Source organism: Sturnira hondurensis, unplaced genomic scaffold (genome assembly GCF_014824575.4).
Source record: "Sturnira hondurensis isolate 20B ecotype Veracruz unplaced genomic scaffold, ASM1482457v3 Scaffold0003693, whole genome shotgun sequence".
In the NCBI taxonomy this organism is placed as follows: domain Eukaryota; kingdom Metazoa; phylum Chordata; class Mammalia; order Chiroptera; family Phyllostomidae; genus Sturnira; species Sturnira hondurensis.
Window position 1 is genome coordinate 2,854,422 of NW_028076324.1, and position 72,089 is coordinate 2,926,510.

The 72,089-nt window shown below is 38.3% G+C and overlaps 1 protein-coding gene across 2 annotated transcripts; it reads right to left on the bottom strand.

The window, feature by feature from the left end:
• Nucleotides 1-5,162: 5,162 nt before the first annotated feature.
• HPGD (15-hydroxyprostaglandin dehydrogenase) lies at nucleotides 5,163-34,648 on the bottom strand. 2 transcript variants are annotated; one of them, XM_037042162.1, is made up of 7 exons: nucleotides 34,348-34,648; nucleotides 33,864-33,987; nucleotides 30,419-30,525; nucleotides 24,245-24,341; nucleotides 10,053-10,129; nucleotides 7,948-8,111; nucleotides 5,163-6,658 (listed from the first exon to the last, which is right to left on the bottom strand). In XM_037042162.1, the coding sequence occupies exons 1-7, from the start codon at nucleotides 34,438-34,440 to the stop codon at nucleotides 6,520-6,522; spliced, it is 801 nt and encodes a 266-aa protein (XP_036898057.1). In that variant the 5' UTR covers nucleotides 34,441-34,648; the 3' UTR covers nucleotides 5,163-6,519. The 2 variants fall into 2 exon arrangements, with proteins under 2 accessions (XP_036898057.1, XP_036898058.1); XM_037042163.1 differs by lacking the exon at nucleotides 34,348-34,648 and adding an exon at nucleotides 34,306-34,338.
• Between the last annotated feature and the right edge of the window lie 37,441 nt (nucleotides 34,649-72,089).

Sequence of the window (72,089 nt, forward strand, 5' to 3'; positions counted from 1 at the left end):
TGAATGTAGATCTGTTGTAAGAAATTTGTTGGTTTTATTTCTGAAAATATTTCCTTTATTGTACCTTTTATTTTTATTTTTTACTACTTGTATAGAACTGTGCCTTTATTATTTGTTTGCTTTAAAACTTTGAAATATAATTTCATTGTCTTCTGACTTACGTGGTTTCTGTTACGAAGACACATAATAGCTTTATTTTTGTTACTTGGAAGATAACTTGTCTTTTTTCCCCTGGCCATTGGTTTTGGTAGTTTTTACTACTGTTTGATGAAGTGTGCTTTTCTTCTTGATATTTGCATTGTTTCTTAAATCAGCAGATTGAATTACTTTTGGAAAATTCTTGAACATTACTTTCAAATTTTGCTTCTGTCTTGATTTTTTTCCTTCTTTTCTAGAACTCCAATTGCACCCATGTTGGACTGTTTTAGGGCCCACAGTTCTCTTACGCATTTTTCTGTATCTTCCATTCCCCCTTTTCTTTTTATGTCAGTCTAGATATTTTTAATTTAATGCTAGAAATTGTGAATAAAAAAATTAAAGAAGCTTTGGATGATTTTTCTCCAGAGGAGGTTTTGATTGGTTTATGACAGACAAATAACATAGTATTACATCAGTTAAATCTAATAAGGAATTAAGCACAATGGAGTCTGGGTTTTAGTCTTTGGGAAGCCTGGACTCTATTTCTGGTTTGCCCTTACTTGTAAAGTATAGCCTTTTGGGGCCCTCAAATGAAAGCCTGGGAGATTTTCTATTACCTCACAATCATAAAGGACACTTAATTTTTTCTTTCTTCCTCACATGTAATTTGATGAGAGCTACGCTTCGTTTCTCCAGTCTCTTGGCAGCCATTTTATAGTTACTTTGCCTCTCAAATTGTGGTGGGTAGTTAGACAGACATGCTCAGAGCAAGGGTGGTGCACGAGTTGCAGAAGGGTCACCAGGAAGAAAGCAATGAGCAAAGTGGGGAAAACAATGACCTCATCCCCAAGGTAACCTTTCCTTTACTGGCATGTTGCAAGTCATGCAGGTTGCAAGTCATGCAGGTTGCAAGTTATGCGGGTTAGAAAAACAGGGCTAGAGAATAGCCCCTCAGCAATAAGCCCCCAGGGCAATGAGGTTGTGACCCACATCAAACACAGCTAGGCCTCACTTGTGTTTCAGCTCCAGACCTAGAAAAGCAGAGAAGCCAGATAAGCACTCCATGGCTAACATCAGGACTAGCTGCACTAATAACCCCCTGACTTGGTGCCAACCACTTAGTAAAGACCATGGTCCTGAAAGAACGTGCCTGGAAAGCTGATGAGTATTCTATTGGGATCCTCCCTTGACACTTGCAGATAACTACACTCAGGATGAAGGACCCAGTGCCGCTCTCACTCCTGGGAGCGCTTCCACGCCTTTCCCCTCTCTCCCTCTTCTTCCCTGCTGGCCAGGTACTGCTACTTTCTCTCTCCTGATCTCCAAGGGCCCTTCCTCTGCCTTTGTAACTTGTTTCCTGAGCCCATTCCCTTTAAGACTCACTTCTTCTACCCCTATGACTTTGAATAAACTTTTGCTGGTATTTGAGTCTTGACACTGAATTCTTCCTTCACCAGAACTCAAGTACTGAGGTTGCTGAACTGAGATCCAATTGCCAGTAACATTCTGGTGCCATTCCTGCCGACAGAACCAAGCTTCTCATGGAGTGTTGAATGAATTGTAATGAAACTGGCTCAGATCTTTCTTTTCTGAGCTTCCTGTCTCTCTATAATCTTCTCCTTTCAAATTTCAGTATCTTGGTACTTTTAAACTCCAATTCCCACTCCCCCCACACACACACTCATATAACACTTTAATTTGTTCTATTCTGCTTCTCTGTAATTTAGTAGCCATGTTCTGCTCAGCTTCTCAGCATCTCTGTGAATTTAAAATTTGGCCTCAATGGAAAAGCAGCAAAAACACCACACTCGTTTTAGTGAACTTCTCTTTTCTCCAGCATCTTAGTCTCCCAAATTCTGATTGTCTGCATAGCTTTCCTACCCTATGCCATCAATGAAATTTTTGCATTTAATCAAACTTTTTAAGTTTTTTCTTTCTCTACCTTCCCTCCTACCTCTTTCTTCTTTCCTTTCTTCTTTCCTTTCTCCCTCTCTTTCTTTCCTTCCTTCCTTTCTTTCTTTTCTTTCTTTCTTTCTTTCTTTCTTTCTTTCTTTCTTTCTTTCTTTCTTTCTTTCTTTCTTTCTTTCTTTCTTTCTCTTTCTTTCTTTCTTTTTCTTCCTTCCTTTGTTTCTCTCTCTCTCTCCCCTTCCTTTGTTTTTCTGCCCTCACCTTCCCAACAAAACCAGAAACTACTTGGTAATTTCTGCTATTAAACATACTCTTTTTTAAATGTTTTTTTCTTTTGTTTTAGAATTTTCACTCTTTTCCTTTAGTATCTTTGTTTTCAGATCTGCCTCAGTTCACATTTGCTTTATAACAAAGAGCACATGCATTAGTGGATTAAAACAACCATTTATCTTACAATACTGTGGGTTCACAATTTGAACTTGGCTCAGTTGGCTTGTTGCTTCAAGTCAGTCTTGGCTAATCCTGTATGGGCTCACTCAAGTATCTGCTGTTGGCTGATTGAAGTGTTTCGGTTTTTCTCTATGTGGTCTCTCGTGCACTAACAGGTCATTCTTATGCTTTTTTTATGAGATGGCAGGATTCCACACACAGAAGCAGAAGCAGGCATTCAAAAACCTCTTCAGAAACCATACACTATTGACTCTCCTGCATTGTTTTGACAAAGGAGGTCACAAGGGCAGCCCATATTGAAGGGATGAAGAAATCGACTCTACCTCTTGTTAAGAGAAGCTACAAAGAATTGTGGTCATATTTTTAATCTATATAACACTTTCTAAAGTCATCATGAATTCTAATATTCAAGTCTCTTGGACTTGTGTATATTAATACTTATTTCCACTGCAAATAATGGTAGTTTTTTTTCTTTCCCAATTTTTACGCTGCCACTTCCTTTCACTGACTGACTGGACTGAATAGACCACCGAGTGCCATTTCAGATAAAAGAAGTCTGTGTCATCATGAGAACCCTATGAGAAGAACCCTGTATTTCCAACAGAACTTTGTGGTTGTACTGTCCGCCCCTTTATTTCACTTTCTCTTCTCCACACTCCTTCTCCACCTCTGTCCAAGGGCAGTGTGTGCATATTGCTCACCATGTCTGTGTGCTCTAGATTGCAATCCTTTCTTCTTCCCCAATAAATCATTCTGGGGGATAGAATACCTAGTTATTTCTGTTTTCCAGTTGACACGGTGTTGTATCATCATTTTATGTCTGGTTTAGTTCTCTTACATGCTTTTGCAACCAGTAGATTTCTTCAGATTCTGGTGCCATTTTCCAGACCAGACCTTAATCAATATACATCTGCACTAATATCTACATAGAACACAATATATTAAATTGCACATATAAAATTTGCCCCCAAAACTGTTCAATAATTAAATGTGTTGAATGAGTGAGTATATGAGTAGAAGTGTTACTTGGAAAGATAGTTTCATGTTTCAGAGTTAAGCTTCCAAATCCTTATCAAAATTCAGTGTAATTATATACTGATGATGAAATTTTAGTAAGAGTAATTAGAAGTGGTGTTAAGAAATTTGAATGGAACTACAGGATTGAAATGATAACATCATCAGAAATTGAGAAACGAAGGAGATCTAGAGGCAAGGATTGCAGTCAGTATGAAAACAAGTAGCTTTTGAACCCTTTCACTTTGCCCAACAGTAAGAAATATATTTTACATGGAGAATGAGTACAACCACACATGCACGAGATGCCTGCTGCATTTCCTATTCATTTTCTTCTCTCCTATCACATCCCATCCAGTTTGATACACATTGTTTGGAAAACATGGGATCTAGACCTAAGAACCATGATAGTCTCTGAAAATTTATCTAAGATTAAGGCATAACTAAACTTTTGTTCACGCTGTCTTCCTCTACAGAGGCTACTCTTGTTTTTCAGAGCTCAGCCTGTATTCACCTCCTTTCTGGTAATGGCAGCATAATTTTCCTCCTAGAAATTAGCCCTTTCCTTTTCTTACTCCATAGGGTTCAGGTCAACATCCTGCTCCCCTCACGTGTTCCCCAATGCTCTCCAATTCTAAGAGCTCTGGGGGAGGCATGTCATTTGGTGCTGGTCCAGTAGAGTAGCCATCTCTGACTACAAAGGATGCCTCAGTAATAGTCACATGAGCTAAGACAGGCAAATGAGCTCTGGTGCTGAAAACAAGTTCTTGTTTTGCCAGATTGGAACCTGGTGAGGATCAGGCTATAGATTGTGGAAGTGTCACACGGAGAAAGCTGCCTAGGAGGGGAGCCAATGAAGTACGGAGATGGAGGAGGATTGATAACATTTGTGACTTTGGGCCCAGTCTCCTTTTCCAGTGCACCTGCAAAAGTGTCTTTTGAAATTCTAATCTAAAAAAAAAAAGTTACCCATCAGATGATATTTAGTAGGTGAATTTAAATTTTATCAAAAATGTGCATTTTCAGACCTCTTTGGTGTCCTAAATTTATCAACAAATAGAGCAAAAACAGACAGAAATCACTACGTAATCACTTGTATCTTAATGGTACTACACGTACCTAAAATTATTTTTCTATGGAAAATAAATGAGTTGGATATTTGAATGTCATTATCAAACCTCAACTTTTTTTTTAGTATCCACACATCCTTATAGTTTTGCTGCTCTGCAAGCCCAACTTCATTTATTAGAAAAAATACATATTATTCACATTAGAACTTTCACTGAAAAAAAAACAATTAAGGAAACTAAGCTCCCCCCAAATTTAATATATATTTTCTCAACCAGTACATGGAGCTATCACATACATTTTTCAATTCTACTCAGTTTTAAATGTCTGCAGAGTTTATGGACTTGAAAAAAATTAAAGTAGAAAGTGTACTGAAGGCTGCCAATACAAAGAAATATCCATAAATGAAGTTTCAGCTACAGCTTGAACATTACATTAGAAAAATATAGACAATAAGTGATCCCGCACAAATAGTGGTCATATCATCCACTAACTGGTGACTGCCACAGTGGACAGACAAGTCTGTGCCTCATCATAAAACTTTATGAGATGTTCGCTGATGTTCATTTCTTGGTGTGTTTTTAAACAATGCATTCTGTAAAGATCGAGACAACTGTTACTCATATTCAAATTCCTTCTTAGAAGTAAACAATTTGTTCTCTATGGCAGAATTACAACAGAGCAACGTGTGGCAGCATTTCAGTGTCTCTAGGAAGTATTTACTCATCTCCCATGGACGGATTTTGTTCCAGGCTGAGAGCTCTAAAGTTAGCTGACAGGGTGAATCATTTATACAATATTTCTATTTTGTGTTTTATATAAGTGATAAGAAGAAATGGTTGAATAGAAATTTTGTGCTTTTGCCATTATTAGCATTAATTATTGCTTGCAAAGAAGGTTGCCTGATGCGGATTGTATCTTAAAATACCTGACAGAAAACAGAAAAAAAAAATCACAGTTATTTTTCCCTCTTGTGATTATGGCCCTGAACATATTCAGGCTATGACAAAATTGGTTTCTTCTCCTCCATAGCTATAGGTAGGACACGAAATAATTTCTGTAGATTAGAAAACAAAGTTTCATTAAAAGCTAGACACTTTTGAAGCTGGTATAAATAAACAGAGAAGTAATCTGAAAAAAAATAACATTTGCATTTTTTTCTTAATGAGCGTATCTTAACCATAACATTTTAGGAGCAATAACTATCCTTTTTGCTGTAACTGTTAAAAATTTCATTCTTGAGATTCTTGGAATCAATTAAAGTTCTTAAAGTAAGCAAAGAGGAAAGAAATGTTCTTCTCAGATGGGAAGCCAAACTGTGGATCAACATCTCAGCCAGTTATGTTCTGCCATTTTGCATACATCGAATTTTTCACTCAGGATATATGACACTGTAATTATTCCTTAACCACTGGCCCCCAAATGTGCCACATTTTTAAAGAGCTGAAATGTTCAGCTGAAAAATGGCTTATAAATAAAAGTTATCGTTACTAAAGATTTGCCATTGAAAGTAGCCTCACTCTTTTAAAATGCTAATATTGAAACAAAATGAAGTGCTTCTTTTTCTTTTACATCTGGTTTGATTTAAATAACATTCAAGTATCTCCCTTAAAATGATGTTCTGAAAAACATTAATATTTATGAACCACAAATTTAAATACATTTTCTGAAAAGGAGAATATTCCTTGAATATCCTTTGTCTTAATCATTACTCAAACTGTAAGAATCAAAGTCTAGCTTTGGTCCACATCATATTTTTGATGGTTTCTATTTTTTAATCTGTATACTTGACTAATTACATAGAAAAAAATTAACATTAAATGCATGAAGGCAACAGTCAAATAATAACATTCTATTTAAAAAAACTATATTCAAATGAAGATATGGTCTGAGTATCAGCCACTTGTGCTTATTTGCAGAGATGGCTGATGCAGAAGACGTTCACTGAGCTTTTACATGCACTGGAGTTGCACCGTAGTCTTGAAAATGAATCCCCTTAGAAATTGTGATTTTCATAATAGCTCCATTTAAAGCATCATCTTCGATGAGTGTTATTAGTCCATTGGCAATTTCTGGTGGGCTAAAAGCAAAGGAAACACGGGTGTTTTAGAACAAAAGATACAGGCATAATTTTTCCTTCCTTTCTGGGTTGCTTTTGAATAATCTACCACCTTTAAAATGTAATAAGGAGCCCTGGCTGGTGTAGCTCAGTGGATTGAGCGCGGGCCTGCGAACCACACGATGGCAGTTTGATTCCCAGTCAGGGCACATGCCTGGGTTGCGGGCCAGTTCCCAGCAGGGGACTCACGAGAGGCAACCATACAGTGATATTTCTCTCCTTCTCTCCTTCCCTTCCTCTCTAAAGATAAATAAATAAAATATTTTTTTTAAAATGTAATAAGGAAATGTATATCAGGAAGCTATTGTTACCCCCCATTCTTTTTATTCAATTAGGTAACTGAATTATATGATTATATTATATCATTAACTAAATTATATGATACACTCAGGGGTAGATTCTCATGCCTAAACTTCTGTCATGTGAACAGGAAGGGTTTATATATATTTATATTTATTATTTATATTTATAGGGAATTTATATTTATTATTTACATTGACAAAAATATTATTTTTTATCTTTATCCTATCAGTATATCATAGACTTGCCAAATAGAAATGTTATTAGAGTAGAAATAAGAATTATAGCTAACATTAATTGAATCTCTGTTATTGATCTGTTGCTGCTTTAAGTACTTTACATGTATCAACTTATATGTGGACTTTCAAAAGTCCCCAAAGATTCTTTTAGTATTAGCCCCCTTGTCCCTGTGAGAAAACTGAGCTCAATGGATAAGTTCATGGTCAGAAGTGGAGCCAGGATGTGAGCCCAGACGGTCTGATTCCATCTGTGTGATGGCTACAACTTTGTACTGGGAAACCCCACTGCTCTAACTCAGACATTGTTCACGAACTTGTGTGTTGATCCATTGTTCATTATGAAAATGGTCGAAGTTAGGGGCCATATGAAATTTCACAAAGGCCATATGTAAATATTGCTTGGAATTCAGGCAGATAGGGAATCATTGCTCACAAAGGTAAGAAAACATTACCTTTTTAAACAGTATCTGATTATTGCTGAAGGTATTTAATGATACATTGCCTATATCTTTAAGCAAAATTCACAATGTAGAAGCATATTCCATTCAGAAACCCGGGAAAAATATTTTCTTTTAAGAGTTTGCCAAACCCAAACTTTGAAGCTTGCATTTGTTTCTCAAATTTAAAACCTTATTTTTCCCTTTTTATTGCTTATATGTAGATAGTACTTTGCTCCATCATATAAAAAACGGTAGGTATAGTTTTACTTACTCCATAATCCCATAGCATTTCATCAGATCCTTGATGTGATCCTTATATTCTATATACGGTCCCATGTTTTCTTCCTTCTCAATGGTTTCGAGGATGGGCGTGTTAACAAAGCCTGGGCAAATGGCATTTATTCTCACACCACTTTTCATAAGATTAGCAGCCATCTGGCAATTGAAAATACAAGGTTTGGGTAGTTTTAGAAATGCAGGGCATAGGACAAATATAATTAAAGCTCTTTGAAAGACTCTGATGTGAAAAATACCGATCAGACATCCTTCTGGCCTCCTAATAATGATAATATTACAGTTGGCTGGTAGCAGAAAGTAAAAGAATTTGTATCAAAAGTGCTGAACTAACTCCTGAAAGCCTCACCTAATTAATTTTTTAAAAATCAATATTACTAGACAACTCATGAAAACAATTATCTTAGCTGCTCTTATCTATTGAACTCTGGGAGAACCTGAAAGTAAGAAGCTGAGGCTTAGAATTAATATCGCAAGTTTTCTTTCAAAAATGAGGGTTGTGTAAGAGAATGTTTACTTAAAAGATATTGCTAATGGAAAGTTTTAGGACCTTGATTGTAAAGATACTCTTAATTATCTGGAAGGCACTTTGAGTATCTTCAGACTAATAATCTTTGGCTTAATTTTCAACCCATTGATTTTATTTGAACTATTTGTAAAATAAAACATACTCAACTATTTGAGGATTCTCTTTGTTTACTTACTAGAATTTATTTGTAACCCCCCAAAATCAATAGGTGCAGAGCTTTCCGGGACATCTGTGGACAGGCAAGGAACAGTGAGAAATGTGAGTAGCCCAATGCTGACGTTCCAGCTGAGATCAAACGAAATAACACCCTGTTTTCTCGTGTCGGCTCTTCTAACTACAAACAAGTGTCCTTTTCACGGTATATTTAGTGCATGTTTTTCTCATTTTTGTGCTTTTTGTTTGTGATTTTGTTATTTAAAATGCTCCCCCTCCCTGAGCATAATGTTGAAATGCTGTCTAATGTTCCTAAGACGGCTGTGATGTGCCTTACAGGGAAAATACAAACCTGAGATGTGAGTGCTGTTGGCTATGAGTTCAATGTCAACACACGTATGGTTAAACACAGTATTGTTAAATGGAAACTCAAGGAAAACTTTAAACAGAAATTCGCATATGTATTGACTGACTGATCAAAATGCTGTGCCCAGTGGCTTGAAGGAACTTGTCTAATTCAGTGTTTGCAAGTGATTGTATCGAACGTAAGTACCAGAAATAGCGATTGATTGTACAAATTTCCAGTCTAATAACCGTAAATAGGAAATTTCTGGCCTTTGAGATTTATTTTGTTTTCTAATACCTTTATGTATTCATTAAATCTTGAATTAAAGATTAAGTCCTCGGAAATCAGTTTAAAATTTCCAATCAATTTAAATGAAGATTGTGAGAGCTGCTTATCTTCCTTTTCAGGTCAGACATTTACTGGTCACAAATGTGTTTTCTTTAACCTGAGTTTCCTTGTGTTAATATTTTTCTCTCCATCTGTCTGGTCTCTCTCTCTCTCTTGTTTAGACTCACCACAGCAGGGACCTCCCAATATCCTCGACTCTCCTACACTTGTTCTCTCAACACACTCTCTAAGTAGCAGCTCACTGAGATGGAAATGGTCTCACTGACATGGAAATCTGATCTTACCACTCTGCATGTAAAAAAACCATCGATGGTTTCATTGTTAATAAAGTCTAAGCTCATTACTGAGTGCACTGAAAATTCTACTTAAGGGAGGCTGAAGCCCATACTTTTTAGATTTGGAGTAAATTTTAAAATTAAAGACTTTCTTCCCATTATTTAGCCTGAGGCTATTTTTCAATAACACATCTGCATCTAGACCCGACCTCATTTTAAAATTATTTATTTTTATGGGTCCTTTTTCATGTGATCTGACACTATTTTTTTGCATAAGAAATGGAAGTATAATATTTTTCTATCTTTTACTCAGATGTGTTGAATTCGGAATTTATTCCTCTTGATAGAGAAATTTATTTATTCCTCTGGATACAACTCATGGTACATATGCATGCAGAAAGGAAAAGAGATACTGGGTGTTATAGTCTCACCGCTGTGGAGCGCGTGAATCCAATTATGCCATGCTTAGAAGCACAGTAAACGGGCTGTTGAGCAACTGGCATGAGTCCTAAAACAAACACAAAATGTAAACAATTTTATTAAACAATAAGCAGACGGAACCCAATAATTGCTATGCGAATGAATAATTTGTGTTTGTTTAAAAATTGATCTAGAAAATACGCTGAAATAATCATCAGACAGCTTTGTGAAATAACTCACTAGTCTTAGCTCGGTTCATTCCTTCCATGACCTCTAACTACTGCACTGTCCAGAATTCAGGGCAGGTAAGTTACAGCCCAGAGAGGCAGCCAAGAGTGATTGATATGCAAGGTTTTCTGTCTCTGTGACTTTCTGTCAAGAGAAGTCAATGCTATAAAAAAGAATCATATTTAAATCCTGAAAGTTACCATCTAATTCTCAGTTTTTCAGTCTAGATCTTTAGGAGTATATATTCTACACTTTTAAAGACCTCCAAGTGGCTGAAGAGGTTTAAATTGCTTAAGTGGAATTTAGAGATTATTATTTGTCTTCATTGCAAATTAGTATGCATTTCCCTATCAACAGTCACCGCTTTTAAGAACATTAAAAGTTAACTCCTTTTCATTTTGATCTGATGGAATGCCTAGATCTTCTTGCCCTACAACCTCAGAAAAGAAAACCAGAAATAAAAATCTTCGGTACTGCTTTATTTCCTTGCATCATCATGTACTCAACAACAGAAGTCAAGCAATGTTAGAATTTGTTTAATTTCCTACATATACACAAAAAACTAATCAGAAACATGATTCATTTCATGGCCTGGGGGAAAAAGCAGTATTGTGGCAGTTCAACATTTTTCTCCCCTACCTCCTGGCCCCATTCCCCCAGCCCCATTAAACGACAAGGAAAATGCAATTTACAGTAGTAACTATTGCTATCGAGCTTGTTTCTCATAATTGTGGATTCTCCATCTAATCAACAGTAAGACTTTTAACTAGAGCCATTTGTATATTTTGCTTTTTAATCAATTTATTAAAATAACCAGTTTTCACATTTTGTGAAATTCATGATTTCTGAGTCAAGAAAGAATGATCCCTGATTACTTTAATGTTATTACTACCAAATGTCATGCTAGTAATACTCAACTATTCTGCCGAGGCACGCTCATCTCCGCCCAGCTAACTTGTCCCAGAATACCACCAATCAGCTGAGTGTGTTGTGCCAACATTCAGCCATAAACACAGATCTTAACCACCCCCTGGGTGCCTGCCAGGTCTCAATTTATAAACTATGTTTTCTCAAGAGCAGTTTAAAGCCTGAGAATGATAGTTTGCACATTGTGCGTCCACCCAGTGATCTCAAAGTACTGTAACAGGTGGCTCTCATCTTGTTTTGTTTTGAAGTTAATTAAAATGTGTAATTTAATTAAGTTTGGCAACATCAGTTAACAAGCAGCCATGATGTCTGCACAGGGTACACAGTTGTATTAGGAGCTGAAATAAAGGCAACAAATAGTTGCACCAGGCATTGCTGCTTCTTATTCCCTAAGGTAGTTGCTGTTTTACCATCTCCTTAAACGTTTCTCAAAGGCAGTGTGCTTGCAGGGTGCTGTTCATCAGCCACAGGACATGCAGAGTGAACCTTCATCAGAGATAAGCTAGTTGACACAGCCATAAAAAGCACAAGGCCGCCGTTCCTAAATGTTGTCAAGGATGGATTTGGAATGCAGTTTTGTTATGTATGTTGAGGTCTGAACTTCTGAACCCGAGCTAGTTCAAAGTGTCACAGAGCAGCAATGAATCAAATACTGTGATGTTGTTTCTGTTAAAGAAGCAAGCACAGGACATACACGTTGCTTTAAAGGTAGAGCTGAAAATGCAACCAGAACGTGAAAGAAGTTGCACTTTTCAAGTGTCACTTGGTTTTATGAATCTTGTTGTAACATTCTAATGACATTTTCACTGCTATCCTGCCACAGGTTTCCTCTTGCACAGTTTCACTTTCTGATATTAGATCAAAGGCTTCATGAATTAATTTTAGACATGCAGAAATTGAGGTATTACCAACATACAATAAAAGTTTTGACATACGTGTACACTGTGAAACCACAACCACAATTAACATAATGAACATGTCCGTCACCCTAGGTTTCCTCATGTCCCTTTGTCATCCCTTCCTTTTGCCTTCTCCCTCCTCCTAGCCCATCACCCGTCTGCTGCTTTGAGTCACAGTAGCTCTGTGCGCCTTTTCTGGAAGTTTGTATAAATGTAATCATACAGTGAAAACTTTTGTCTGACTTCTTTCACTCAGGATAATTATTTTGAGATTCATTCGTGTGGTAGTGTGTATCAATAACTTATTTTGTTTTTTTGTGAATACTATTTCACTGTAAGGTTAAACTCATCAATTATATATACATTCACCTGTTGATAGATATGTGGGTTCTTTATAGTTAGGAGACTTACGAACAGAAATTTTATTTTGCAATTATTGAGGAAAGTTGGAGTTAGTTTAAATAAATAGATTTTACCTCAACAGTACATGTAGAATTTTAACTGTTGCTTCTTATGTTTCCAACAGGTAGGATGGTTTAGTGGTCTGCAGTGTTTTTTCCCAACTTGCCAACTGACTTTCTTTCTTCTTTCTTTTCCAAGGACCTCTGAACTTTTTATCAGCCTTCTGCTGCATTCATGCCTCAGAACTTTGGTGTCACTGGCCTCAGACACCACCTTGCTGTCCACCACTGTGTGAGTGGTGGTCTTCTGGATGGATTGTGTAGAGTTGCTGTTGTCCAGAGCATCACCAAGATCGAAGCCCTCCCCTTCTTCCAGCAGGCGATGGTAGGTGGTGATCTCAGCCTCCGGCTGGATCTTGATGTGCAGCAGGACCTCACACTCCTGGGCACCACCCCTCTACCCCGGTCTGGGCTGGCTCTGACTCTAGGTGAGGCAGGATCCCATTCGGCTCTTCCATCTGCCTGACATAGCGCATCTCCACGTCCCTCAGGCTGTTCTCCAAACCGGCCTGCAGATTCCTCATCAAGCCCAGGTTGACCTTTAAGGACTGGACTGAACATGTCGGCTTCATGAGTGTCATCTCAGCAGCTCCTATCTCAGCGGTCACTGTGGTGTTCTCCTCAGTCTGCTGGAACCAGTATTTGTCTAGATCCTCTTGGTTCTTTTGAACCAGATTGTCATCCTAGGCCCAGCTGTCTGCCATGATCTTGCCGAGGTCCTGAGATTTGGAGTCATCCAACTCCACAGTCAACCCAACTTGGCAATCTGGTTTTATTCTACCACTTACTTCCTCCTCATGGGTTTTCACAAAGAGCAGCTCCTTTCAGAGCCTCAGTCTCTGTCTCCAGCTGCAGCCAAGTGATAATGGGTACCTGTCAGAGCTCACTGATGTCACTCTGCTCAGAATGGCACACGGCCAGCTCTGTCTCATATTTAACTCTGAAATAATCAGCAGCAAGACAGGCACTGTCAATCTGCAGAATGATGGGGGCATTGTCCACAGAACTTGCAAAGATCTGAGCCCTCAGGTCCTTGGTGGTCTTGAAATAATGCCTTCAGCTTCTGACCTGGGGTTCCTTCTTTTCCAGGTGTTCCCAGGGTTTGCTCTCCAGTCTCCTATTATTAGCCTCTCACTTTCAGCAGGCAGGATGCCAGGTGGACATCCAGGTGGACATTGCATAGTTTCCTTTTTGCTGTGGATGTCCCCTATGCCCACCAGACCCCAGCCATCCCCGAAGCCAAGCCCTCAGACCCCAGCTGTCCTGCATGCTGGTGGAGTGGGACATAGAGACCTGGCGGCCTGAACTCCCAGTGCCTGCATAGATGCCAGCCAGGCCCAGTGGCTGGGTGACTTCATGTAGCCCAGGGTCAAGTAGTTTGTAGAAAAGCTGGGGCAGGTGTTGAAACTCATCTCGTTCAGGGAAGAAAGTGCGAGGCCAAGCAAGACTCAGGTTCAAGCAGCTCAACTGACTTTAATAGTAAAGTCTGACTTTGATAGTAAATGTAGAGAATTACTATCTCTACCTCAGTTGGCTGCTTTGAAAAAGCAGGTTAAATGGGGGTGGGGGGCCAAGAGCTCTTTTTCAAGTTTTGTGATAATGATTGTAGTTGGAATGAAAAATGTTCAGAAATCAAATATTTTCTACGGGATCTCACGACACACTTTCCCTTCACAGGTAAGGAGTATTGCTAATCGGGTTCAGCTTCAGTATTGATTAACCATACTTGTTACCTTAAGCCCACACACCAACGAATAATGTTTCTATGTGCTTCAGATAAAAATGTGTTCTAACGCTGGTAATAATAAGGGTCAACACAGAGAACTGTGCCAATATACCGAGTGTGCATGGTGTGAGTCTGGGGATACTGCTCATGCGGTAGCTTGTATAGACAGCACCCCTAAAGTTTGTGCAGTGTATAGCTTACAGAACTGCATAGGGCAGCCCTCTCTGGTAGAGAAGAGTAGCCAAGCAAAAGAGAGAAAAGGTGAAGGGATCAAGACAGAGAAAGGTACACAGAAAAGGGGAAGGGATTGAGACAGACAACACAGTGTGGTGATCACCAGAGGGAAAAGGGGGTAGGGCCGGTAGAAGAGGGTAAAGGGGAGATAAATGGTGATGGAAGGAAATTTGGCTTTGAGTGGTGAACACATAATATAATATAGAGATTACGTATTATAAAATTGTACATTTGAAACCTATATCATTTTATTAACCAATGTCACCCCACTGTGTTCAATAAAGAGAGAGCAAGGAAGAGAAAGAGGAGCAGGTGAGAGTAAAAAAAAAGAAACAAGCTAAATGGTGGGTCATGGAAATTAAGGATAAAAGCATTTCAACAGACTTAGAGTGGTCACTGTTATCAAGTGGAGAATCGAATGTGAATTGCTCTCTTTGAGATATGAACGTGTGTCCGTATCACTCATCTGAAAATATTCTTTCTTGGTCTCACATCTTTCTCCAGCTACCACACCATTTCTCTTGGCAACAAAAAGTACTCAGAAGAATTAGCATAGTCATGGTCTCTACTCCTCACTTTTCCATTTGCTCCACAGCTCACTCTAAGGAGGCTTTCGTCTGCCGACTCCAGGCAAACAGATCTTAACCAGCAGCCCCTTCTGTCCTTTGGTGGCTCTTTCCCCTTGACCGTACCCGTGAGTACGCTGGAGAGCTCCAGAAGGGTCCCCGGCCCTCTGCTTTTCTGTGCACACTTTGCCTGGGTGACCTTATTCCTTCTTTGGGATTAAATTCATTCTCTCAGTGTCTCTGCCTCCCTCCCTCCTTATCTATCTCTACACACACAGGGACTTCTCAGATTTAAATTCCAGGTCTCTGGCTAAGGCCTCTTACTTAAGAAGGAAGTTTGGGTTTTTTAATGCCCATTCGTTTTCTTTCCTAAAATATAGTGTGTGCTAATTCAAAAGGTTTTATATGGGTGAATTCACCTTAGTTTGGTACTAATTAAGTGCCAAATAAAATATTGTTTTAAATGCAGTCAATTGAAACATATAGAACCAATGGGAGGACCACCATTTTACCAGAATGTTCCTCATAATGTTTAGCTGTTTAAAAAATGTCCTCTTAATCCAGTTTACCAAGAGGGATCACAGCACAGCGGTGTTGGACTCTGGGTGCCATACTCACTGAGCTCACACCCTCAACCCACCCACCACAAGGAGCTAGTTAGCTTCGGAGGGGTAGCTGCTGTGTAGCAGAAAAACAATGTTTTTCTTCTGTGAACTAGAGTATACATAGTCACTACTGTGAGTTTTGAACGATCTAATTTACATAAAGTATAGAAAATAGGGCCTGTCCTATAATAAGCACTACTATTTGCTATTCATTTTATAAAAATATAAAGTTCAACATTTTTACTTTAAAAGCAATATCTCAAAGTCTTGTTTTAGTGACTCATTTATCTATTTATCCACCTGCTCCTTCTTGTGAAAACATGGGTTTTGCAATAGAATTTCACAATCTGATACAGACTCCCACCTTGGTCTGCCTACCTTGGCACACTGTGGGCTGTTGCTAATTCTAGTTCAAAAGGATTTACAAAGGTGGAGTTATTTAAGATCTACAGTTAACAACACTCTCTAGAAATGTGCAACACCCACGGGAGGAACCCTGGCTCAGGGGTAGGGGTCGGCCCAACCCTCTCCAACTTCGGAGAGTTTTGCTGGTATAATGACACAGGACCAATTTGTTGCTGGAATTCATTTGGTTATTTGAAGCCTTGCAATTTAATTTCCACATTCACAGGAACTTACACTAAATCCTTTTAGTGTAAAAGGATTTAAGAGGAGCAACAAAACAAAGGATTGTGACAATGAGAAAGGAGTCTCTGAAGAAATGTCACTTTATTAAATGCCGTGAGAAATCTTTTATTTGTGCTTAAAAATAAGTAACTTACATTTTAAAAAGACAGGTTTTTTTCAGACTTTTTCTAGTCCCACCAATTTGCAAGTTTACTTGAGGAATTGTAAAATGGCTCTCCTCAAAATAGAACACGTCTAGTTAGTAACAGGCTTATTATGTCTGCCATAACTGTGGATTTAGAACACAATATCAATAGAGGGAGAAATTCTACCCTCAAAACAGAGACATGTTTTTTATAAGCACTCAGGATAATAAGACCAAATGGCCATAGACTGATGAGGTCATTATAAAAAAATAAATGACTGAAAATTACATATGTAATTATAGAAGAAATAAGGAAGTGATTTAGAAAAATAAAACATAATTGCCATTGCCACGCTTTTTCTTTCACCTTTAATATTCTTTCTACCCATATTTCAAAAAGGTAACTTTAATCTCTACATCTCATAGAAGATAAACAGCTCAAAAAAATTGTGCAAAAAACCTGAAATCTGCTCAAATGGGGCAACTGTACTCAATCATAAAACATATTTTCTAATAAATAGGAACCCTGTAAAACAGACTATACAGAAATGCTAAAGAAATTCATCTTAGGAAAATAAAATGAAAATCTAAGGATACTGACCTTTGCCTGATCTTTGAGGTTAGCATAAGTGCGAAAAAGCAGAAATCTGAATTCCTCAAATTTTCTTTACCATAAAAAAATTCTCTACACACCCCTTGGCTGGTGTAGCTCAGTGGATTGAGTGCGGGCCTGCGAACCACACGATTGCGGTGAGATTCCCAGTCACGGCACATGCCTGGGTTGCAGGCCAGTTCCCAGGAGGGGGCTCACGAGAGGCAACCATACATTGATATTTCTCTCCTTCTCTCCTTCCTTTCCCCTCTAAAGATAAATAAATAAAAATCTTTTTAAAAAATTCTCTACACATCTTTCTGCTTTTGACCATCACTTCTCTACCACGAGGTAAAAAGGAGAACTACTGGGAATCTATGTTGTGCAGACGGTTGACGGAACTGACAGGGGAACTTCCACATTATGTGATGTTCCCACAAAACAGAACATGGTACCAGAGGCGGCTTTCCCCCTCAGTCGCACATTTGCCATTGCACACAAAGTTTGAAGTCTGACCTGACATAAAGTGTGGCCTAGGCTTCCATAAAACTATTACATCTTCTATAAATAAAATCTTCCCAGGAAGGTAACTTTAAGAATTAACAGTTAATTCTCAGAAAACTGCTCCTAATAATATTCCATCAAAATCCACCTCCCGAGAAGTTCAGGCATGGCTTAGGCGGAGACGAGCTTCCTAGCCACTCAAAGATCATCACCACGCAACCTGGGAGCTGGCTCTTCCAACTGAGGGCCGAGGACCGGAATCAGAATTCCTAGAGTAGAACGTTAGAACACACCCCAGACCCTCTGGCATAACCTGCACAGGAACAAAGTCCCTAGGCAATATCCATGCATGATAAATTCCCAGAACTATTCATTTCCTAGTATTGTTTCTATCCCCCAGGCTAGGAAACCCTAAATCTTTTGTCCATTCCTTGAAAGGTCAATTTGAAACTAGTTCATCTTTTCTACTTACTGCTTTTAGTCAGTCTTCCTAATGATTTCAAGCTATAGACAACAAAATGAACCCCATACAGAACTTTGCCAGCACTCAGCAAGAAAGGCTGCTCACACATTCATAACAGTTGTTATCTGACCAACTGACGTCCTGGTATGTTGCTTCGTCCATTGCATGACATACACTAAAGTATAGCAAAATAAAGTCGCTTTTTATTACTAGTGCTAATTCACACCACATTTTTCAAGTGAGAAAGCCTGTTTGATATTAGTTGTTCAACTCTAAGTTGAAGATTTTTAAGTTGACGTCTATCACAGGGACTTGTGAAAGTTAAATGTGATACCATAGAGCCAATAGTTCATCACAATGCCTGGAACATAGCAGTTGCAAGGTATGGAAGGCCCTGTGCCTCACTCAGATAGGCCATAGTTACACAGGTAGTACCATGTGATTTTATTTTTTGCCTGGAGATGAAGGAAGGTGATCAATGATTTTTGCCCAAAATTTCTGGTCTGTCATGATATTCTAGTCCAATTACATTCCACCATATTGATCTATAGCTCTGTGGTAGAAACTTTGCTTAGTTGCTTTTATTTCCCCATTTCCTTTCTGTAAATGCTCAACATATGTTTCATTAACTTGAATTTGTTCCTTAAAGTGGTAACTTTAGCAGTTCCACCTTAGTCTGCAAGCTAATTAGATTGTTTTAGATAAAAGTTATAGCTCACGTGAGTATGTCCCTGGGCTGATTACTTAAGACATGCTAAAAAAAATTTTTTTTATAATCTTCAAGGATTTTTTTCAGACTCTAATATATTCAACTCAGAGTAAATAAGGCTTTCACAGGATCTTCCACAAAATGCCACCAAGTGACCAGAGGCACAAATGCCCCCAAAGCACCAAGACTTCAGTAGCTGAGTATGTGGGCAGGTAGAAGGCAGGATTATAGGCAAATTCTTTTTCCTCTGACGACTACTTGGTCCTTCCCACAGTTTTTAGCAATTAGGTATATAAAAAGCATGCTTGATTTTTATGGGATGTTTTATGGGAATTCTGACATTTAATAATCTGCATTAAACCAGGCTTCACTCTTCTCTGTTATTCTTTCCAAATTCTCTTTTAATGGTTAAGGATGGTTGTGACCAAATGAGCACAGATTTCCATATTATGTTTACAAATAAATAATTGTATAGAAATGTCTATGCAGTTAACAATGATCAGAACAACTTCCTGGCCTCCAGACTGGAGCACGCCCTTCCCGCAATACACTGAGGAATCACCCTCCACTTTAACTACTCCTATGTTTGTTAAACTTATTAATTGCATTTGATATTTGGTCTGCGTCAGTGGTCATTACTCATTAACTTCTCTGCCCAAACCAGTGTGCCAAGGTTTTTACTATGACAGTGAAGGACTCCACTGAATCTATGCACGAGATCATGACGACAGACTGGCTGGGTTAGATGCAACCCACAGCTATGCCTTTAATAGAGTGAGCAGTGAGGGGAAAACAAGAAAAATCTGTGAGGAAGGAAAGTTTGGACACCAAAAGGGAACAAACAGTGGAAATACTTGTCCTACAATTTTGTGACTTATACCTCAACAAAGATGGTTGAAACCTAATTCGGCTCTAGAATTCTTCAAAGACTGTTTTGGTCATGGGACCTCTACCCACATGCCATGGCTTCAAGGGTATGAAATTGTTGATAACACTCCAGAGGAGAGTGCAAAGCCAGAGAAGGCCACGTTTATCTTCCACTTTTACAAACTTCTGAATTTTTGCCAAACTAACCTCATCATGGTAAGAACAGAAGCTCTTGGTGAGTGGATAAAGTGAAATACATTTTAATACTCTTACTGAAATGAGGGCTCCTTAGTGACCAAGTCCGGGCGCTCGGAGAGGAAGCAGGGGCTGTCCAGGTTGGTCACTGGCAACAGGAAACAGCATAACTGCACCAGGTGTGGAGGCCTGGCATTAAGAAGGGAGGGTGCCTCCCTTCCTGCTGAGGAAGCGACTGAATCGAGCAGAAGGGACAAAGATAAACTATTTAATCATTAGAAACAGAGTCACCCTGCTCGTCAGGTAGAGCCTCAGAGGGAGGAGTGGTTTGGAATGCTGAGAGACTCATGAACTGTCCCAGTGGTAAGACAGGTCATTTAAAACCAGAACAATCTTATCTCTGAATTTACAGCCATTCACTGTTCTAGCTGCAGGATCAGAGAGAGACCCACAGGTGGTCCCAAAATTGGCTCTGAGATAGGTAAGAAGAGAATGAAGACCTAGGGCCGGGGCGTGGGATGAACAGTAAACTCTTTCCCAACAGAGCAAACAAGACCTCTAGTATGACCCTCAACTTGCTCCTCTCCATGGCGTGTTTTCACTGGAGACTTTGGTCAGCTCCCCAGTGTTTTCAGGGCTTTACTCTGTGTGTCAAATGGGGGCAGAAGCTTATGGTGTCAGTGAAGGTTTAGTAATGTGGTTTTCATACTGAAGCAGTGGCTTGCGTACACGTACACAGCAGTATTTGACGATCCCTTTTCCCCACATTCTGGCCAGTCATGAGTATTTACACTAAACCTACCTTGATCTGATAGCTAAAATGTTACATTTTATTTTGGCTTTCATTTGCATCATTATAATTACTAATGAGGTTGACCATTTATTCCTGTTTATCAGCCATTTGCTCTTTTCTTTCATTTTTAATATTCTTTCTACCCATATTTCAAAAAGGTAACTTTAATCTCTACATCTCATAGAAGATAAACAGCTCAAAAAATTGTGCAAAAAACCTGAAATCTGCTCAAATAGGGCAACTGTACTCAATCATAAAACATATGTTCTAATAAATAGGAACCCTGTAAAACAGACTATACAGAAATGCTTATGAGTTCTATTTGTTCTATGAAGTATAAGTTTATGTTTATACCCATTTTATTGATAATACGGGTTTACTATCAGTTATATTCACTATATATTAATATTTTCTTATTCTTATTTTAGTTCTGGAATATTTGCTCCACAAAAAAAGCCACAGACCTCAAGAAAGCTAAGGTATTTTTCTTGTTCATAAATATATTCCCCCCAAATGTCAATAGTGCATTAAAAAAATTGAAGCAGTGCCCAGGAGGCCTGAAGACACTAGCAAACTACACTGGCTTAATCATGCTGGAGTTCTTTTTTTTTTTTACTTAACAGGAAAAGATGGACATGGTTGAAGAGATTAACAGACAAACCCACAGATAGAAGATACTCTAGTGATTAGACGTACGAGGTCTTTTATCAAGCTGCTTGCACAAGGATTCCAGTTCTACTGCTTCCTTGATATAAAAACTATCGCAAGAAACTTAATTAAACTCTCCTGCCACAGTTTGCTTATCTACAAAGTGGAGATTATAAAATCTATTTTCACAGGGTTGCTACATTAAATGAGATAATCTCATATGCAAGATTTAAAACAATATCATGTAAACAGTGAGTGCTCATTGAATATTAATTATTATATATTTAAATATTTTAATTGGCTAAAAGGCAGTACTATATTGCATCTCTTTATGATGGTCTATATGGCAAGTAAACCTTCTCTATGGTACAGAACGTCTTCCAGAGTCCTAAACTGATCCAATCCTGAGGACCTCCAGGCTTCCTAAGAAGTCAGTGTCTCCTGTGACACAGGGCAAGGAGCGCCCTGTACAGGGTTCCTGGTTCAAGCTCTCCTAGCTCTAGGGAGGGAATCCATGGAACTGTCTCTTCACCACTACCCCAGGCTGTTTTACAGTTATATTTTAAATAAAACATTATTTTTTGTTATTTTTCTAATTATGCATGTACTTTTTCTTATGGTTTTATTTCAAAACCATGTAGATTTGGCCTTGACAACTTGTCTTTAGGGTTTCAGCCTCCTGGAATCTAAAATGTGGTTGCTTCTTAAGTGTTAAATATCTTAAGTGTTGCCCATGCTCTTACCTTTCAATGTATTCTTGGAATTAAAATGTTTTATAAGTGGATGTCATATTCAGAATAACTAGATTATCCTGAAAAAAATTACAGAATTAGTTATAATAACTTCAGGGATGCTGTTTTGACCTTAAGCAATCCAGAAAAGGAGCCTTTTTTTCTTTCTTTTTTTGAGAACTCCTACAGAAGGAAATTTCTAAGTCTCCATTGGAAGCAGGTTTCAGTGGTTCAAGGACCATCTGAGAGTGATTCCTGGAGGAATGAGGAAAATGCTGAGAATCAAATACCACTGTGGTCACAGGTCCCAGCAGTTGGGACTCCCCAGATACTACTGGAGCTGTGGGTGGTGGGCACTGGGCGGGGGCACCTATTGTGCTAAAATGACCACACTAACAGAAACCAGCCAGATATTTTAAGACAGTCTCACTATTTTGGGATATAAAGAGTTTAGACTTGCTGTCACTATTGATCAGAATTCTAAAACTTCTTAAGAGCCCTTGAACTATTCAAGAACCATTGATTTTTTCCCCCAGAATTTTAAAAGTAAGGGATCTGGCTACTTGTGTTACTTGAAAAGTTCCTACCGAAGTAACACAATATCGGCAGATAGTAAATCATTCTGCCCTGAGTGAAGCAGTTTAGATTGCATGTTGCGATAGATATTAACTGTCCACAGGAATCTACTTTTTCCCTGGGCACACAGCTGGGCTGCATTTCCCAGACTCTCTTGTGGTTAGATGAGCCAGGAGATCAAATTCTACACTGGAGTGTGAGCGGAAGTGGAGTTTGCCATTACTGGGTGGGGGGGGAGGGTGATTTTAAATGAGCAGCTATACCTTCTCAGAGTTCTCTTTCTACTGCAGAGAAGGAATCCACCAATGCCACAGTGAACCTTGAAAGCTCCATGGTGAAGATAGAGATTTTGCCAGCCTTGTTTCCAAACAACTGCATAAAGCAGAGGTTCCCTGCAACAAGAACCTAGGCCTGGGCTGATGTACGAGTGAGGACTAAGTGTACCTTATATTTAAGCCATTGTGTGTTTGGGTCTATTTATTACAGCAGTTTAGCATTGAAGGGTGGCAGACTAGATCACCCCCAAATATGCCATGTTTTTGAGTAAGCATTATTTTGGAGTAAAAATAATACTCCAAAATAATGCTTACTCAAAATACACCTGTTGAAAAACGGCAGGTGCAGGAAAGGCACTGGGACTTCCCCTTTTCTTCCTGAAAGCAGGAGTTAAAAATCCATGTAAAAGAGACCCTACCTAACACCAGGGAGAAAGAAACATTCTTATCACCAGAGACTGGGAATCAAGGCTGAGAAATCTGTACACACCTTGTTAAAATAAAATAACTCTTCCTCTAGACTCCCTGTATATCTTAGTTACTTTTCTGCAATTGCTTCTCTTTGTTCAATGCTCATTAGTGCTTTGGCTTGGCCATTTCTTTGGGTTTCCACTTTCCACGAGGGTCCCATGTACATGAAAAATCTGTAGGCTTTTCGTCAGTGACTCTATCTCACTATCTCACTAATATCAACCTAATTCTCAGGTCCACACAGAGAATCTAAGAGAATAGAAGTGAAGTAAAGTACAGCCTCCTGACAGCATATCCCAATTAGTACATCTACCGTATTTTAAAACTTCACATCCTGCCCTGGCTGGTGTGACTCAGTGGATGGAAGGTTGGCCTGCAAACCTAAAGGTCACTGGTTCGATTCCTGGTCAAGGCACATGCCTGGGTTGTGGGCCTGGTCCCCATTTGGGGGCGTGCAGAAGGTTACCAGCTGATGTTTCTCTCCCTCTCTTTCTCCTTCCCTCCCTTCTCTCTAAAAATACATAAATAAAATCTTCAAAAAAATAATAAAAAGATAAAACTCCACACTCTTTCTAAAATCACATGGGAGCAGAGATACCTTAACTTCGTTTTGTACTGTTCACTTTGTCAAAGGTGCTTTCATATGTATTACCACCAGAAACCTCACAGTAACCTTTGAAAAACACTAACACTGGGAAAAATATATAAATATATATATTTTAAAAATAGTACTTCAGTAAAATAACTTAAGGAGTCACAATTTTAAATACCAGAAATAAATACACAGTGCAAGCTTTTGATGTGCAATAGAAAATTTTTAAAAATTAATTCTTAGAGCCATTAAAAAGCAAAAATTAGAGTTTCAGTCTGAAACCCAAAATGCTAATAAGTACACTGTGATGATCTACTTTCATGGTTCAAATCACCAGTAAGAAATTATTAACAAAACCAGCATCCTTACCTGCTATAGACGACATATTGATGATGATGCCGCCGTCACCTCCGTTTTGCTTCCCCATGTAATCCAAACCAAGATAGGTCCCACTGATGACAGAAACCTGGTCCAGAGGCAGGAAGGAGACAAGCAACAAGGCCATTATAATCTGTCATACAATCCCACACCAGTGTCCACCACCGTCCCAGGCACCAATGTAGATTCCCACAACTTTTATTAATGAAGGGGTTTTGAAGTGGCTTTAAAAAAACCAAAAAACAGTTAGTCATTGACCTGGATTCTCTCATTTGCCTGAAGTTGTGGGGCTATCACATCTCTGCAGAACTTCACTTAGTTGTCCAATCTGAGATTTTATGATAAAGACTTTTACCCTGTAGTGTTTGTCAGTGCTAATTCAATTCTCAGCATCTCTAAGAATTCTACCTATTCTTTTTCTTTTCTAAATATTGGATATAAAATTGATTTATCCTTATTAGACGCATATGATTCTCATGTCCAGGGGGTCCACATCCATCTGCCCTATGTAATTATCTTAGATCTTGCAATACATAATAGTAGATACCCTTAATTTCCTAGTTTTCATTGGCTTTATTTTTCCCTGATGAAAACTCTATTTTGCATTTGTATCTACTTCTTCCCCAGGTAATACGGAGGAAGGTGACCTCCTAGCTTTAGTGTAGACACTGGTTAACCTAATTCAGCTGTGGAAATCCCATTCTCCTTGCCAGTGAATGGTTTAGGAGCTGGGAGGTGACCCATTTTTGGCCAGTGAGGCTTCAAGAGCAGTCAGTAGAGCACAGGGTGTGGGGGGAAGTCTGGGGTGGGGGAGAGGGGTGGAACAAAAATGCTGAGACTCAGAGAAAATTTGCATTACTCTTAAGAAAACCAGAAAGAAATTATTACATGACTCCTTTGTCCTTGCTTTGTATGGCTGCACTGAATATTACTAACTATCATCTTTATGATGAACCAGCAAAAAAGATGGCAGTTGGAAGAGTAGATAAGAAATTGAGATGGAACCACAAACAGTCCTGACAGTGAAGTTCTGTCGTGTGAGGTCAACTTTCACCAGTTCAAGTAGGAGACTTTCTGTCACTTGGGGCATGTGATCTTCAGTGATGTCCGTCACTTAATTGTGTTTGTCACAGCTTACAAGTCTGCTTTTGATGGTTCACTCGGCTTCAGTACTCATCACCACATGTACGCACCTTTTCTGTTTTATTTTACCATTTAAGAATTCACTACTCAAAGAAGCTTGGGATATGAAACTTCTATTTGAAATCCTATTTTCCCTTCTAATTTAAGAACTCTCTCCCTTCTAGCTCAGACTTGTCAAAGGTGAAAATTTTCTTTTCACATCTTAATCCCTACTTTTTTTCACTCTCTGTAATACTGCAAAGAAAATGATACAACAGATAATGAGTCTGGAACTGAGGGCACATATTAGTCTTCACCTTCTTTTAATTTAAAAAGTCCTTTGTGAGTTTTTTGAAAAGCATTCAGAGTTGCCTCTCTGCCCCCTAGGAGTTTACAAAGAAGTCAATTGAAGATTCTATTCACTTAAGCTGTGCGTCAGTTTGGTATTAAGTAGGCTTAGAGAGCGTGAGGAAAATATCCACAGGATTCCCTCTAAAATGGAAACACAAAACATTAATGGTTTGTGTAAGAAGGAAAAAATGTAGATGGCTGAAACGACTGCAGTTAGATGCTCTTAGTTCCTGCCCGAGTCTCCAGCATGTCTGAGCAGAAGTTCTGTTCACACGTACTGGTACTACGCTTTTATTCTCAGGTATTTACAGCGTGCTGACACCTCACTTTTGTGGTTTCAGCATCTAGAAGATGCAACCAGACAGAAAATTTGGGAATGTGTCAGCTTTATGTTAATCTTTTTTAAAAGAAGAATTGATTCCCAGGTCTTTGGTGAAGGAGGAAGACAAAGGATAATTTTCTCATCCATTATCAGGATAAGAACTGTGTAACTTTTCAATGAAAATATTCTTGGAATAAATCTACATGACAAGGCCTGATGATTTGCCTTTCAGATTCTTGTCTTTTCTTTAGTTCAGTTCTCAAGAAAGATTCTAATATACATGATCCCTTTCTCTGAAATCCAGTGTCATCTTTTATCTTTTAGGTTCAATATTTTTTCATTTTTGCTCTATTATTGTCTTGCTGCTGTGGGAATTACTTACAATTTAGCAAGTTCTGTCTAACTATAATAATAGTTCAACTGGATCTTTAGATATTATGGAGTAGCAATAACAGAAAGCAGTTACTAATTTAATTTGTAATCAACATCTTGGGAATCAAAGAAAGGGATTGCATTTGACAACAATGTTTCTATCCATCCTTCAACTCTTCATTTAGAGGTAGAATGATTACTCGCCTAGATACTCACCTAGAGGTAGGTATGAGCTGGAACAGAGAAACCCAACTCATACATAAATGAGATAGTGAGAATGAAGAAAATGTAGGTTTCTATACTTTGGAGAAGAAATGCAATCTATTGAGCGGGTAATGTTGTAGTAGCACTGTGCTGGATATTTCATGCAAATTATGGTTTATTTAAGCTTAACCATCCTAAGAAGTTACCTTCATCCTTTCACAAACTAGGATATTCAAGATCAGAGAAATAAAAGTTCATGAATTCTAAATTCTGGACTAAAATCTAGTTTTGACTAATTCTAAAAGTATATCCTTTCCAAGCTCAAAAATTTAGTCAACTCTTGTATTTCCGGGGGAAAAAAACAGCAATGACCAGCTATTTTATTTAATTATTATATGACTATACTAAGGGGTTTTAATATGTTAGCTATATGTCCGAATTAGATTATAAATCCCACTGGGGTGGAGATAAATTATTTAAGTTTATTAAAGCTACAGAATACAAAATAAGTACATTACAGAATGTCCTCGTCTATATTCAAAGTTACATCTACCTCTGTCCAATTGCAAAGTAGCCTTTGCTAGTTATTACGAAGACTTCTTTCATAGTTCTGAGCAGCTATAGACCAGGCTGCTGCGGTTGGCTTCAGACTAAGAAGGAAGCACAGAATAACCTGAAGGAAACGAAAGGCTGGGAAGAGGTTTCATGTATCTCTTGTATGGGAAGAGTGGTGAGATCAAAGGATAAGGAAGAGCTAAGTTTGGTGAGGAGTCAAAGTGGAGGGACAGATAGCACCGTTGGGCAATACTGATATATTAGGAAATCATCCCAACTCTGTATTAAAGTGCAGAACTGAGTATCCATGGATGCAAAGTGTTATAGAATGGCAGTTTATCCAATGAATGTTACTACTCTGTACACAAAACAATTTTCTGCTGTGAAGAGCTCACAGCATACTATCATAAATTATACATGTATAAAAATCATTCTAAAAATACAAATTTTTATGAAATTTAAAAATTGGTATGGCATAGAAGAATGGAATAAACATATTATATGAGATTTCAGAAGAGGGAGAGATAGGTAGAAAGGTCCTTTAAATAAGTGGTTGCTCTCTGACAAGGACAGGAACATAGAAAAGTGTGCAAAAGAACACACAGGATCGTGTGAGGAGGCAAATCACATTCTGAACAGTGTCTAAAAAATTATTCAATAAAACCACACGCAAATATTTGCATTATACTAACAGAGATAGTCAAGTTGGAAGGATAACGATTGGTCAGACTTTAATCTACTCTTGCAATGGGTGTAAATTAAGTAGGAAGGAAAGCAACAGGTTTTTTAGTTATATATGGGTAACAAAGGTTATATCTTGTTGTCCTATGTATCACTAAACAAATGTCATCAGTCTCTGGTGTTAAACTGATGGAGTGGCCTATGTCAGCTAGAGGAAGGCAGATCGTTCAAATCCTTTGTGACAATCTTTTCCCTATTTTTGTGTTTCTTATATTGACTCTAATTACTGGACACTTTTCGGACATCTGCTTTCTCAGAGTATACACACAGTAGGTGTCCATTATGACTGCACTGAGTATAGGAACTTTATGCCCCAGTGACCCTTTTCTATAAAATACCTGGAGATGTTCATCACTGATGAAACTATTAGAAATATCAAGAGTGATGCCAAAGGGAGAGAGCTGCCGAGGCCTGACGGCTGCTTTCTCACTAGGGCTGCGCAATGCAAAAAAAAGTCTTGTCCCTATGTGGTTTCTGAGAGTAGCATAAGTTTATAAAAACATATTCTTAAAACTTCATGAAGCTCCCAACTGGTTGCATATTAATTTTTTGTTTTCTTTGGCAACCAAAGGACATAACATAATACGGTTCATAGTAAGGCAGGATAACTACCAAAGATTAAATATCAAATGTACAGTTTTCTTACCAGCAGGTGAAAATTAAAGCTATCCAATGGAATTTGAGAAGTGAATAGAAAAAGAACAAAACCGAAAAAAAATGAGGAAGTATAAACTAGGAAGTAAAGTAGAGGAACTAAATGTTAATTGTCAGGTTGATAAACATCTGTCATTTGGGATAGAACTGTGCTCTGTTCAGAAATAGATCAAGGAGATAAAAGTGAGCAAAGGAAAAACTGACACTCAAACAAAAAAATATTCAAAGAAAATAAAATCACAAGCAACAATCATTTATAAGCAGAGAGACAAAAATATAAAATTCAATGAGGTATAACCAAGCAAATTCCATGGTATATTAAACATTGATATATCATAAGGTATGATTTAGCCAAGAGATCAAAGTAAGTTTCACAATGAGAAAATACTTCATTTCATTTTACTTACAGTACTAGATTAAAGTGAAGAAAAATCATAGGATTGTCTTAATTCAGGAAAACCAGCTGTCAGGTACTTCTAAACACACACACACACACCAGAAACATCTTGAGGGAAACTTGACAAGTGGGTCTTATTTTGAAATATAGTGATACCCAAGAACATTTGAGAAAATTTTGAAAAAGAAATTCAGGGAGGGTGTTTGTTCTTTCAAATAGTAGATTTTCTTTTCATTTAATGGACTTCAGACATCTATCAAATTTGGGGAGCAACTCTGTACCCTTATCAAAGTGATGCTTACAGATTCAGCTCTTTTGTAAACTAGTATAATTCTCATTACTTCCATCAAGTTATCAATAGAATGACGTAGTTACTGCTGGAAATGTTGATTCAAGTCAAACATTTATCAACCCAGCACTGTCTTTAGGATACTGGGGTGATGACTGAGAGAGAAATAAAAGAGAACAGAATACAGTTCCTTTTCTGGAAGGAGTTTACAATCTCCTAGTAAGATATCATGAAGCAGAGGCCACTCACTGGACTTTACCTAGGCTGGCTATCCCAGCGACAATGACCTTAGCAAGAGCGGGGTGACCTCCTGCGCAGCTCAGCTGGGACATTTTGCTTTAGCTGCGGTTTGGGTTTTACTAAACCCCAATATCTTGTCAAATGTGTTTACAAAATGGGATATCCCATGAACATGTTTTACAATAAATGAAACAGAAATTTTACTTCCTAATTCCACATTTTTGTAATTTAAGTCAGAGATAGTCACCAAAGATGGTGACAAGCACACACACGCTCATAAAAACACACCCGCACTGACCTTCGGGATAAAAATCTCAATAATTACAAAGTCTAAACGTCACTCTAGCCTTGTTTTCTGTTATATTTCTATAATTAAGATTTATTTTTTAATTAAATAAGTAAGCTAGGGTTGGCAATTTTTTTTCCTGTAAAGGACAGGATGGTAAATGTTGTATGCATTGCGTATCATACATCTCTGTCCCAATTATTCAGTTTGGCCATTGGAGCATGAAAGTAGCCAGAGACAACGTGCAAATGAATGGCTAGAGCTGTCATCCTGTTTGCATTTCTTTCACTTTTTTCAAGTACTGTAAAACCTATTTTTAGCTCATGAGTTAGACAAAAGCAGGTGGCAGGCTAGCGCAGCCTGTGGGTCATAGTTCACCAAACGCTAACGTACGCAAGAAACTCTGTTCCTTTTCACATTTTCATGTATCATTTTAGGAGAGATTTATTTTCATAATTAAAAATCCCGAATATCTTCCTATTTGTAAAAGGAGATGCCTTATTTCTAGCTTTCTGTAACTAACTTTTTCTATAAGTCATTGTGTTGTTTTCATGAATATAAAACCCATTTTCCTTGAAAAACATCACATTATTAAACAATTTGGGGTGATAAAGATGGCTAAAATAGCTTACCAAATTAATTTGCAGCATTTTTTCCCAGTGTTTCTCATTATTCACTCCAGCGTTATTGACCAAAATGTCCAGTCTTCCAAAGTGGTCTACCACCTTTCTGAAAGTATCTAATGTCAAAAAAGACACATTATAGGTATGTTCATACTTTCCACATATACATTTCTATCATATCCGATGCCATGACATGAATTTTTATTTATCTACCCTGGTATGAAAATTATACTCTTAGACAGCAACCTAATGCCTTGTTCCTCAAAGTGTGGTTTGTGAGCCAGCAGTCTCCATCAGCATTACCCAGGAGCTTGTTTGAAAGGTAGAATCTTTGACCACCACAAACCTACTGAAGCAAAAATCTTAACTTTAGTAAGATCCATAGATGATTTGCACACACACTGAAGTTTGCTTAGCAGTAACTTAGTGGTGTAAATTTTAGAGAACTGAGCCTCCTACTCTAAGAGCTCTTAGAAGTCAGGTGGGGCCCTGGCTGGTGTAGCTCAATGGAATGAGCGCTGGCCTGCAGACCAAGAGCTTGCAGGTTCCATCCCAGTCAGGACACATGCCTGGGTTTTGGGCTGGGTCCCTGCTTGGCGGTGAGTGCAAAAGGCAACTGATCGATGTTTCTCTCCCTCTCCTTCTCCCTCCTTTTCCCCCTCTCTAAAAATAAGTAAATAAAATCTTTAAGAAAAAAGAAGTCAGGTGGGCAGCCCTCATCTCTTTGTCCCTAAAAAGGTAGTTACTGGGACTGTGGGGCTTAGACTATGATGAGTAATCTTTTTTGAATAAGTCATATTATCTTCATACACTGTAATGTTAAACACATCTTCTTGTGTATTCAAATCCATTCTCTTAATTTCAAGGATTTTTAAGATCTTAGTGAGTAAAATCAACTTTTCATTTTATTTGATTTATTCGATTACTGTACCTTCAATATGCATTATTTCATTCTTTTTTTTCTCACACTGCTATTACTACTTCGTGTAAAAACTATGTTCAACCAAGGTAGAGTGTGCACAGCCTGAGGCCTGACGGTCACTCATTCCATCGTCCAGCTACAAATCCAGTTCTTGCAAACCCTCCTAAGCCAGTTCATGCTCGGTTTTACTCCCTTTGTATTAAGAAACACATTCTTTCTCAGAGTTGACTTTTACCTAGTTCTGTTGGTTTAAACCGTTTTCCCAGGCCCTTTAACATTGGTTCTCATTCCATTACTTGGGACCATAGATACTAATTATGGCTGCCTTTCCAAATGACACCCCGTGCTCTAAGGTTTGGGGCCCAACATGTGAGTTCCTTGGAGAAAGTACATCCCCACACACTTTATTTTGATCCAAATGAAATCACAGAATTACTAATAACCACCAGACATATTGAGGAGGGCATAATCAGTTCCCAAATAGATAAATCATTATGCAAGTTAGCTGTCAAAGATTGGGCCAAGATATTTTAGTATGTGCTCTTTACAGTGCCCTTTACCATACTGGAGTGGAAAACAACAAAATAAAAACTTTACTTTTTCATGGAACTTCTAAGTGCTTCTTAAGATGTCAAACTGATATTAGAAAAGGTCCTCTAGTAGGAGCAAACCCTTTAAAAACACTTTTTTTGCATTTCATCTTAAGAACGTTCCCTTCAAAACTTCGCAACCACCTTATAGGAAATTAGGTTGTTGAACATGTATGTCTTATACTTCTTTAATTTTCTTGTTTTAATCTCCACTGTATTTCTTGTATTCTACCCTCACCAATGTATAATACACCATCTTCTTTCTGACATAACCCTGGACTTTGGGTTCAAGCAACTCAAAATCTTGGCGGCATTTCTATGCTGTGGTACTCTTTACCATTTACCTACTTTCCCCCCACCCCCCATGATGCATTTCTTCACATAGAAAATGAGTTATGTCTTGTTCACCTCCAAACATTTTCGTCTCTGTATTCTTATGATTTCAGTGGAGTCTCCTTTGGCCACATGTCTAAATTGTTTCAACAGTTGTAGGCAGTACTTAATCCTGAAACTGCAAGAGGCAATGCTGTGTTTTCCTGAACTGCAAGTAAGTGCTGATGCCCAGGCAGCATGTGGATGCCTCATGACCACACGCCTCCTGGTCACTTATTATGTGTCCACAGCCATTTATCCTTAAGGAATGTGTTTACAGCCAAGGTACTAACTTTAAATACAGAAAAGCAAAACAATTAAGGTTAAATGTCACATGTGAAACTACATAAATTCAGACAGAAATAGCTTGCAGATGGTCTATCCTCTTCCTTATTCCATCCACATGGATGTTGAGATTTGATGTGTCTCTATTCTTCATCCAAAATATCATGTGCAATCAACAAAACTTTATCCTCTGGCAAAATATGTTCCACCAGCACAGTGTTTATAGATCTCTTCTACTCATGTTTGTAATCCATGTTATAAATCTTTATTAGCATTTTCAGATTTTAATTACACATCTTCCTTTAAAGCAATTTCCCTTGAGTGTAGGGGACCACTCCCTTCCAACATGCTGCTCTATTTTTGTTCTCTTACAGAATATCCCAACATTTTCAAAGAAAGTCACACTTCAGTGTTTCTTTAAGAACGGAAGTATCAGAGTGACTTTTCTGGAAGGTTTTGCTCCCTCAATAAAAAATGTGCCCAACAATTTACTCAGTCTTTCAATAAAACTTTGTGAGATACGAATATTTTAATTTTCTTTCCGCCCCCCCCAAAATTTTTTTCATGCACATCTATTTGGTTTCTATATGACCAAGTTTGTTTATATGCCAGTAGTGTCCCTGATACTTCACAAGTAGATTGTTCTATATTAAGTGAGTAGACGGAAACAGGAAAGCATTGAGGAAAGTCTGATAGAAACTTTCCTTCTGCCATTCTACTTCTGTAGCACAGCCATGATTACTTTAAAGTACCATCTCGTAGGGGAAAAACCAAAGAGAACATGTGGTTAACAGTGTCTAGCATGTCTGTGATGAGAACTCCGGGGCTCGCACTCCAGGACATTTTAAAGAGAAACCTGCCACATTTACTTGTCATTGGACTCTGTGTCTTCCAGTTTTCTGGGGAAAGTTGTTTGTCACGGTCCCTTAGTCTACCTTTAACTTTCCAAGTTCCATCTGCAGTTTTAATCATTGAATAACTGCTGTTAGCAGTGCTGTCTTTGAATTCACGAAGGAATTTTGATTACATTATGCGCTGCCAAATGACTAAAATAAAAGGATTTCTCAAGCTGACTTGGTTTTCCCCAGCCCCCCAGCCCTCCTCTCTGTTTTTATGGCTATTGGGATGGATGTCAGCAGGAACACAACACTCCAAGCAATCTCTTGCCTCTCTCCAGGAGGCCCAGCTGCCTGCTTACTCCAGGCTGACACTCTGGCCCCGGGCTGCTTTCAGGTTATTGCTAGTTCAAGGCGTGTTGCGCTGTGATGGATGGATCCTCTCTTACCTCTCAGTTGTTCCTGGTCGGCCACATCGCAATGGATGAACAGAGTCTTCTGAGGTTCAAACTGCGCATCCAGAGCAGCTTTACACTTCATACCTGTTTCACAGTTCCAATCTACCAGCGCTACCTATGGACAGAGGAGAGGAGTCGAGGTCCTGCGCAGCTCGTTAAACAGACACACAAACAATAAGCAGCAGGACGCTCCTCTTTTGGATCTGACTTTCTGCAATTAAAGGGCAGATTTTCTCCTAGCCGCTTTCTCCTAGCCGCTTTCAAGGTCGGTTTCTCACGAGAGCGTCAGCCTCAACAGCTTTTGAAAGTGACAAACAAGGTGGGCACCTGGGGTGCAACCTCCGTATCTCCCCGGGAGCCCCGTGGCTTCGCGGGGGTGGCGGGTGAGCCTGGGGTGAGCAGAGAAGTTTCTGCGGCCGGGCGCCGCTCTTACCTTGGCACCCTTGTGCAGCAGCGCCTCTGCAAACGCTCTTACCTTGGCACCCTTGTGCAGCAGCGCCTCTGCAAACGCTCTGCCGATGCCCTGAGCCGCGCCGGTCACCAGCGCCACTTTGCCGTTCACGTGCATGGTGCGGCCGCAGATCGTGCGTCTCCGCGTCGCAGCAGCGGCTTTTAGGTTCCTAGCGCGCTTGTATTCCGGCCCAGCGCTCTCCTGCAAGTGGGCGGGGATGAAACTGTCAAGCCAACCCTGGGGCACTCAGGACTCTGTCACCTGGACTGAAAGCACCGCTGCGCTGAGCCGCGCGATCTTTGCCTTCCTGACTCAGAGCAACTTCTGGCTTCGTTACTGGCGGTGGGCCGACAGGAAAAGCAAAAAGGTTACTTCTTAAAAAGATTTCCCTCCATCAATAATATTATACGGTGCCAGGTGGGTACTGGAAGTATCGGGGTGGGGGGAAACACTTTGTAAAGTATATGATTGTCTAACTACTGTGTTGTGCAACCTGAAACTAATACAAGATAATGTTGAACGTAAACAGTGATTGAAAAACAAAATAAAATAAAAGGTTTCTCCTCAGTTCCCCAAGACCACCTCCATAAAACGAGGGCAGAGGAGAGGTTTGGGAGTTTCATTTCCTTTGCTTGCCCCCAGATCTTCCACTCCCTTGCTCCCCAGACCCCCCCCCCCCAAGGAAACAAAGCAAGATTTTAGGGATGTTGCTCTTCTGAGCGATCTAAGGTTTTGTATGAATTCTAATCTCATAGCATTTGCAGTGGGGGTGGGGAGAGCTGAATTAAGTAACATCCCTATTTTTTACTTTGTCGTGTTTTTGACAGGCTTTTACAGAGTCTGGAGATGATAAGTGAACTATGTCCTGACCACACACCCCTGAATCTATTTTTTTTCATGACTGGGAGTTTAGGAGTTTGTTGACACTTCTATTTCAAATCAGTATCAGTCGTGTGTCATCTTGAAGGCACTCTGCAAGAATTCACTTACTTGCCCAGAACTTCTAGGTCACTGTAAGGCTGGTGACTTGTTGGCTCAATGGAATGCTTATTCCCTGAATCATACTCGCTTCAGGGCGAAGTTAACTGAGACACAGAAGTTCTCCGTCCTCCAGGAACTTGAGAGGCAGCTGTGTGCCCAGACATATTCAGCCGGAGGTGGTTTGCTGACCTAGCCCTGGCTAGGCTAGCCCTCACTCTTTCTTTTTTTCTTTTTTCATGTTGTTGGCATTTGTTATAGAAACAGAGAAATCTAAACAGTTGGGGAGGTGGGCTTTGTGTACTTCTTTGCTGCTTATAGGACGTGGGAGGAAAATACTTGGCTCAGCAGGGGAAGGCGTGTTTGGGGAGGCAGCCTAAGAGAAATACAGGCTTTCAGTAAGCCACTGAAGCAGGTCCTCAACCTTGCTTTGAAAATGGGTCTTGAAAAAACATTGAGAATTTAGGACAAGATGAGAGATTTCCGTTCTCTCACAATAACTAAAATTGTAATGTGAAGAATACATTGAGGCATGACATAGAAAGAGAACAGCCGAGGACAAAAAAAATACTATGAAACAAACCCAACCCAATCCCTCCAGCAACATGTGCAGAACACGAAAGAAAACGAACAGTTTGTTTATCAGGAAAGAACTAACAAAAGAGAGTGACAGGGGACTGTGTTGGGAGAGCAAAGGGGCTCCGCCTGTGTGGGGAAAGTAGTTCCAAGAAGACAGGAGCCGTCCGTGGGGCAACTGCTCCGATGAGAATAAGGAAAAACAGGAAAGCCTTGAGTATTCTGTGCCTGTGATTAGTGTCAGTAGGTTTGGGAGGCACAGTAAACATTACTTCTAACTAATCACTTTGGATTATTAACATAAAACACACGTGAGGAAGAGGGAAATGTAAGACAGTTCTTTGTTGTTCTTGTTTTATTTTGTTTGTCTTCATCCCAGAGGAAAGACTGGGATCGAAGGCGTAGAGAGTGCTGCCCTGAGGCCTCTTTCTTCTGAGTTCCCACTGCTGCGGCCTTCGCCCAGACTCATGCATTCTCCTGTGGGGACAGCGGCAGCAGTTACCCTTCTGAGTTGCTTCTTGACCCTCAAATTTCTTAAACCAATTCAATTTCCACAGTCCTCCGAGTAAATATTCTAAGACATAGATCTGATCCTGTTCAGGCATCTTTATTTTTTAAGTTCTTAATGTATTTAAACTCCAGGGCATTTCAGAGGAGGCAGTCTACGCCCCATGTCTTGGTCGTGTGTGAGGAAACCCTTTATGTGTGAGGAAACCCTGTTGGTGAAAATCGACCCCACTTTCGTCTTACAGCGTCTGCTCACCTGACCATCCTTCCCCTCCCACTGTCTTCACTTGTCTTCCCACTCAGCTGTGAAAACTGGACAGGGGGATACCCCGATCACATTGTTGTGATTATCACAGAACCTCTGAGTGTGTTCAAGGAGAGCTGTATCTTTATCTCTAGACGTCGCCAGCAAAGTATGTGCTTGTACATGCTGAATGAACTTCAGATAAACATGAGATGGGTGTTCAATTAAAAGAAGTGAGAAAATCATTCTTTAATTATATTTGATCAATTACACTATTATATTTGTCTTAATATTTCCCCCTCTGCCCCCCTAACCCAGTGCCCCCACCTCCCTCAGACAATCCCTCCACCATTATTTGTCTTTATGTGTATGAGTTATTTGGCTACTCTATTTCCTATCCTGTACTTTCCATCCCCATGGCTATTCTGTAACTACCTACTTGTACTTCTTTTTTTTTTTTTAAGATTTTATTTATTTATTTATCTTTAGAGGGGAAGGAGAGAGGGAGAGAAACATCAATGTATGGTTGCCTTGTACTTGTACTTCTTAATCCCCTCACCTCTTCCCACATTCCCCCACACTCACCTCTTCCCGCATTCCCCCACGCTCACCTCCCATCTGGCAACCATCTGGTAACTTCTTTTCTCTTGCTGTTTTCAAGATTCTCTCTTTATCTTTAACCTTTGATCTCTTAAAATGATGTGTCTTGGAGTGGGCCTCTTTGCATCCACCTTGTTTGTGACTTTCTTTGCTTCCTAAACTTGCATGTCTGTTTCCTTCACCAAATTAAGAAAGTTGTCTTTCACTATTTTTTCACTAGATTTCCAATTCCTTGCTCTTTCTCTTCTCCTTCTGGCACCCCTATGATGAGAATGTTGAATCTCTTGAAGTTGTCCCAGAGGCTACTTGCACTACCCTCAATTTGGGGGGATTCTTTTTTTCTTCTTGTTCTGATTGGTTGTTTTCTGGTTCCTTATGTTCCAAAGCATTGATTTGATTCCTGGCTTCATCCACTCCGTGCCTGCTCCCATGTTCTCTGCTATAAACTAGGTGTTCGGTTCAGTTCTTTGTCCTAATCACCAAGAACCTGGTTACCTGTGCCCACCTGTGACACTCTGACCATTTTTTAATTTGATTGTTTGTTTAGTGTTGAGCTTTATGAGTTCTTATATAGCATTCTGGATATTAACACTTTGTCAGCACTGTTGTTTGTGAATATCATCTCCCATTCAGTTGGTTTGCCCTTCCGTCGATGGGTTCTTTTGCTGTGCAAATGAAAAGTTTTAAAATTTAATATAGTCCCGTTGATTTATTTTTGCCTTTACCTTTCTTGCCTTTGGGGTCAAATTCATAAAATATTTTCTAAGACCAATGAAATACTATGCAGCCGTAAGAAAAAATGAAGTGCTGCCATTTGCAACAACATGAATAGACCTTTGTTATGCTAAACAAAATAAACCAGTCTGAAACAGGTAAGAACCATACTATTTCACTCATATGTGGAATATAAAACTGAAACTCACAGGCACAGACAACAGTATGTTGGTTACCAGAGGGCGAAGGAGGGTAGGAGTTTAGTAAAGGGTAGAAGGGGTCAAATACACGATGATGGGAGATGATTTGATTTTGGGTGGTGGGCACATGATGCAGTATACAGACCATGTATCACAGAAATGTAAACATGAAAGCTATAAAGTTTTATCGACCAACATCATCCCAATACGTTTAATTTAAAAAAATAAAATTTAAAAAATTAACTCTCAGCCTCCATACCATAGTCCACAGTAAACAGTGCATTATTGTCCCTGTTTTGTCAATGAGATTACCAAGTCTGGGAGCTCACTCAAGGTTACAGAGGTGTAAGTGGCAGACCATTCTGCCTTCAGAAAGGATACAATGCACCCTGAGCGCTGTGCGTTCCTGGAAGGCATGACTATGTTTCACTTCTCACAGCGCTTTATACATTATCAGTCTTCAATAAGTGTTCAGAATTCTAGACCTGTGACCTCATATCAGTCAGGAATGGGTTCAAATGCATATAACAGAAGATTCAACTAACAGAGGCTCAGAAATAAGGGTTTGTTTTGTTCACATGACAATGTTTTGCTCACATGGAAGTAGGTAGCTGGAGTGAGATGATTCAGACACCAAGTTTCCCAAGTCATATAAAAAAAATTAGTGACTCACTTGGAAAGTCTGCCTACTGAACTATTCAATCTTCCAAACCCAATTGTGCTATAATAAAGACTTTGTCTTTGCCCAGGATTCCTAGCACAGAGCTCCTGAAGGTCTTGGAATTTCCTGAGTGATATCTTTTGATGCAAGTGAGCTGACTCATGGTGAGAACCTAGGATAAGGCTGATTGATCACCAGAGAGTCCAACTACATAATTAGAGGGTTGAAACTTCTGGCCAGTCTTACCTGTGGGGAGGGTAGGGAAACTAGAGAATGAGTTCAGTCATATGGCCAATGATACAGTCAGTCATGCTTATATAATGAAACCTCAGTAAAAACCCTGGACACCAAAGCTCAGTAGAGCTTTGTGGCTGGTGAGCACATTGCTGTGCTGGAAGAGTGATACACTCGGACTTCATGCAGAGGGTGCAGAGCACTGCATCCCTCCCATACATCGTCGAAAGGGTCAAGTCAGCCTCATTTGCTCTTGTGGCACCATTTGCAGAGCAGGCCTGTGACCCTGTTAAACATGACTGCCACTTTACTCTTCTGAACTTATGTCCCCAGGACTGAAAATTACTGGAAAGCAAGAACAGAACTAACCACTCCCTACAGCCGCAAGCAGAAGATAACAATGGAACAAACTGTACCCTTGGGTTACAATGCCCCAACAGTCTGGGGGCCAGACAGCAGCAACCCCTGACGCTTTCTTAATCTAATTGTGATCCAATAAAAGCTCAAAGCCCCCACCCTTTGATGATGGTGTATTTCTTCACCCCACAGCTCTCTTTCTTAGAGAGGGAATGAAAACTTCATTTACACTTTCTTCTCTTTGCGAATTCTTTCACAGCCAGTGTCACTGACCACCCTAACACTCATCCTATGTGTATCCTATATAATAAAACTGTAAGCTTAGGTATACTACCAAAAAATAAAAAATGCAGTGGTATAAAGAAGGATGTTTTGATAGTTAAATAAAATTGTACCTGTTTAATAAAGGTGTTATGAAGTCTATACTGAATGAAATAAATACAAATCAAGTAGTTAGACCAGTGACTGGCACATAGCAAATATTATATAAATGCTATTATCACTAAGCACTATACATATATAATTGCACTTACTGTTTACAACCCAATAGTGAGGGTTGTGGTCATTATTATTATCATTATGGTCATTTTACAGATGAGGCAAACAGGTTTGAGGAGGCTAGTGAATTGGGCCAACGTCACTTACCTAGGATATTGAAGGAGGTGGCCTTGACTCCACGTGTGACTGGCTCCTGAGTAGCACTTCTTTTTTTTCTTAATTAAGCTCCTTATTTTGACATCGTTGTAGTTAAGCACTACTTTCAGCCATGATTGAATAGTGATTTCTTTAAGAAATATAAGTTAAAAACAGACAAATTTAAACTGAAATTTCTTGATCAAATATGCATTTTCACACACACATACATCTTAGTCCACAGTTCTAACCTGCTGAAACAGGCCAGTCCCAATGTCCCCTGGTCACAGGCCCAGCTCAGAGCAATAGGTTGGTCACCTGATAAATAATAATAAGCTGATCTCATTGTTAAATGAGCACATATAAAGCAGTACAGAAATCACCTTTTTCTTCTATATTAAAACCAAAAAGCCCTGCATAAATAAGGCCGTTTCTACAAGTATTGGGGTCTAGAGTTCTTTTCTTAGCTTTGCCTTCTCAAGCTACAACAGAGGAGTTGTTATTCTTGAATATCTACTGTGTTCTTGTTCCTTTGGGTGTTATCTCACGTGACCCTTTTACCAACCCTGCAAGGTAAATATTATTAACCTTGTTTTTACAGATAAAACGGAGGCCCATGGAGGACAAGGGGCCTGTCCTAAGGTCACACTTTGAAATTCAACAACAAGCCTGTGCCACACTTCATGCGGTTCCCAAACCCTCACTGTTCCTACCACACTCAGCTCTCTCAGACCAATGTGTATTCAAATGCAGTCTCTTCCTCTTTGCGAATTGTAGGATCATGGTTTGGTTAATCAACTTCTGCGGACCTGTTTCCTGAGCTCTTAAGTGGGGAATAGGCTGACATTCCATGAAACAACCAGTATCGTGCCTTGCACTATTTGGTGATTAGGCCCTTCCTTGATGTTTATATTTATTTCTAGATTTAGAGATAAACAGTTAACAATGGAAAAAATGATGACAAGAGTAGATTTTTTAGCTACAGAGTACAGGTGAGAGATTTTAACTTTTCTTAAGGTATTAGTCTCCTCTGGCTGCCCTAACAACACAATATAAACTCTGTGCCTCCAACAACAGAAATTTCTTTTTCTCCGTTTTGGAAGCTGAAAGTCCAAGATCGAGGTGTTGGCAAGTTTGGTTTTTTCCGAGGCCTCTCTCCTCGGCTTATAGATGCTCACATTTCAGCTGCGTCCTCACCTGGTTTTCCCTGTGTGCGTGAGCCCCTGGTCTCTTCCTGCCTGTTTGAATTTCCTATTCTTACAAGGACACAGTCAGATCAGAGTAGGGCCTAACACCTTCAGATAGTCACCTCTTTAAAGGCCCTACCTTCAAATACAGTCCTATTCTAAGGTCCTGGGGGTTGTTAGGCTTCTGACGGATGATTTTGGGGAGGGGCATAATTCATCTCACAATAGGTTTTCCAATTTGGAAATGGACATCTGTTTATTGACTAAACTACATTGGGGAACCTTAAAAATACATTCATGATTGAGCCAGACTTGGGACTCGTATTTGACAAGGCATCACGCTCCTGTGAATGAAAGAAGTGGAACACAAGAGAAATGGGATAAGAATCGAATGGTCACGGTTTCAGTTACCAAATGGTCACATGGCAGTGACAGGGGTGGAAGTGGGAGAAAAGAATTCCCTCTTGAAGGTGACCTGAGGACTGAGAGAGAGGGACCTCTGAATAATCGCCATGCCCTGTGTTCCCACACTGAGTGGCATCAGTTGTGAACAACTGCTGTGAAGTAACTTCCTTTTCCTATGTTAAACATACCTCATTTGTGCAGTTTAGTCAACACATATTTGGGGGGCACCCAGGCTATGTCCTGCACCAGGACATGAAGACAGGCAGTGAATAAAACAAATAGTCCCACCCAATAGAGCTTGTAACCTAAGCTGGCTGGGGAAGTAGTCAATAATTTGGACACAGGCAGGGACGTGGGAGTGTGAGTCAGAAAGACTTAATGGACTGAGGCAGGGCGAGGAGAGAAAAGGCTCCTGTAGAAAGTACTATTTCTGTTGAATCCTGACAGATGTTTAGAAGCAGTCCAGAGGGGAGGGGAAAGGGTATTGCAAACTTTTAGAAGCTTATTGTGTAGGCACTAAAGAGACTTATTTTTTACTTTTTTGAATGAAGTGGTCTTTTAATACATGGTGTCCCATGTTTCATAAATTCATAGAGTTTTTCTATGGTAGTAAATTTAATAGCCCTTATATATTAAGGTCAGAAAAAAATTCATCAGTGAATCTGTTTTTGGTTCTGAGAGTGAGAATACGGAACAGAAAAGCAGATTCAGAACTTCTGAAATCTGTGACTTTGAAGTCGGGGGAAGTTTTCCTCGTACAGGCTGATGAGATTGAGCTATGTGGGCATCTGCCAATTAGATCCTCTGTTTTCTCATGTGTTACCTTAGGGCTCAGGTTAATAGGAAAGCCCATATGTCTCTCTAAGGAAGCTGCTTTTCCTCCCTTCCCCAAGCCCCTGCCTTCTTCCTCTTCTCTTTCTCTCTTTCTCCCTCCTTCCACCCCCACACTTCTTGTAAGCCAGGCTTAGAATTCCTTGCAAATTGGAAACAAAGGATGAGAGCAGGTCTGGGAAGAACTGCTGCTTGTTCTGGGGAATCTCTACAGCCAGATCCCCTGTTTCCAGCAAATGCCTTTTATGCTTTCTTCCTGAAGAGAATTAATGGGAGTTATCAGTACTGAAATCAACCCGCTTCTGGAAAAGACTGGTATAGGCAGATGTGGCTAGCCTCTCCACACAACCACATCAAAATTACAACTAAAATACAGAACGACCTTCAATCAGATACGTCAGAAATTGAGCTGAATGGAAGACTGACACCACAAAATGGAGTTGAATGAAAGTCTGATGACTACGGAATTAAAGAAACTGCATTCAACCTACTGGTAGGAGGGGCACAGACGCCAATCTGGCTGGTCCCACCGCCATGAGGATGAAAATTCAGGAGGGATATCTTGGGAGTGTGGAGTCCCAACCCCACCCCAGGTCCCCCAGCCCAGGGTTCTAGTGGCAGGAAGATAAGTCCCCACAACTTCTGCTGCAAAAATCGATGGGGATTGAGCCAGTGGAAGAAACCGCTGGAGCCACGAGCAATTCCTCTTAAAGAACCCCTACCTGGACTCACTCCTACTCAGACTCACTCCCTCTGAGCTCTAGCGCCAGGGTGGCAGCTTGAAAGGCACCAGTGGTACACAGGGAGAAACTGCAGTGTCTGGCATCAAGGTGAGCAGAGGCCATTGTCCTTTTGCTAAACCTTTTCCCCACAGAGCTGGCAAGCTGGTGCCATATCTGAGATTCCATCAACCTGGTTCACACAGTTTGAACTGCCTCGGAGTTCTCCAGAGGCTCTGCCCACCCAACTTATGGGCCCACCCAAGCAGCTGTTCTATATAAATGGCTAGTCTAGGTTCCCAAATCTTAACAAACCAGCAACAGCTGACTTTAGTGAGCCCTAGCAGCAGCCAGATTAGATTCACATTTTGGCTTCAGGCTGGGAATCTCCAAACCCAGCATGAGTATCAGCTTCTCAGATTGTTTTATAGCTCAGGCAGGTGCCCTAGGCAAAACACAGGTGGGGGCTGACCTTAGCTTGCACTACCTGAAAAACCTCAAGGCAGCACACCCAGTGGACAGCTACAGACCACATGAGAATACCACCACCCTGCCTCTGCACAGCCGATCCTCCACAGATGGTGGAGGGTGGTTTTCAGTGGTCACAGCCAGTCCTTGTAGCTGACTGGCCTGGGTAAATACCTCCTATTGACCTGCCAACAGCAACCAAGACTCCCATGAAAGGAGGGTATATTCAGTCCATGCAAAGCGTGCACCTCTAGTAACCAGCTCAGGTGATAGGGGTGGCTGTGCCTCTGGACCCTACAGGACACCTACTACATTAGGCCACACTACCAAGACACAGAGTCAATGAGGCTCCACCTAATACATAGAAACAACCACAGGGAAGCTGCCAAAACAAGGAGACAAAGAAACATGGCCCAAATAAAAGAACAGATCAAAACTCCAGAAAAAGAGGTAAACAAAATGGAGATAAACAGTCTATCAAATGCAGAGTTCAAAATACTATTCATAAGGATGCTCAAGGAACTTAGTGAGGAATGCTGCAGCATCAAAAAACCCAGTCAGAAACAAAGGATCCACTAACCGAAATAAAGAACAATTTACAGGGAAAACAGTAGAGTGGATGAAGCTGGGAATCAAATCAATGCTTTGGAACATAAGGAACCAGAAAACAACCAGTCAGAACAAGAAGAAAAAAAGAATCCCCCCAAACTGAGGGTAGTGTAAGTAGCCTCTGGGACAACTTCAAGAGATTCAACATTCTCATCATATGGGGTGCCAAAAGGAGAAGAGAAAGAGCAAGGAATTGGAAATCTAGTGAAAGACAACTTCCTTAATTTGGCGAAGGAAATAGACGTGCAAGTCCAGGACACACAGAAAGTCACAAACAAGGTGGATACAAAGAGGCCCATTTCAAGACATATCACAATGAAAGGGCCAAAGATTAAAGGTAAAGAGAACCTTAAAAGCAGCGAGACAAAAGAACTTAGTTACCACAGGGGAGTTCTCATAAGACTGGTCAGCTGATTTTCTCAAAAGAAACTTTGCAGGATAGAAGGGATTGGCAAGACGTATTCGGAGTCAGGAAAGAGAATTAATGGGATTTATGGGGACCTACAGCCAAGATTGCTCTACCCAGCAAAGCTATCACTTAAAATTGAAGGGCAGATAAAGAGTTTCCCACACGAGAAAAAGATTAAAGGATTTCATCATGGCCAAACCATTATTACATGAAATGTTAAAGGAACTTACTTAAGAAAAAGAAAAAGATCAAAACTATGAACAATAAAATGGCAAAAAAATACATATCTAGCAATAATTGAATCTAAAAAACAAACTAAGCAAATAAGAACAGGAATTGTGGTTACAGAGAACATTTTGGTGGTTGCCAGATGGGAGGGGAGTATGGGGGAATGGATGATAGAGGTGAGGGGATTAAGCAGTACAAAGAGGTAGTTAAACAATAATGTAGGGTTGTAAAGTACAGCATAGGAAATAGAGTAATAAAAAAACCAATGCTCGTGATCCGCAGACATGAACTGCGGTCGTGGGATTGCCTGAGGGAGTGGGGGATGCTGTATGGAAGGGAGCATGTGTGGGGGGAACATCAGGACAACTGTAATAGCATAATCAATAAAATATAATTTAAAAGAGGAAGTTACCCAGAAACCTACCTTTAGACTCAGAAGAGGAGGGTACTGTGGTATTTAAGGTTATAGTGACCTGACGTGGTTAAATAGATGCACTTTAGTTTCCTGGAGCTTGTTTCCAAAATATTGGTAGAGGTGGTGATGATAATGAAGATGGTAGTAACTTATTAAGGGCTTGTGCTATAATCGGCATTATAGTTAGCGGTTTACACACAGTATCTTTTTTAGTCCCTAAAGTGGTGCTATGATATTAGAGCTACTATTTCTTCCGGTTTACAGAAGAGGAAAGTGAGGCTCAGACACGTTTAGTCAACTGTCCACCTTCACACTTTCATTTGTGAATGGCTGAGCTGGCCAGTACGACACAGCCTGTGTTTTGTCAAGTATATTATTCTGCTGTGCGTTTGAGAACCTGCCGAATTGTATGATGCTCATTATCTACCACCATTTTTTTCTGATTTGTGTTAGAATTGAGTTACATTTCTAGAAGACATTGTTGGTATATTTAGGCAATTTTTAGAACTGTATGGTAGGAATTAGATCCTGGGCATTGAGTAATTGTATGGTTAGGTGGTGCTGAGTACCAGGATTTTTCTGGATTGCATTTTAGAAAGAAAAAGGGAAAAGTAAGTCTTCATAAAAGGAAAGATCAGTAGACATGGGTCCCAACTTACAGCCATGCAAGTCACTTAATCTTTCTCAAGTCAGTTGCACAAAATTTGAGATGGGCTAATAAGTTTTTATAATAATTTCAACAAAGGGAAAGTGATAAGATGGATGTGAGACCATCCAGCACAGTACCAGGAGGATCATTAAGTGTTCAATCCCAGCAAGTTCCTGGCAAAGTTGGAGCACATTTCAAAAGACTGGACTTTACCAAAAGGATTTGAGGAAGGGAAAATAGTTCAATAAAATTAAACTCCAGAATTTTTAAAGGGTTTTCTGGTAGTTCTTAAATGAAAGCAATAGGGGAAAAAAACACTAGAAAATGTGAGTGATTGTGAGTAGTAAAATCAATTTGTATACTGAGACTACATAATAAATTTGGTGTCTTGATATTCATATTGGCCAAAGAAAGAAATGCTGAATTGGGAATCATCTTCCAACAGTCAGATGATAGAATAGAGAAAATATGAGATGATATCATGAGTAGGGATCAATAGAAAGAAATATTATTAGAAATATTTGTGAGGTTTGCAATAATAAAGTTCTGCTTTACAACTGAAAGTGATCACTCTCACAGGTACAAATTTGAAAAGTCTTCTAAAATAAAAAATCCAATATGGAAAGCCGTAGTTAGTTCTTGGACAAGAGGCCAATGATTTAAGCTTAGATTAGCTTACTCATTAACTAAGGCTAGTGTTCAATCAGTAGTGTAAACTCCAGTTCACACCCGGCATCTGCTCAGATTGTTCAGTGTCTGTGCTGTGCCAGTTAATGTGTGAATGTTAGAAACTGATATTTACGTGACATTGATCATGTGCTTGGGTCAGTAGTATACCTGCTTTCATGGAGCTTACCTTCCAGTCGAAGGAGACAGAAAAAATAATTATTGCAGGGAGTGTGATAAGAGATACAAAAACAATAAATAAAACAGGATTGAGGTAGAGTGACAAGAGTAGCAGAAAAAGAAAGATTCTATGATTTCCATCAGTGAGCAGAAGCCCCTGAAGAAGGGACATTGAGTTGAGGAGGGAATAAGAAAGAGCCAGCTGTGTGAAGGCTGGTAGAAGAATAAGAAATGCACAAGATTCCAAGAATAGTTTTATGGTGATCATTCTGTCATGAACTGAGATTTCAAAATCATGAGGCAGGTAGTAAGAATGGTCTTTAAAATAGGTGAAGTAAAACAAAATCATGACAAACATAAAATATATTTATGTATACATAAATATATAATATATAAAATATAAAAACATGTATAAATGTGGAGAGGAGCTAGAGTAGCCAATATAACAGGTAATAGTGAATATTTAAGTATCCATACTTCTGTGCTTCTATTTTGTTTGTACTGTTTTGATCCAGGAGGGCAGTATTTGAACTAGAAAAAACAAAGCAGACTTGTTCTGGAGATCCTAGGATGTTTGGAAGATTTAAAGGCTCACTTGGATACTTTTAAAATGAGTTAATTATCAGTCCACACGCTCTTCCACATCTAAGCATTCTCTGTTGTGACTGAAGAGCCGCTGTGAACAAACTTGGGGGAGAATGTGACAGGTGCTTGAAGCCCAGAAATGAGCAAATGGCTGTTTTCAAAAGACAGGTCAAGATGAGAGTTAGGAGACAGGGGGTAGGGGAAGAGGTTCGCACAGATAAATTCCAGAAGTTGTAGTGGGATGACTTTGACATCCATCTCCAGCATAATGTTATGCTTGAATATTGAACCAATTATTTTTGAGCTGCCACTGAGGCACAGTGGTAAGCACTAGGAGCCAGCCTGAGTTCAGTAAGAATGTCTCATGCCAAACTAACCTAATATAATTTCCAGACAAAAAAATAAGGTAGGCATAAAAAAGTCTAGATTTGAGAAAGGCATACATGAGGAAAAAGTGTGGTTCAATAACTTTCTTTTTAAAATTAACATTTTGTAAAATTCTATCAGGTTCAAAAAGATACATACTACATTAAAAATGGCAAAGGTATAATGGTAACATGGCAAAGAATTTCATTATTAATAGTTCTATTTAGAAGTTTACATTCCAAGTAAAATGCACAAGGTAAATGGCATACATAAAGTGTTTTAGTGAATGGGAAGCCCCCCTTTTTTTTGGTTTTCAATAAACTAACAAGTTCTCAATCTGCCTTTGAAGAGTATATGGTGGGATAAATTTATTTATAATAAATATATGGTTATATTTACATCCGGTCAAACAACATGTGACCTTATGAAACACTGAGTTTATTCATTCTTTGAAACCTACTGATAACATATTTGAAGTATAAAAACTATACTTCAATCTACTTTTTTTGAGATTTTATTTATTATTTTTGAGAGGGGAAGGGAAGGAAAGAGGGAAACATCAATGTGTGGTTGCCTCTCGCACGCCCCCTGCCGGGAACTGGCCTGCAACCCAGGCATGTGCCCTGACTGGGAATGGAACCGCAATTGTGTGGTTCACAGGCCTGCGCACAATCCACTGAGCTACACCAGCCAGGGCTACTTCAATATATTTTAAATAAAATTATTTGCAGGAACACAGCCTGTCAAATGTGCCAGTGAGTTATAAGATGCACATACGAGTTACGAGTGAGTTCTCTTACCTTTTAAATTACTTTTTATTTTGAAATAATCTCAAAGTTAAGAGAATGTCCAAAAAATAATACAAGAAATTTTTTCCTGAGCATCATTTGAGAGTAAGTTGTTGACATAGTGGCTCATGATCCCATAATGTTTGGGGTCGACAAGGAAGGACATTCTCTTATGTAAGTACAGTATAACCATCATAATTAAAATTTAACAGGGCCACAGTGTGATGGATCAGTTGCAGAATAATGCCAGAAAGTATTTTCTTTGATTCTCCATGTTACAAATACTACATTATCTTTATTTTGTTGTTATTATTATTACTACCAATTATAGCTTTATAAATATTTTGGTTCCTGTAAATATTATCATATATTTCGTACATATAAATATTTATAAAAAGGTTACAAAACTACAAGTAGCCACTTATTATATTTTATAAACATATTATATTTCAAAAGTCTTTCTCTTTTATTAAATTCATGTGGCCTACAAAGATAATTTAATTAAATGAACATTTGTTGTTTAAATTATACTGCCATTTACAAAATATTGCTAACAGATGCATGATTTTGCTAATAATATTAGACATATTGTTCACATTTAAACATATAAACAAAGCGTTTTATTTGTATTACATAATAATAATGTAATCTATAATTAAATATACATATTTTAGTAATTTTATCATTTTTGTCCATGGCATGTGGTTATTCATAAGGTTTGTAAAAATCTAGCAAATGAAATTAAGTGGAATTGCTATCCTATTAGTAGCATTATTTTAAGTAACAAAATATTCTGTGGAAGGAATGTACCTAAATTTTATAAGTTAACTTACTGATATACCATCGGTATATCAGTATTTAAGTTATTTGCATTTTATGTTTTTTTTTACTTTTCTAATTATTTTCTTGGGTTAATAGTAAAATTTCTGAGTTAAACAAATATGCTGCATTAATCTCCCAAAACTATGAGACCAATTTACATTCCTACCTATTAGTATGGGCTGATCATTTCTCTATTAACCCTCTAACACTGTAACACATTTAAATCGTGCCAAATATGGGCACAAAATCAAATAGTTGACTGTATTTTAATTTATGCATCTTTATTTTTAGTAGGGTTTGATAGTTTTCATATGCTTATTGATCAGTTTAGCTTATTTTTATTCTGTGACTTGCCGGTCCATTTACCTTACCCATTTTTGTCATACTTTAAATATTTTTATTTTGTATGATAGTTACTAAAGTTATGAAGCTACATTTTAGAAATGCATTCTGAACAGGTTATACCTGAAAGGACATGATGGCTGTGGCTGTGAACACAAGAATCCAGTAGTGTGCTGGAGACAGATGAACGAGGAAAGGCTACGAGAGGATCGCTAAGGACGGGAGGCTGGGCAAGCATCAGAGAGCTTTGGAGCACATTCCCTCCCACTTACACATACGTGGGAAAATACCCCTTCCCATGTCCTTGTATCAATAATTTCATGTCACATATCCTTGTATCAAAAATTTCATGTCACAAGGAATGTATTAAAAAGTGCAAAAAGAAACTTTTGTTTACAAGGGGGTAAGCATACATTAAAGTACCAGATTGTACACTTTAAATACCCAGTTTTATTTGTAACAGCTAAAAATCAGAAAGAACCCACATGTCCATTAACAAATGGATAATGGTATAGCCATACAACAGAATATTGCTCAGCAATAAAAAATAATGAACTATTCACATAAGTAACACTTATGAATCTTAAAATACTGATGCATGATGATGAATACCAGAGTGAAAAAGGAAACACTTATGATTCTAATTAGATAAAAATCCAGGAAGCAAAAACTAATTTACTGCCAAACGAAGGAAAACAAGGTAGGGTAGAGTACCCATGAGAGCAGGGAGAGGTTATAAAAGAGCACTTGGTAAATACAGGTGTGATGGGTGTGGTCATTAGTATGATTATGGTGGTTTCATGGGTTTATATGTATGTGAGAACTAATACTATTGCACAGGGTAAATGTGTACAATTTAGATATTTATTTTATTGAGATATATCTTACGTATGTATATCTCCCCCATTTGTTACGTATGTAAGATATATCTCAATAAAACTTATAAAAAATCGTTCAGTAAAAGTTTACATCTACTTTCTTAAGAATGAAGGTGTGGCAATGCTGTATGGGCTTGACCTTCTCTGTCTTCTTGCTGTGGGAAGGGCAGCCCTCAATTTGTGGCCGGCAGTACTGGCTAGCAATAAGGAGCATTTCCATCTAAGTCAATAAAAATTCCACCTGGGTAGTAAAAGCCACATCCTTGGACTATGGGATTTCCCCTTTCTGTGTTTTCATTTTCTCGACTGTGCAGCAATGGCCTTGACGTGAACAGTTCAAAGGCTACAGGAGGAAACAAATCCTCATTTGCTCTGGCAATGACTTCAGCTCGAAGGAGAACACTGGCAAAAAGAGCACACACTCATCTCGTACAGCCATAGTCACCGGAACTTCTGCAGATGCACTTTAAGAAGAGGCGCATCCTCTCTAGTTAGATGCTGTCTCCTCCAGACCCTATTAATCACACTCAGTGTTTCTGTTCCAATTGTGGTTTCAGCCTGGCCCCGGCAATCTTAACACAAGTGACACCAGCAAATGAATTCTGGACATCTGGGCTCATGGTTGCACCTGGAGACCAGTTCTTCCTCAGTAGTGCTGGGAGTAATGTGACCTGCCTGGAGAAAGGGAAAACCACCAGTTCTTGTCCCCTAAGCACTGGAGATCATCACAACAACTCTTTCCTTCTCAGGGGGACCTTTGCACCCACAAAATAATACTGGAATGCAAGCCACAAAATAACACCACAAAGTGCTGTAATCTTTCCTAGATGGCCGTTGTCAGCAATGCAAATTAGACCAAACCTGGAAGAAGTAAAATCCTTTACAAGTTGCCAGCAATATCCAGACTAGGCATTCTGGGTCAAATTGGGTTCGAGACCTTGCTCCAATACTCAGAAAGGAGGGAATGAGACACCACCCTCCATGAACTTAGACTGTTCATGATTTTTCTCCAGGAAGTGGGAGAGAAAAAAGAAACATTTGCCTTCCTTTATTACACTGGGGTGACTAATGCACATGGCAGGGACCCAACAGGTGGCAGAAGTGAAAAGCCTTATCCCACAGCAACCGGCAGCGACAGAGATCTGGTGAGGGCCCCGTTCGGGACTGGTTAAAAAGCACAGCACTGTTCTGTTCACTAGAGCTTTCCACACTTCTAGTACTTGTGGCAAATCTCCCACTGTGTATGTTCTGATGCTCAATTCTGGTAGATGGCTCCGTCGCAGAGTTACTCCTTCATTGCTTGCACACTGCCTGGTCCCCTTTCTTCAGTCTGACCCACCCAAAGTCCCCTCTGGGCTGGTGGACATCCACACGAAAAAAAATACTAATTTGGACACAGACCTTACAGTGCCCTTCACAAAAATTAACTCAGAATGGATCAGAGACCTAAAAGCAAAATGCAAAGCTACCCAATTCCTGAAATATTATATAGGAGAAAATCCAAATGATCTTGGGTTTGTCAGTGACTTTGTATAGGCAACACCAAAGGCACAATCTGTGAAAGAATTGCTAGGCTGGACCTCATTAAAATCAAAACTTTTTTTCTGTATGAAAGACACTTTCGAGAGAATGAGACCATAAGCCACAGACTGGGAGAAACTATTTGCCAAAGACACATCTGATAAAGGACTGTCATCCAAAACTGACAAGGAGCTCAAAACTGAACAATGAGAAAAAGAACAACCCAAGTTAAAAATAGTCCAAAATCTTAAGAGACACTTCACTTACAAAGTTACACAGGTGGCAAATCACCATACAAAATATTTCTCTACATAGCATATCATTAGATAAATGCAAATTAAAACAACGATGAAATACGACTGCACACCTACTGGAAAGGCCAAAATCCAGAACCCTGACAACAGCAAATGCTGCTGAGCCCGAGGCGACAGGAATTCTCATTCAGTGCTGGTGGGGAAGCGAAATGGGGCAGCTGCTTTGGAAGACAGTTTGGTGCTTCCTCACAAAATAAAACGTGCTCTTACTATAGGATCCAACAGTCGTGCTCCTTGGCACTTACCCGAAGGAGATAAAAATATTTTCCCACAAAAACCTGCACCCTCAAGAAAACATAAACTCTCTGATGGCAGGAACTATGTACTAATCTGTTATATCCTAGCTCTTCCCACATGGCCTAGCAGCTAGTTTGTAGTTTAAAAAAAAAAAGAAAGAAAGAAACATTTATTGGAAGACTAAGAGGTCCTAGTTAACTTACAATTTTAGAGAAGATTTAATGATATCATTATCTTTCAGTTTCATAGTATTGAGTACACAGTAGTGGAATATATCGGGGCAATATTTTAAAACTTTATCTTGATAGAGGAAATAGACTAAGCAATTATAGATTTTGAGTTAAAATACATGATTTGAATAGAGTCTATTGGTGTAAGAAATTTGTGTTATAAAAATTCCACATGAAATCCTCAATCATACACACAAAATCCTTCCTTTGGACAGACACACAATGAACATTGGCAGATACAGGGTATGGCTGCTTACACCGAGAAAGTGTGTTTAGATGTAGGGAAGATTCCTCAAGGACACACTTGTGTTGCCAAGTAATGAGTATTGGGAGTGTGTCAGAAATGTAAGGAATCCGAGAAATTAAAACTACAGCTTGGCCAGATTTATCTGAGTATGCTGACCCAAGAGTTTTTAAATACTCTAGTGGAGGTGGTACTGGTCAAGAAAAAAAATAACCTTGCCCCATAACTTAAAACAAAATCATGCCCTCTGGACATTTTATTTTTCACTGCATTTCTTAGGCAAACTGACTTTAATTTTTAGAACAGTTTTAGGTTTATAGAAGAATTGAACAGAAAGTGCAGAGCTCTCATGTACCCTCCCCTCTCCCCCAACTTATCAGCCATAGCCCCACCCCTGCATATTTCCCTCCTTATCATCTTGCATAGTGTGGTACCTTTGTTACAGTGGGGGGTCCAAATATCGATACATTATTATTAACTAAGGCCATAGTTCACACTGGGCTCACTCTTTGTGATGAGCAATTCTACGCGTTTTGACAAATGCATGTCACATACCCACCGTTACGGTGTCATACAGAATAGCCGCACTGTCCTAAATGTACTCTGTGCTCCACCTGTTCCTCCCTCTTTCCTTCCACCCAAACCCCTGGGAGCCACTGAGCTTTTTGTTGTCTCTGTGGTTCAGCCTTTTTTTGAATGTCATGCATTTGGGGTTACACAGTATGCAGCCTCTTCAGAGTTGGTCCTTTCACCTCGCAATATGTATTAACACCTTTCCATGAATGTCTTCCATGTACAAAGCATTGAGCTAGACACTAGAGATTCATCCCTAATAATTCGCTTATGAGCAAATATGTAAGGAAATAAATTGCAATAGGAGGCATGAAAAATATGTCAAAGTAGCACAACAGAAAACAAAGTTATCTAGAGAGGAGAGTAAATGCAGAACAGACCAGTTAAGCTCCCCAAAGCAAATGACTTCTAAGTTCTGAGAGACAGGGAGAGTTTTTGCCCGAACAACAAAATCATTGTTTCCTAGTTTTTTAATTTTATTTTGACAATTCCGGGGGTCATTTACATTATATACATTCTACACACACATTTATATAGCCGCTTAAAAACAACCTCCCTTCTTTATATCCTCAATATAATCTAAGATTATATTGGCAACAAACCTGGGCACATGACGAATAGAGATGAGCAAGCACAATTTAAGACTTGCTTGAATATGCCAATAATGAATGATTGGCTCAGAGACAGAAAAACAAGTCAACGGATTGACTTATTTTTCTGTCTCTGGTAATAAATTTGTGGCCATTATGGCTAGACTTAAGGGCATTGTCAGAGACTGTAAAAGAAACTCATCTGTCACACACTAAAACTAAACATTAGATCTTCACTTGCACGTGAGAATAAACTGTCAGAATCGTTCAATGGTTGTGGTTCAAACATAGAAATATGCATATATATGCAAAATACATGTCCAACAGTACTGCTGGTTTTTCCTTTAAGCAAATTTCTACTCCAACAAAATTAATCCATTAAAATAATTATAGCTTATTTAAGGTATTGTAATTTCCATGCTCCCTAAGAATGTCTTAGGTATCTGTAATTATGAATGTGAGTTGGATAGAAAAAATCATCATTTTTTGGATGAGAGCATAAATACAAGGTTTATAATCCAAAGAATGAAAGATGTTAAAGTAAATATCACACTGAAATATTTTTTAAAAATATTTTTATATTTCCTCCAATTCTATTCATACTTTCTAACTTGGACCATATAGTCTGGATCAGCACAAATGACTTTGAAAATATGAGGATGGGGTCTTATCATCAACCTATTTAGATAATTGAAGAAATAACATTTTGGGTTATTGTACATAGTAATCTCACAGAGAAATTTGCAAAGATGGGATAGCTTTATTTTTGCATTTTTTTGAATTTATTGGAATGAGATTGGTTAATAAAATTATATAAGTTTCAGGTGTACAATTCCATTATATAAGTTTCAGGTGTACAATTCCATAATACATCATCTGTATATTGTATTGTGTGTTCACCGTCCCAAGTCAAGTCTCCACCATCACTGTGTATCCCCTCTTTACCCTCCTCCCACTCCCTTTCCCTCTGGTAATCCCCATATTGTTTTCTGTATGAGGGTTTTTTTTTCTTAATCCTTCCACCTTTTTCACCCAAACCTGCAACCCCTCCCCTCTAACAGCTGTCAGTCTGTTCTCTGTTTCTATTTTGTTTGTTAATTTTGTTCATTCGATTAGACTCCACGTGTAAGTGGAAGCATATGGTATTTGTCTTTCTCTGACTGACATAAGGCTCTCCATCCATGCTGTTGCAAAGGGTAAGATTTCTTTCTCTTTTACAGCTGTGTAGTATTCCATTGTGTAAATATACCACTACTTTTTTATCTACTCATCTACTGATGGGCGCTTGGGCTGCTTCCAAATCTTGGCTATTGTAAATAATGCTGCAGTGAACATAGGGGTGCATATATTCTTTTGGTTTAGTGTTTTGGGTTTCTTCAGATATATTCCCAGAAGTGAAATTGCTGGGTCCTAAGAGTTTTATTTTTAATTTTTGGAGGTAACCTCATGCCACTTTCCACAGTCTGCAATCCCACCACCAATGCATGAGGACTCTCTTTTCTCCACATCCTCACCATTACTTTTAGTTTGTTTATTTATTGATGATAATTATTCTGTGAGGTGATATTTCATTGAGGTTTTAATTTGTATTTCTCTAATGATTAGTGACGATGAGCATCTTTTCATATGTCTATTGGCCATCTCCCTATCCTCTTTGGAGAAGTGTCTTTTTATGTCCCTTGCCCAGTTTTTAATTCAATTGTTTGTTGGTTGGTGTTCATTTGTATAAGATCTTTATAAATTTTGGATATTGATCCCTTATCAGATGTATAGTTGGCAAATATGTTCTTTCATTCAGTAGGTTGTCTTTTCATTTTGTTGATTTTTTTATAAACTCTATTCTGTTTATTTCTGCTCTGATCTTTATTCTTTCCTCCCTTTGGACTCTGTTTTTCTTTTTCTCGTTCCTGTAGGTGTATATGAGATTGTTTAGTTGAGGTGTTTCTTGTTTCTTGAGGTAAATCCCTAATTCTATGAATTTCCCTCTTAAGACTGCCTTCGCCATGTCCCATAGATTTGGGGCTGTTGTGTTATCTTCATTTGTTTCAAGTATCTTTTGATTTCTTCCTTGATCTCATTGTTAACGCACTCATTGTTTAGTAACATGTTATTTAGCTTCCATGTCTTTTTGTGTTTTTCAGCTTTTTTTCTTGTGATTGATTTCTAGTTCATACCATTATGGACAGAGAAGATACTTGATATGATATTAATCTTACATTTATTGAGATTTGTTTTATGTGCTAACATGTGGTCTATTCTAGGTAATTTTCCATGTGCACTTGAAAAGAATGTGTATTGCACTGGTTGGGAGGAAATGGTCTGAAGATATTAATTAAATTCATTTTATCTAGTGTGTCATTTCAGGCTGCTATTTCCTTGTTCATTTCCTGTCTGGAAGATATGTCCATTAATGTCAATGAGGGATTAAAATCCTCTGCTATGACTGTATGACTGCCACTGTCTCCCTTGCCATCGACCAAGACTTGCTCTGTATATGTGTGTGCTCACATGGTGGGCACACGAATGTTTGTAGGAGTTCTGTCCTCTTGTTGGGTTGTTCCCTTTATCGTTATGTCCGCTTTGTCTGTTACCATAGCCTTTGTTTCAAAGTCTATTTCAGGTGTAACTATTGCTACCCCAGCTTTTTTCCCCTTCCATTTGCATGAAATATCTTCTTCCACCCCTTTATTTTTAATCTGTATATATCTTTGTTCTGAGGTGGGTGTCTTGTAGACAACACATTTATGGGTCTGCGCATAGATTTCACTGGCTATTTGCCTCACGTCTTCTGAAAGACTCAACCTTTGGTCACAGTTTAAATTTACAAAAATACAAAGTGTCTCAAGTCATTTCCTGTATTTAAAGCACTTGGCAAAAAATGTGTTGCAGAGTTTTTAAAACTGATGTGTTCAATTTTGGCAGCTTCTTTTGTCCTCAGGGTACTTTGTAACATCTGCTATTCCACAGAGCATATGCTAATCATGAGAGACCTTGTTTTATTATTTTTTTTCAATACTTAAATATATATGAAAATAAAACACACAAGGCTTTCAGGGCGAATGATACTATAAAATTATTTTTGGATGAAGTACGGAAGAAATGCATTTTTCTCCTTATTTAACTCTAAAGCATATGAATGAAACATGGATTAATTTTTTTCCCGTGCAAAGACCTTAATAAAATGAAGAAATACATTCCCTGAACTACATCACTGAAGAAGGTTTGTGATGGCCTTGAAGGGTGACATAATATGTCGTCCCAAAATACACACACCCCTTTGGCATAAAGAATTTCTTTTTTGAGCTCAAGGCAATTAAGTGGAAATAAGAAAAGCTCTCTGCAATCCCACTATTTGCCTAAAAGCAGAACATACATTTGTAAAGATGTCCCCTCTCCTTTCTCTCAGGAAGAGCAGCAGTCAATCACTGAAGACAACTCCAGACCCTTTTCAGTCCAGAGTCTGCATCATATAAAAACAAGCTTCGCTAAAACTAGCCCTTGTCTGCCATAATTTCCCCATATATCTGCCTTTCCACAATTTGCTACCTCTAGAAGCTTGAAGTTTTTTTCTTTAGTCTCGTCACTTCTCTGCAAAATTATTTTTCTTTCACTAAGATGCCATCTAAACCCATGCCCTAATCATCCCTTAGAGACACTCATCACTGGGTGCTCCCCTATGTATGTGTCGTGTCCATATTAATGAGCTTCTGCTCATTAACTTGTTTTTTGTTTCATTTACAGGGCCCCAGCCAATGAACCTAAAATGATTATAAGAAAAAGATTTTCTCTCCATATCACCTTAAGTCCCATTGACATGCCTAGAGTGACAGTTCTTATTAAATTTCTTTGTAGACTTGGGCATTTCTTGCTAATTCTAGCTGGCAAAAATTAACTCCGTAAGGCACGCGTAAGCAGAGCAAGCTCTTGTGCAGCCATTTCTGTGATTACAGAACGAATAGCTGTTCTAGTCTTACTGAGCTGACGGGTGAAGAGAAATTATGAGCCACTCAATTGCCATCCGAAATGTCCTGGAGTTTAAAAAGCACCTTCTCTTACACCCTAGGGAATGAGTAGATGCTCTTTAACCCAACCATTCCAGTCTCTGTGTGCACGTGTGCACATGCATTATATGAATTAAACTTCATCTAAGTAAGATTTCAGATGTATAGTTTGATATAGTCATCTATGCATTTATGTACTAAATGGTCGAATAATTTTTTGGTCTTCTTTAAAATTACATTTATTATTAACTTTTGTTAATAGCATTATGTAAATTTCAACTGTACAGCTTTATGAGATCTATATACTCTATTGTGTATTTACAACTTGAAATCTAGTCTCCTTCCATCACCATATATTTGACTCCCCTTACCCTCTTCATTCTTCCCCCAAATGCCTTCCCCTCTGGTAATCACCATTCTATTTTCTGTATCTATGAGTTTGTTCGTTGTGTTTTTGTTTATTCATTTTTTTACTTTCTATTTTATATACCACATATGGGTGAAACCATACAGTTCTTTTTCTTTCCATCTAGCTTAGTTCACTTAGCACAATACTCTCAGGATCTATTCAAGTTGTTGCAAATTGGAGTATTTCATCTTTTTCATGGCTGAGTAGTATTCCATTGTATATATGTACATCTTCCTTATCCAATCATCCACGGAAAGAGACTGTCTCTATGTCTTAGCCTTTGTGAATGATGTTGCAATGAACATAGGGGTATATACTCACTTATCCTCATAAAAAGTGTTTTCAAATTTTGTAGGTGTATAAGTAGAAAAAGGATTGCTGGGTCATATAGTAGCTCTATTATTATTTTTTTGAGGAACCTTTATACTGTTTTCCACTGTACCATATTACAGTCCCATTAGTAGTAAGGGTTTCCCTTTCTCCACATCCTCTCCAACATTTCTTATTTTTTACCTTATTGGAAACAACCATTCTAACAGGTGTAAAGTGGATCTCCTTGTGGTTTCAATTTGCATTTTCCCCTTATAACTAGTGATGTTGAATATCTTTTCATGTATCTATTATCCATCTGTATGTTCCATTTGGAAAATTGTCTCTTCAGGTTCTCTGTCCATTTTTAATTGGATGCTTTGGGGCTTTTTTTGTTGAGTTGTATGGGTTCATTGTATATCTTGGATATTAGCCCTTATCAGAGGTATCATTTGAAACTATCTTCTCACTTCAGTTGGTTGCCTTTTTGTTTTATTGACAGTTTCTTTTGCTGACAAGAAACTTTTGAGTTTGATGTAGTCCCATTAATTTTCTCTTCTTTTTGCTTCCCTTGCTTTTGAGTTCCAGTTCACAAAAAACCTCAGACCAAGACCCATATGTTTTTGCCTATTTTTTATGCTATGTATGATATAGTTTCCCATCTTATATTCAAGTATCAATCCATTTTGAGTTAATTTTAGTGTATAGCATTGGATTGCAGTCAAATTTTACTCTTTTGCATGTGGCTTTCCTGTTTTCCAAACAGCATTTACTGAAAAGTATTTTCTTTCTCCATTGTATGTTTTTGGCTTCTTTGTCATAAAGTATTTACCCATAGGTGTATGGGTTTATTTCTCTGCTCTTAATTCTGTTCCATTGGTCTGTTTTCTGCCAATACCATACTGTTTTGATTATTGTAGATTTGCAGTATGGTTTGAAGTCATGTGACCCATGTGATGCATCCCGTTTTGTTCTTTTATTTTCAAAATTGTATTGGTTATTTGGGGTCTTTTTCTGGTCTCATATTAATTTCAGGATTTTTGTTCTATTTCCGTGAAAAAAATGCATTAAATCTGTATATTACTTTAGGTAACATGGCCATTTTAACAATGTTAATTCTTCTAATCCATAAAAAAGGAATATCTTTCCATTTCTTTCAACAATGTCTTGCAGTCTTCAATATACAGATCCTTCTCCTTTGTTAGTTATTTGTAGATATCTTATTTTTTTTGCAATTGTGAGATTTTTTTCATTTCTCTTTCTGATATTTCACTGCTAGTGTATAGGAGTGCAATGGATTTTCGTATATTGATTTTGTATTCTCCAGTTTTAATGTATTTGTCTATTTTTTCTTAGAGTCTTTTGGTGACATCTTTAGGGTTTCTATACCTAGAACTATATCATCTACAAATAGTGATCATTTACTTCTTCATTTCCAATATGGATTCCTTTTATTTTTTTTCTTGCCCAATTGTGCTAGCTAGGACTTCTAGTTGAATAACAGTAGTGATAATGGGCACCCTCTCTTGTCCTGATCTTGGAAGAAAAGCTTGAGTATTATATCAGCAGAAGGTTGGTCACAGATGGCCTTTATTATATTGAAGTACTTTCCTTCTATGCTCATTTGATTCAGTGTTTTCATCACAAATGGATGTTGTATCTTGAATTTTATCTTTTGTTTGTTAATATGGTGCATCACATTGATTGATTTGTAGATGTTGGACCACCCTTGCATTCCTGAAATGAACCCCACTTGATTCTGCTGTATGATCCCTTTAATGTATTGTTGTATTCAATATGCTTGTGGTTTTTTTAGGATTTTTCGCACCTGTTTATCAGAGATATTGGATCAGAGGTAAATATTTTTAAAGTGAAAGAAGTAAAGTTTATAGAAAGCTAGCTTTGTAGTGAGATGATGACCTAAAATGTATGAATGCAATATCTTGTGATTACAAATGTAAATCATTCAATTGGGAACAAAGGTTGTTACACATTATGTGGGATTACTTCTTTTTTACTTGAAGTCATGTGTTTTTCAAATTTTAATTTTAAAAATTTGTAAGTGAAGATTTTCTAAATGTTTAATTTTAATTTAGTTTAAAATTTTAATATTGTAAATCACTATTTTTAGTTCTATAGTTTGGCAAGTTTATTACACCCCTACTGACATCCCATGCATTTAGTAAACACTGCCCACTAATAAAAAGTATTGACGGGTTCTGTACCTCTGTATACACGTTTTAAACAAATGATTCTAAACATGCCATTGAGTTTTAATAATTTTTTGAATTTTAAGAATTCATTAACTCACTTTATGCCTTTTGATATACATGGAAATCAGTTATTGCAGTCTGGCATTAGAAAACTATCTTACTAAATATCATATTCAATAAGAAATGATAGGAATCTTGACTGCAGGAAAAGCAAAGAGAGAAAGAGAAGGTGCTGTTTCTTTGCGCCTTTAACAAATTATGTGCCCTAACTGGTGTCGCTTATTTGGTTGGGTGCCATTCTGCAAAGCAAAAGGCCTCCAGCTTGATGCCTGGCCAGAGCACATGCTCGGGTTGTGGGCTTGGTACAGGCCAGAGTGTGTGCAAGAGGCAATCAACGGACGTTTCTCTCTCACATCAGTGTTCCTCTCCCTCTCTTTCTCCATTACTTCCCCTTTCTCCAAAAATAAATAAAATTATTTTTAAAAAAGTCATGTGCTCCAAGGCCAGTCATTTCAAAGTGTTTCGAAAATAACATAATTTAAATATATAACACCAACATGAAATAAAGCATTAGCTCTTGATTTGGGACATATTTAAATATTAAAAATTAGCAATTTCTGCAGAGGTCCAACCAGTTTTGTTGGGTTTTGTTTTTCTTAAAGAAACGTTGTAGCATCTTGTGTCACATAAATCTCAAATCCTGCTTAGTTTGGGATGTGTTTGTCAGACAGAAAATTATTATAAGTAGGTCAGAAACTCAAATAGAAGTCACAAATTAAGTGTTCTGTGAATTGGGTGTAGAGATAAGGTGAGCTCAATAGTGTCCTCTGTTTACCATTCACATGATGTTTTTCATTCTTACAGGAGAGGAAATACACCAATGTATTTATGTGCTCAGCTCTTAGGTATGTTATGCCAAAGGTTTTCATCACTTTTCATCCACATGTATGCATTAAGGAAAGATACATGTATTTGTAGATTCCTGTGATTAAAGTTCTTTTGTTCAGGGATCATGTTAGCTCATTCTAACTTTCCCTAAAATATTTAGGGAGAGATTTGTCCCACTTTTTAAGAAGTCACACAGGGCTTTGTTCCATACAATAATAGCTCATTGGATTAAGCCCTAAGGAGGCTGATGGTAGCTTTCTTTTCATCAATTATACATTTGCACCTCTGTCTCCTCAGAAGGTAGTAAAAGTTCAGAACATCCATTTTTCTGGAGTAGAGAGACTGGAAATCCAAAGTGATTTCCCTGAAGGATGTCCCACCATAGCCCTCCAAAGTGTCCATCCACTCTTCCAACCTGAGCTACTTTAGGGTGTAGGACTCTCCGGACACTTAGATTTTCCACCTGTAAATAAAAGCACTGTGGATAAAATATAAATATTTATAGAGCATTAAGTTCATAAATGTGTAATGAGAAATTGATAGGCATATAAAGCCCATTGCCCAGTTTTTAAAAAAAATCTCATGAAAGTACTCTCTTGAAATTAATAGAATGAGAATATTGTCTAATTCAAAGAGGGGAGCTTCTCCTGACATTGTACATCTTCTAATTAGTAAAAACTATGTTTCTTGAACTCAATCAAGCACAGAAAGAAAAAAACCCACATCTATTGGATTTCTTCCCTTATTCAGATGCTAGTTATGAAAAGAAATGATGCGAATTCTGACCTTGGCACTAAGCTATAAGGAAGAGTGTTTAACATTAGCTTATTGTATTAGTCCTGTAGCGTTGAACAGCCACAAACCAGATGGCTTTAACATACCCGAAATCTATTGCCTCCCAGTTCCAGAGACTAGAAGTATGAAATTGAGTCATCAGAAGGGCCATGCTCCCTCTGAAACTTGGAGGGGACACTTTCCTTGCCTCTTCTGAGCTTTTGGTAGTTTGCTTAGTGAACTTTGGCGTTCCTTGACTTACCGCGGCACAACACCAATCTCTTTGTGGTCACATTGAATTCTCCCTGTGTGTCTCTGTCTTCATACGACCATCTTCTTAAAAGGACACCAGTCATATTGGATTAGGAGGTCACCCTACTCCAGTATGACTTTATCTAAACCTAACTAATTACATTTGTGATGACCCTACTTTCAAATAAGGTCACATTTGGAGGCATTGAGAGGATCATTAACATTTGGGGAGTTGGTGGGTGGAATTAAACTACAATTCAACTCATAACACAATTTATTTTTTGTCAATTGTACATTACATGGCCATGATTTATTCTAAAAAGTGGAGCTACATTTACCTTGGTAATACCCATGTAGCAAATCTGAGCAGGCAAAGTCTGAAGATAGAAGTCTGAAGATAGAAGGTGAGAGGCCTCCTGTCTTTATGAGGGTTAGAATCCAGTTGGGCAAACAGACCATTTACAACTGTTGCATGTAAAGTGATAAATCCCATAGCAGCAATGGGTACAAATGCTGTGAGAGCAGTTGATGGACTGACAAACTTTTCTTGGCTTGAAGTGATATTTATTTTTTAATACTTTTAATGATTTTTCAGTTTTCTACCACAAGCATTAATTAGTTCATGAAGACATTATGGCAAAGAAATAGACAAAGGAATATGGTTCCTGGCATATAAGATACATACACTAATTAAGTGACCCACTACTGTGGAGGAAGAGACTGTGTAGAGATTGTTTTCTGTACAAAACCTTCATTTATTCCCCCATTTATTTATTAATTCAAAAATACCTTTTGAGTACCTGCCAAGCACTATTTCAGGTGCTGAAGGTATAATGTTGAATAAGATAGATTACATTCTTGCTTTGAATAAATGTATGCTTTGGTAGGAAAATAGAGCCCCCAAAAGTGAGACAGAAATACGTTAAATAGTTACAATTTATAATGAAGATTGCACATTGGTGTTAGGAAAACAAGAAACGTTTCCAGTAAGAGAAAATAGTTAAGCTCTGAATCCTGAGGGATGAGAAGGTGCTGATCACTCAAAGAGCAGGAAAGTTTAGAGTGGGCCGTTTGGTTTGAGGGGACTAGTGAAGGACAAGCACAACAGCTTCCAAAAGCCTTTGCCTGTGTCAGGTGTGGGCAAAGGAGATAAAAAGGGAACAAACATTAGACAAGCAAACAGATTAAAGATATTAAGAAAAGATGAAGAGAGAGAAGGACAGTGAGTTGTCAGTAATGGTGAATCTAAAGAGTGTTCTAGAAAAGTTGAGAAAAGTGCTAGGAAAATATCAAGTACTTTGTCTACACTTACATATATATGTATATTAACTTTTAAATTTGTATATTCTTTGCTTCAGCAACTCTACTTCCATGTATTTACCTAAATAATTGTTTTGTGTTGTGTGCAAAGGCATCCACAGAAAGAAATAAATCTCAGTGTTACTTTATAACAAAAATAGGAGTAACATAAATACTCATTAACAGAAAACTGGCTTCAAAGACTTTCATGTAGCCACACAATAGGAGAGTATGCAACGTTAGTTGCATTATAAAATAGTATGTCTCAGCCCTGGCTGGTGTAGTTCAGTGGATTGAGCACTGGCCTGTGAACCACACGATCACAGTTCCATTCCCAGTCAGGGCACATGCCTGGGTTGCAGGCCAGTTCCCAGCAGGGGACGCCCAAGAGGCAACCATACATTGATGTTTCTCTCCCTCTCTCCTTCTCTTCCCCTCTAAAGATAAAGAAATCAAATCTTAAAAAAAAAAATAGTATGTCTCAACTTGTTAATTTCACAATTCTTTTACCTTCTTACAAATTATAGAGAACTCCAAAGAACTTTGTTTTTTGTGAGATATATCTATCTAGTCCATCAATTTTATTGGCCAGTGTTCAACAGTGGGACCCAGGTCACCAAGCACAGAGTAATGGCTTCTTAGATTTGCAGATAAACATGAAAACATACTAACACATGCATTCTAGAATGAGGAAGGAGAAGATTAATACAAGGGTTAAAAAATCTTCCTACATGACTTAACACCAAAAGCTGACTTTTGAGAATTCCAAGCAGACTATATGCATTAAGTTGCCTCAAAACCTCAAAATCAAAATATAAAATAATATATTATATTTTCCTTTAGACTCGACCAAGATAGCTCTGAGGAATTTAAAAGTGTCTAACTAAGAACCTATTTCAGAATAAGGACCAATTGTAATGAACTTCCTGTTTCTGCTCCTTTATTTTGGTATCCTTGTTTCTTGTTTAGCAATAGCCTAAATAGGCTTTGCAAGATGCTCAGAAAATAGTTTCATGGGTGTAGCAACAGGCTAAACAGGAATGCAGAGCAGAGAACCACAACAGGCCCTGCTGGTTTGTTACAAGTGGCCCTGTTTAATGTGAGAGACCTTCTCATTAGGAGACATGCACCTCCAAGCCAATCCACCAGCCATAGTGTCAATCCTGTTCCAACTCACTCCTCTACTTGGCAGGATTTAATCAAATAGTCTTAGTGCTGTAAGGAAACCACCATCAATCATCCTAATGCAATCATCTTGTAAGATTCCTCATCCAATGCTTGATGCCTTGGGCCGCATCCCTCAGTATCATGGCCCAGGCTGCCTTTAACACCTTCAGTAACCTACCTAGCTAGGGAACTTCTTCCTTTGTGGAGGAGCTCAAACTATTATACAGAGATTCATTTTGTTGAATATCATGATATTTCCTAAATAGAAAACGGATCTATTTTGTTCTTAAATTCTGTCTCCTGGGATGACATAGAACAACTTTGCTTCCTCTTCCTCGTGTTATTCTTTCAAATACTTAGAAATAACCATGATATTTTGCCTAAATATTCATTCTTGTTTTCATCACAGATATTTACAGTTTGTTTATCAGAAGGTTTCAAGGCTCTTTACAATCCTCACCATTTTGCTCTGGACATATTTTGAATTAAATAGTTTCCCAGATCTGAACACAAAATTTTAATAATATGATCACTGTATCTAAAAAGGAGTAGTCCCATCAATTTACATTTCTATGGTGTTTATAGTTAAGTACAAGCTTATTTTTCAAATATATTATTATCTTACCTCTTTGCATTGTACCCTTTTGAGTGCTTCTTTTTACTCAATATTTGTATTTATTCCTAGCTCTGTGAAATCTAACAGCTGGTACAATAGAACAACTCAAGGATACTTTTGGATCTCAGATTTTTCATGCCAACACTTTTATTTATCTTGTTGCACAGGAATTTGTTTTTCCTTTGTATTTGAAAATGGCGCTGAGGGAACACTCTATCCATTTGGCACAGGAACGTTATGCTGTAGGCTTGCGGCTGGTGCCTGTTCTGATTTCTTAATGCCTATGACATCCCTGTTTATAAATATTCTGAATGTCACCCATCCTGCTTTTAGGTAGATGCCAAAGGGATTGATAGTGAGGGACAGGTTTATTGTAAAACATCAGAATAATACCCATATGTACTTTCCTCTATAATGATGGTAAAAATAAACCTATGAAAGCTGCATTATCTGTAATTTGCACATTAAGGGAAGACTAAAAAATTTTTAATTAGCCAATTTATTTACTTTTAGAATGATGATAGTGATAGAAGCCAAGTGTTACCCAGTTTTCAGGAGAACATCTATTTGATAATTTAAAACAATTTTTTTCTCTCTTTTACACAAAATGTGCCACTTGAAAATTTGAGTCCTTTCTGTGTAGCGTGGTCAAAATGTGGAACAAGGCGTTGTTCTCAGCTGAAACAGCTCTCTGTGACTATCTTCTTTGGATCTTTGTCCTTCATCCAGTTTTGAATCCGGATACATGACTTTCCTGCCAGAAGTTAATGCTTATTTCTCATTTGTTTTCATTTCCTGTTGCCTTCAGAGCTGCACCGAGGGAAGGTGCTCGGTCTGTAATCTCTAAGGCATGTGGGCTTTCCCAGGAAGACTGTTTATTTCATGGAAAAGGTAGAAGAGAGGTCCATTCTATTTGTCTGGAGTTTTATAAATATTTTTTAAAAGGAGGATTTCCTCATTTATTCCACTTTAGCCTTCCTGTTCAGGGAGAGTTTCAACTGCCCCCTTTGTCACTATAGGATGACAGCTTGAATTACAATTTTATGATTGTACCAAATACATTAAAGACATTGGAAAAAAGGAAAGAGACACAGAATAAGAACTCCTGAATTTCTTTTCACATTTATTATAAATGTAGGGTTATTACATATGTATGTATTCAAAACTATTTTATCATTATAAACCCAATAATAACAGCAGCAGTGATAATGCTATAATAATGGCTCGATTTGGATAGAAATTATGAAAGAAGAGACAGATAAATAATTGTTTCACATGTCAATTTTATAGATTTATTTCCCTCTTTTGTAGTTCTATTTCCCTCTTTATCTTATATTGTTCCTCAAGCAGAGTTTGCTTACCAACTTATAGCTGAAGTTGAAAAATTCTTTAAAAGGTAGCAGAATAGAAAAATATTTTCAACCCTGGCTGTGTTTCTCAATGGACTGACTGTTGGCCTGTGAACCAAAGGGTTGCTGGTTCGATTCCCAGTGAAGGCACATGCCTGGGTTGTGGGCCAAGTCCCCGGTAAGGGATGTGCAAGAGGCAACCAAACACTGATGTTTCTCTCCCTCTCTTTCTCCCTCCCTTCCGCTCAGTTAAAAAAAAAAGAAAGAAAGAAAAATATTTTCAATGAGAAACTATTTATTTTATATATCCCTTGAATCATCTTGTGATTTAAGTTTTAAAATAAGCATAGAGCTCAGATAACATTATTAATAAACCTTAAAATAGTTTACATTATTTTAAATGCAATTAGTTCTCAAATATATAATTAAGGTAGGACATATGGTAACTCAGAGAAAAAGGAATAGCAGTTATTAAAATAACGTTAAGAATAACGTTTTAGCCCTGGCTGGAGCGGCTCAGTGGGTTGACCACTGACCTGCAACCTGAAGGGCCACTGATTTTATTCCCAGTCTAAGGCACATGCCTTGGTTGTGCGCAAGGTGCCCCGTAGTGGTGCACAAGAGAGGCAGCCACACACTGGTGTTTCTCTCCCTCTCTTTCTCCCCCACTTCCCCTCTGTAAAAATAAATAAGTACAATTTTTTAAAAAAGAAAAACATTGTATAACAATACATAATATTTCTATAAATATACATTATATGTCATGTAACATTACCTATTATATGTAAGTTTATAATACATACATTGAAATCATATCATATTCTAACATATATTTTGTAATGTATAACACACAGTATTGAATATGTATATATTTAATATAATAAAATGACAATAGTAATTTGTATTTATTCATTTATTTTTAAATTGCCCCATAGTGTTTGCGCTTCATATGTTTCAGAACTCGTTTATAGGCTTTATGTATTATTTCATTAATGTCTGAGCCTCCCAGTGAGGTAGCCTTACTTTATGTGCATTTTTATATGAGGAAACAGGAGGAAAGACACTAAGTAATGTGCTTGCAGCAACAGAGATAATAAGTGGCATGCAGGGGGTAGAGCCTGACTTTTCTGGAATCCCCACATTTGTATGTATCCCCATAATATTAAAAAAAAGCAGCTCAGAGAAGTAGTATACTGACTGTAATTTGTCACTGGACTTTGGCTTTTTCCGTTAGATTTTCCTTAAAAAATTATATTTAGCCAAGTACAATATTGAAATGATTTTGTTATTCCATAGTACAGAATTTGCTGAGAGACCAGCACTAAAGGGCTGGGATTTTTCATTTGCAAGGAGTTAACCTACAAAGTAACTAACTGAGTAGATGATAGTAAAGACTCATTAGAAATCTGGGGAGAGGATATTTTGGGGTTTTTTTGTTTGTTTGTTTGTATTTTTAAATTTTTATTTAATTCATGTTCAAGTACAGTTTTCTGTCTTGCATTCCCAGCCCTGCCCGGCCAAGTGCTCCCCACCTCCCTCCCATCTCCGCCCCCCACCTTAGTTATTGTCCATGTGTCCTTTATACTTGTTCATTTGAGTCCTTCCCCTTTCTCCCTGTGATTCTTTCCCCTCTCCCCTCTGAACCCTGTCAGCACGTTCTGCATTTCAGTGTCTTTGGTTACATTTTGCTTGCTTGTTTGTTTTGTTGTTTAGATTCCTGCTAACAGTGATATCACATGGTATTTGTCTTTTACTGCCTGGCTTATTTCACTCAGCATAATGCTTTCCAGTTCCCTCCATGAAGTTGCAAAGGGTAGGAGCTCCTTCTTCCTTTCTGCAGCATAGAATTCCATTTGTGTAAATGTACCATAGTTTTTTGATCCAGTCATTTACTGATGGGCATCTAGGTTGCTTCCAACTCTTGGCTATCATAAATTGTGCTGCTATGAACATCAGGGTGCATAGGTTCTTTTGGATTGGTGCTTCAGGGTTCTTAGGATATACTCTTAACAATGGAATTACTGGGTCAAAAGGCACATCCATTTTTAGTTTTCTTAGAAAATTCCATACAGTTTTCCATAGTGGTTATACCAGTCTGCAATCCCACCAACAGTGAACTAGAGTCCCCTTTTCCCCACAACTTCTCCAACACTTGTTGTTTGTTTCTTTGTTTATGGTAGCCATTCTGACTGGTGTTAAGTGGTATCTCATTGTGGTTTTGATTTGCATCTCTCTGATAGCTAGTGATATCAAGCATCTTTTCATGTGTCTCTGGATCCTCTGTATGTCCTCCTTGATGAAGTGTCTGTTCAAGTCCTTTGCCCATTTTTTAATTGGGTTGCTCATCTTCTCTGAGTGGAGTCGTGTGAGTTCTTTGTATATTTTTGGAGATTAAACCTTTGTCTGAGGTGTCATTGGCAAATATGTTTTCCCAAACTGTTGCTTCTCTTTTTATCTTGATACTGTTTTCCTTAGCCATGCAGAAACTTTTAAGTTTGATGAGATCCCATTTGTTTATTCTTTCCTTTATGTCCCTTGTTCTGGGGGATGTATCAGTAAAAATATTGCTGCGTGGAATATCTGAGATTTTCCTGCCAATGCTCTTGGAGAGAGGATATTTTGATTGTTTTCATAGGACTTCCTCGGTCCCTCTTAAAATGTTAATATTTGATCCTATTAGAAATGACCTAACAGTAAAAACAAAAACAAAACCTTGTTCTAAGAGTAAATCACATTTACTGTAACTTTTTAAAAAAATATTATTTTGGTGTTCTTCTGGCAATGGAGTTTATGTTATCTCAATTACTTAAGAAATCTTTTTTAAAATATTTTATTTGTTTATTTTTAGAGAGAGGGAAATGTAAGGAGAAAGAGTGGGAGAGAAGCATCAATGTGTGGTTGCCTCTCTTATGTCCCCTACTGGGAACCTGGCTTGCAACCCAGGCACATGCCCTGACCAGGAATTAAACCAGCAACCCTTTGCTTCACAGGCCTGTGCTCAATCCACTGAGCTACACCAGCCAGGGCTACATTTACTGTAACTTTTTAGTATACTGTCTATTACTATCCACAAGAAGAAAAAATCCAAAAGAAAATAAAAACCATAAGCAAGCAGAAGTTGTAAAATGAAATCAGTATTAGTTCAATTGCCATCAATAGATAACGTTTTATTTTTTATTGCAAAATCTCTATAGACGTTGATGGCAAAATTCTTTAATAACAAATTTTCATGAAAGAATAGATGTTAAACCATTATGCAAAATCCCCAAAAGTTAATTATCAAGCAACATTTACTTTACAAAAAAATAGTATGCAAATAACACTGAGGCACAATTGGATAGAATGAGTAAAAATGAAAACTGAGTCTTGAGATGTAATTCAGTCCTCACAAAATTATATTTGTTTTCTTTCACTTAACAATATGCTTAATAAAGTCCCAACTGACAACATAAACCCCACTTGGACAACGTTTCTATTACCTGATCAGACTTGAACTTCTACTTTTTCATAACTAAGAAAATATATGTACTTTCATTTTCCATTCAGATCAAACAATTACATTGAACTTTGGAATTTCTTTTTTTTAATTTTAAAGCATTTTTTATTTATTTATCTTTAGAGGGGAAGGGACGGAGAGAGGGAGAGAAATATCAATGTATGGTTGCCCCTCGTGTGTCCCCTGCTGGGAACTGGCCTGCAACCCAGGCATGTGCCCTGACTGGGAATTGAACCACGATCCTTTGGTTTGCAGGCCCACTCTCAATCCACTGAGCTACACTAGCCAGGGCTGGAATTTCTAAGATAATAAATACATGTATGCTTTTATATCAGCTGTGTCCAGTTTTGAGGCTAACGTGTGGTACCAGTAGCCTAGACGCCTGTCACTTGAGCACTGTTACACTATCGATGCTTGAATTATACTAGGGCTCTTTCATTTTATAGGGTGAACACTCATACATCAGTTACTGATTTTTTTTCTCAGAATGTTTTTATAGCTCATTAAATATTTCGGTATAAAAAAATGAAGTCAAACCACCAAAATGACTATACTGGTTCAACATAATTATATTTTAAAAAGAAGGCAAGATTAAATTGCTATCTAAATCATGATATCAGTAAATATAGATGACCTTGTTTAAGGATAAAAGACATGTATCCAAATCACAGTAAAACAGTAGAAAAAGAGAAATGTCATATATTCAATGTTATGCAACAGGCTCATCATGTTTTCTTTAAATACTAAGAGCTTGTCAAGTGTTTTACCACAGCTTTTCGAAGTTGGCACATGACCTTTAGATTTGCCATGCACACTATGTTATGTTCTTGTTTGGCGTTGCACTGGTTTTGATCTGCAACAAAGCCCATTAATTATTCTGTCATCATTTTTATTTAGAATTTTGGACATTATTTCCAGGAGATTCATAGTTTGAAATGCCTCAGAATCTTTGAACTCAAAAAGCTAAAGGAAGCTTCCTTATGTCAAACATTACTATAAAAGCAAAATAAAAAAAGCAAACAAGCCCTGAATA

What these genes read in the sequence shown, in the direction of transcription:
- HPGD (XM_037042162.1), bottom strand. Translation starts at nt 34,440, where the DNA reads ATGCACGTGAACGGCAAAGTGGCGCTGGTGACCGGCGCGGCTCAGGGC. An exon ending in GATTCACGCGCTCCACAGCG is followed by an intron (nt 8,112 to 10,052) that starts GTGAGACTATAA and finishes TTCAATTGCCAG; the next exon opens with ATGGCTGCTAATCTTATGAA. An exon ending in AAATGCTATGGGATTATGGA is followed by an intron (nt 6,659 to 7,947) that starts GTAAGTAAAACT and finishes CTTTGCTTTTAG; the next exon opens with CCCACCAGAAATTGCCAATG.